The following is a 64,167-nucleotide window of genomic DNA, read 5'->3' on the forward strand; positions in this document are numbered from 1 at the left end:
AAGCAGGTTGTCCCTGAATGGGGTGGGAGGATGTTATAAGGAAAGATTTTAGGGAAACAGGAACTTCTTGGGGGGGGGGGGGTAAAGAGGGGTGGCTTTGAATAGATTGGGATGGAGGAGGAGCATGTGTAGAAGTATTGGGCTCAGGCGGCTTTGTGATGCAGTGAGTTGTTAGTAGAAAACGCAGCATTATTGTATTAGATTGCACATTACAAATACTACATCTGATATCAGCAATCCACTAAAGCAAAGTCGACTGAGGTCAATTCAGTATTGTAAGCTTTTCTTGGAATGACTTGATTCAGGCCTTCACACCTCCCAAAACATTTTTCTCTTTCTTTAAATCCTTTCCCATAGTCTCTTTCCATTATATTTTGATGACATGCTGCTAATCTGGATAGTTTAAAAGTACTAATTCCCCCCTCCCTGCCCCCCTCCAATTGAAACTACTGATTTGTTAAGGTTATTGTCCTATCAATTTTTCTTGTAGATTATCTACTTTATTTAAATTCACATTTTTCTGATTTTGCTTATTGCACAAAAAGCGTAGCATTTTTTTCTAAGCTCTCACTATCAAGAGAAACAAGACTAAATAAAAAGTTTGAAGTATCTCTAGAAATTTCGTTCTGCTCATGAATTCATCAAAAATAAGAAATAATGATCAATATTATTATCCCTTTCAAAATTAGACAGAATTTCACAAACACAATTCAAACATTCCATGCCTTAGTGTTACTCAAGACAATATATAAAGTCATTGGGTAGAAACTGGCCACTAATGAAGGAGGAATAGTAACTGTCCAGACAGGGGAAGAGGAAAACCAATCAGTTAGAGGATAAAAAAGGATGCAATGCAAGAGTCTAAAGTCAGAACCAGTTGTGCTGATCTCCATTTCATGGTCCTTCAGCCATGAAGGAGCAAATTAACCATCCTTGTTTAGATAATACAGAGCAATGTAAATATGCTTTTCTCTGTCTCAAGGTGGACAGTTGGTTAATAATTACATTATATCTGCATTTGGTTCCTTTTCTCTATATTTTAGTTAGATAAACTCTAGTGGCTTGAGAAAATTACTGCAACTAGTGAAAATTCATCACAAAAAGAAATGCTTATTTATAAAATAGGAATATAATGAGAATCATACCTTCTTCCTTACTCCTTCCTCCTGACTATCAAGTTTCACAATAACTGGTAGAAGAAATCTTGAGACGAGAATTTCTAACTTCTCATCTGTTTCAGCCATACTTATGAGCAATAGGACTCTTTCAAGTAATGCTAGAAGAAATTGCATTAAATAAAGATTAACTACTATCAATTCATATGGACCTATCCAATAAGATTTGTTTGAATTTGAGCAAAAAAATATGTTTATTTCAAATGAAAATAAAAGGAAAAGATAAAAAACGGATAGGCATTATCCAATATGCATGTAAAATTGACACTTTAAGAAAAATGCTTTGTGGGATAAGGCAAAATTTCATGTTTTGTTTATGAGGGTTTATTCTTTTTGTCTAGGGCTCTCAGACATGCTTGGTTTAAACAATTCCTTCAAATGAATAATAACAATATTCAATTTGTTACTGTCCATTTTGCAGAAGTGGAGTAAATTAAAGATATATAAAAAAACATCAAAAGACATATAAGTCATTTAAAAAAAACCTAAGAATATGAACAAAAAACTAAAAAGAAATGAATAGAAGTAGAATGGAATAGAATTAATACCTGCCTCCAAATCAATTGATCTGATTAATATCTATAGTTTTTGCCAAAAAGTAAACATTTGCAGCTTTGGGGCATCCTCACATGGATACTCATCTACTACCCTCTTGAAAATTGATCAGTAACTATGGAATGTTGTTGATAAATGAATGATACCTCAAATGAATATTCCCAGTTGAATTAAAATTTCAAACTCTTGGCTACATCCTTTCAGAATGTTTACTTGGAAATATTTTGGCCTTTTAAAGCAAAAATTGTAGTTTTGTGGTACAAAATCCAAAAAAAATTTAACCTTTCATAATGTGTTTTTTTCAAAACTAGAATAGGTCCTAAAATTAAATTTTATCACCCACTGCTCTTTCTAGGAATTCAAAAAATCTTAGTTTTGTGTAACTACCCCAGAGGAAAAAACAATTTAACATACAAGCATGACTATCCTTCCAAGAGAATACAAAATTCATAGCAGCATGTATATAAATCTAGAATCTCCTTTCTTGAGGTCATGCTAAGATTACAGAATCAAAACCACACTCCTTTATGGGGTGTTTTGCTTATTTGGCTACAATTATGCAAGTTTTTGTGCTAGTAAATGTTGATTGGTAACTTTAAATTTAACAAATCTTACATACTTAGGGTCAACACAAATAAAAACCCTTTTGGTCTGTATATTATCTTAAATCTTCTAAATTTTGGGGATAATTTTCTAATGTAGTTAAAAAAAAACTAAGGTCCAACATTACTTAAAGCATTTATGGTTGGCTTCTGAATAGGATAATGCAAAGAAACCTTAACACAACCTTCATAAAAGACTAGCAGTAGATCAGATATTGAATTATACCTGGCACCACAAATTTAGGAATTAAAAAAGATATTCCAACACTCACTTAAAAATGGTTCAAATTAAAGAGTTATAAAACATAAAGGTAACAGGTACTGATGTAGATGAACAAATTGATCTTAAAACAATTAAAATTTTAAATAAATACTCAAATCATGTTGAAACAAGAAAAAATTACTAAAAACAGGGGTTTGGCTACTACCCCTCCCCTTAAACAAAAATATTTTAAAGTCTATTGTGTCATGACTGAAAAATACATTTTAAACACAATTTTTATAATTACAACATTAAAAATAAAATAAAACTACTAAATGAATTTTTGAATTGCTGAGATTTCTAGGAATTAATATCATATATATAAAACAATAATTTTTTTTGCTAGGTTTTGACAAGTTGAAACAAACTTTAAAATTAAAGAATTCTGATCTAAATACATCTAGTTTCCAGTTTAAACACATATGACACAATATTCTTTAGAAGGTTCCTGCTAGGGCAGAGAGCAGTAACTAAACTCCTTTTTATTTTAAGTATTTATTTACCTACTGGTTTCATGCATAAAAAACAACAAAATCAGAAACTGCTATGTAATGTATAGGGCTAATGTCTAGCCCCATAAGGAAGGAATGAGATGAGTATTAAATTTGAGAAAAGTACTGAATAGAAAGTCAAATGGTATATTTCTTCCTATTTTCTATCTGATATTCATCTTACAACATGAATTTTTGAAAAAAATTTCTAAACTATTATATATCTGCTTGAAACTTGATTCAACCTGGCCATGAAATACAAACAAATAGCAAAAAATTTGAAAAAGTAAGCCAAAATCAAGAACAAAGACTCAAACAAGCTTGCTTATACCTGCTAGTAGTCCAACTGTTACTTTTTTGCAAGCTTAAATCAAGGTTTAAAACAAGCTGTTAGCAAGGCAAATCCTTGACTTGAACTAGTTTCAGGTTCACAACTTTGAAAGTATATTTATAGCAAGCTTTCAAAACAAGTCAATGGAAATCTTTGGTTTCCTTTGATATGAGATATAAGGCTGATAAGATGCATGATTTGTATTACATTTAATTCCTTTACAGTGTCTACTAGCAACTATCTGTTACCTTGTGGAGTCTAATTTGATTTTGACCAATGATTTGATTTGTTAGAAAAACCCTTTTCATAATATAACTAACAATTTTCTGCTAGAAACACAGTGGATTGCAGAAGTTTTAGTTAGGTTTAGTTAGGAAATATTGCCAAAATCCAGGGTGAAATAAAAAATCAATAAATATAATACAATGAGCTAAATTCACTTATTAATGTCTCTAATCAAATGTGTCTTGTTGAATACAACAAGTATCATTATATTCTATATTTTATATCAGATCAGAACTTTTACATTGTGCCCTAATTTGTGCATCCCTTTAGGCCTTTGCACCTCAAAAAAATAGATAAACTGAGATTTTTATTTTATAGTATAGTTTTATGTCCTATTTTATATTTTCATATTTTATTCCATTCTGTCCTTTGATGAAATAATTTTGTTTTAAATCACAATGTATTACTAGAGCTATATCTAGGACCATTAGGGAGGTGGGAGTCAGTAGAGGCTCATTGACAGAAAAGAGACCAAGATATTTGGAAATGGTACATAATGAGAAATCTAATTGCAGTAACTCCAGTTTTAAAGCTCTGATGCCCATCTGGAAGAATAAGAACTTAACAATAACTCTCAAAATGAGACTCTTCTACTCCCTCATTATTCTGATTGCCATCTATGCCTGTGAATCCTGGATGCTCAAAACAGGCAATCAACGCCACCTAGCTGCCTTTGAAACCAAATTCCTACAACACATTGCTGGTATCACCTTCCACAACAGAATCTCCAACTCCAAGCTTCTCCATAATCTGAAAGTCAAATTTACAATACTGGACAAAATAAAACTACAACAACTCAAATGGCTTGGACATACACAATGCATGGCTAGCACTTGTCTCCCAAAGATAACCTTTGATGGATGAGTACATGGTTCTCAACCCAGAGGTCATCCTCCAAAGAGATGGAAAGAAAACTTCTCACCTAACAACCTGCCACAACTCTGCCACCTGGCCAACAACAGAAGCACCTACAGGAGGCACATCAATGAACTGGTTAAAGAAGAGGCCCCAAAACAACCTTCAAGGACAGATGGGACATAAGTCAAGTCAAGTCAATGGCAGTAACTTGGGATGTAATGTAAAAAAAAAAATTATATTTCATAAAATATACAATCAAACTGTAGGCTACTACTTCTATTTTCTCAGGATGTTTCTATTTAAATTATAGGCTATAGTAAATTATAACCTAGGAAACAACACAGCATTTGCTCTGGATCATGACTAATGGGTGATTTTCTGGGTCTTATTTGTTAATGTGGGCTTTTTTGGATTTATTTATTTCATTAGATTTTCTGTGTCTATGTCTATTTCTGATAATTTTAGTCACTTTCTACAACTACTGTCCAAGTTTGACAAAAAAAAACAGTAAAATTCTACTTTAGCTACTTTTGGCTATCTTGGAAAAGGATTAGGTTAGGAAAATAAAACTTTCAGGGATGGGTCTACAGGCTAAAGTATGTCATGGGAAGGTATTTGAAGTACCTACCTCCACTCCTTCCCCCTCTAGAGGGTCCTGACCTTTAAAAATATGCATATTATACAAGTGAAACCCTGCAAAATAGATCTTCTGCTTAAATGAAGTACAACAAAATTGTTTCCAGCTTCAAAACTTTGTTCAATCCAGATTTATAAGGTTTTAAATATATGCAAGTTTATTTCCTAAACTTTGAAAAAAAACATTTACATTGCTTAAAATTCTACCCAAATAACAGGAATTGCATTTTCAGAATTAAAGCCAAAGAAAAAGAAACTAATAACTGATAATTAAGGTAAAATATTTTTTTGTCAAAATTTCAATACATATAGACCTGTTATGTAGGCAAATTTCAGGACCCTCTAGAGGGAGAAGGAGTTGAGGTAGGTACTTCAAAATACCTTCCTGGGACATATTTTAGCCTATAGACCCATCCCTGAAAGTTTCATTTTCCTAACCTAACCTTTTCAAGATAGCCAAAAGTAGCTAAAGTAGAATTTTATCAAAAAACCCTTGTGTATAATTTTCCTAATAATGATAACTTATAAAATCAGTCCACTTGTGTGTCAAATCTAGCCTAGGCCTATATTTTGCTTCATTAGGGAGACTGGGGCAAAATTTCACAGACTAAAATTATTATATTTGGAAATTAGGCTATATAGGAAAAAGAACATCAGAGTATTTTCCTTTTCAAATTTAACCAGTAAATTTTTACCAAATCATGTTATTGACTTACAAATAAAGTGAATATACCACTTTATGCCTTGTTTAGGCTCTGGTAAAGTTCTACCAAATCATATTAGTTTTTTAGGAAAATATCTAATAAAACGTTTTAGGCTTTGTTTATTCTTTTTATGATTTAATTTCGCTTTTATTTTGTAATTTGGTTTCAGCCCCCCCCCCCTAGAAATGCAAAATCAGGGTTAGGTTTGGTATATCCGCTATAGGGGGGGGCGGAAAATCCATTCCAATTTAAAATCGTTTTTTTGTTGATAAACGAATACAAAATTACTAAAAAATGTTTTTAACTTTATTCCTAACTCAATAATATGATTTCGTAGAGCTTTACCTAGGCTCTTTCCAAATATAATAATCATTTTTGTCAGAAATGAATGTTACCCCCACTCCTATAGGCCTAGGCTATAGGCTATACCAATTCAGGGTATATAGGCTATTTGCACATTATGGGGGTGGGGGCAAATTTTATTTCTAATGTAAATGGGAGGTAAGTCTAAAATTCCCCCCCCCCCAATGTGCAAATATATACCCTGAATTGGTATATATGGGTGGGGGTAAAATTCATTTCTGACAAAAATGATTATTATATTTGGAAAAAGCATAAAAAAAAGCATCGGGTGGTATATTCACTTTATTTGTAAGTCAATAGTATGATCTGGTAAAAACTTACCATTTAACCTAGGCTAGCCTATGTCTTAGAAGTAGCCTTCACCAGAATGACAGCCCTGGATGGGGATCAAGGCCTATGCTACGGATCTTATTATGAAGGGTGCATCAAGAAAATTCTAACCATTGTCATCCATTTCGGAATATTTGGTTAACGACGATTATTGAATACTACAGCCTGTTTTTAAATATTTATGAGTAGTATAACGTTTCACACATTTAAATTTTGCAGAATATTATATTAAGATTGCCCATATTATTTAATAAGTGATACATTTTTCAGCCTAAAAGTTCACTTTTAACATTAAAAGTGCACAGCTGTTGCTTACTACAGGGAGGTTCATAGCTCAAACTCACCATCAAAACTGCAAGAGCGAGGGTGATTCCAACCTGAAAACAGCACAAGTTTAAAAAAAATATATATTTATAAAACTGAACTGTTAAATAAATTTAAAAATTCTTACCATGGTTTGACGTCGAAATTTGGGCCTTCCAAAACTGTGAAGTAAATGTTACATATGGAAAAACTTACGGGTTCAAATAATAAGAACTTTGTGAATCTTAAAGGTAAGGTTAATTAGCAATAAAATTTTAATAATATAAATAATATTTATTATTCAAGAAGAAATCCACTAAGTCCGAAAATAAGGGCCAAGTAACCTGATTCATAAAGAAGAGGAATGTAACTTCTAAAAGCTAAGTTTATATTTAGTCAGAGATCTACAGAAAACCCAAGATGTTTTTATATTTTTGTGACAAATTAAAACCTAAAATAGAATTGATTTGTTTAGCAAAATAAAAAGAATTGAAATCGTGTCTAGAGTCGGAAAGATTTGTATGACTCATGGTGATTTTAACGCTATAAAAACCCAAAAACATTTTGACCACCGATTCGGATTAAAAATATTAAATGCGAGCAATTCTTAGGTAAAAGAAAAACTAATCATTCAGCAAATACTGATGCTATCGATTTTGAACGTCAGGTGTGACTGACATTATATTATTAAAGACATATCTTGAGTAAGACTCTGAAGATATTAAAAAAGATCGTGGACCTTAGAATAACAGGAATCGTTTTTTTCTATCGGCAACTAAAATTATTGGCATTTAGATAATGAACAAAGATCTTCCAGAGCCATGCCTAATGTATAGGGCATGAAATTGAGGTTTCAGTTGCTGGGTCCTTTTTAAAAGACAAGTAGAAACCTTGCCTTCTGACTTTGCTGCAGCGGAGATCTACCCCCTGGGCCCTTTATTGCCCAACAAAGCTTTAATCCACTGTGCTACTACAATGCTACGAATTGGATTACATTTATATTTTTTCAGGCAGACCATTGGACTGCTTAGGGCAGGTATCGATCTCAAAGGTGTCTGCTTTCGGCAATAAGAATTGTAGAAGTCATTTAAATTCTTATACTTAAGCACTGTGCTAACTCAAAAACCCCACAGAATTTAAAACTTAAACTTATGCTTCATCAAACAGCCCGAAATGATTTAAGCCATGTTTGTAACAATTTCTTCTAATCAAAATCATTAGTAGTAACTCTATACAAACCCTTACAGTAACTCTAGTAGTAACTCTTACAAAGAAATTACTTATATTAACAGTACACAAGTAATATTAACCATGTGTTTTTGCTTATTTGACAGGGTCTCCTCTTCCCACCTGGATGTAAATTATCAAGGACGTAAATGGATGTAAATTCTCATTTTCAATTTTGTTGTGTTTAGCAAGTAATATTAGTTAAATTTGTTCTGGGATTGAATGGGTAACGATATACTTTTAGTTGCACTAGCGGTTTAGAATTCGTATTAAATTTTTCTCAAACAGATTTAATGGTATAAGTTTTTTATACTAACAAGGGAACTCTTTAAATATGAGGACTAATTCCAAAATAATATTAAATTTTAAATGCTGACTTAATTCTTAAATCCATTTGACTAAAAGTATTTTAAACCTCATTTTAAAACATTATTTTTCCTAAGATCATAGACAGCTGTTAAGGCCATAGAGTCATTTTTGCACCAGACGATAGAGGGATTAAAACCACTAGGGATTCTCCTTTTTGTGTATTCAGAAACCTCTTCTGTTCTGATGTAGCTAAATTCATTTCTATCAATATAATAATCACGAAAAAAAGACAAACTATGATTAAAATACAAAACGCTTAGCAACTATTGTATTTTTACACACAATACTGAAAGCGGGTATTTATGCAACCATTAATATTGTTATGGTTATTGTTATGTTAATGGTTAATATTAATAACCATTAATCAGTACTGAACTAGTTTTCAAGGTGTCAACATCTAACTAATCGGATTAAATTTCATTCGAACAAATAGCATCTAAAGTGAAATTCTTGTATTGCTTGCAAAAGCTTTTGCCAGGGATTATTGAATTTTGGACTGAAAGTGGAATTACGATTTTAGGATTCGTTCGTTAAATGCTGTTTTTATAGCCGAGCAAAATTTAGGCTGGGTTGTGCCTTGCAAGTTTGGCCGGTTACGGAAGTACCCATGAGGCACAACCCTCACGTAAAGAGAAATATTTTTCATTTCTAATCTTCATTTCTGATTTAAAATGGAAGATAACATTAATGCATTATTACCGCAAATTCGAGCACTTAATTGCAAGTTGGATGTTATTGAACCGATGTTAAGGCAGGCCATTTCAATGACGTCGGATGTGGCTGAGTTTGTAAATAAATTTGAAAATGTTGCGTCGTTAGTCCAGAATATTCAAAGGGAATCGTAGTCGGTACGCAGAGATGTGTCAAATGTACGGGAAGAAGTTGAATTAGCACTGAGAAAAATTCAGTATTTAGAAACTGACATGAAGCGAGGAAACGTAGTGCTTTATAACTTTTCGCCGCAGCATAGGGGGCGCTCACTTCTGGAAGATGTTGTCAGTGCTTTGAATGCGAGAATTCCAAATTTAAATCTCCGTCTTTTTGATGTGCGTGACGCTTTCAGACTTAAAAGTTCAATGAGCGTCCGTCCTGTAGGGATCAAAATTGCAAGTGTTGCAGGGCGGGACTATGTATTAAAATCAGGTTTTCTTTTGCGAAGGTTGGGATTATCAATTAGTCCTGATTACACGGAACGTGAGTTGATTGCCAGAAAAAAACTGAAATAGACTTTAGAAGATGCAAACACTGAGGGTTTTGTTGATGTGAAATTACGAGGACTTAAGTTGTTCATCGGTAACCAGGTTTTCATGTATAATTACACAAGCGGCCTTGTTGAAGAACAAAAACGTAACACCGCTCATGACAGTGTAAAACCTCCTAGTAGAAACCAAGCTGAACCCCCTCCCCCCAGAATAGTGCACACTCGGCGCCACCGCCAGTTACGGGCATGGTCGGTCGGGAAATCTATAGCAACATGCCCCCTGACGACGGTAGCTTGGCATATCCGTCTAATGCTAGGACTAGATCTGTATCTTCGGCAACGGTTGTATCTTTTAGTTCCGCGACCTCTGGAATGGGGAACGAAGATCGTACTTTGGTGATGTGTTTAACAGAAACCCCAGCTCCAAGGGGATCGCAAGCTATCCCAGCACTAAAGCAGCGTAATCCCGCGAAACGCTCGAATGCGGAAATTATTAGTCCTGATAACATCGAACCAATGAGGGTAAACCGCCCAAGACCCGCAGAGTATAGTGTCAGAGTAAACTCGGGTGATGATGACGCTAAGAGGGCGATAGTACCAAAGAAAACTTTCCCGCCCAAGACAGCACGAACCGACGATGGGAAATGAGGCGGTATAGGGAAATTTGGGCCATGGTGAAAATTCTCTATTAAATTTGTCACATTGGAACATACAAGGGTTCACGCAAAATAAGTTTAAGGACCTGGTTGAAGCTTGTAGTCCTCAAGTTATTTCTCTTGTTGAAACATGGTCTGGAGAAAATATTATAGTTAAGCATTATAGTTGTTTTAGTGCAAATCGTAAAATGTCGAGAAATGGTCGTTATTATGGAGGTGTATCGTTGTTTGTTTCAGATGTTTTTTTGTCATCCAATAATGTGATCCGGCTAAAAAGTGTGTCTTGTAACTTAGTTTGGGTAAGAATTTCACGTGGGAAAAGAAGTCATGCGTTTTGTTCTGTGTATATCCCTCCAGAAAGTAGTTCTTTTTCATAAGAGGATACATGGGAGATATTTCAAAAAGAGTTGCATATTTTTTTGACAAAGTTTCCTGCCGATGGCTTTATTCTTTTAGGAGATTTCAATGCATACACTGGGGAGTTGCAAGAGCCATGGTCTTGCCAATTTAAGGACCATTCCCACTTGGAATCTCGTCGTAATGGAATGGGTGATGAAAAAATGGATGAGATCCCTCCAAGGACTAGTAAGGACCATCGCCAAAAAATAGGTGTGGAAGTAAACTTTTGGAAATCTGTGGTAAGGGAAATTTAATTACAGTTAACAGGAGGATCGGGGAGGATAAAGAGTGGGGAGAGTTTACTTGATTTTTTGGGAAGTATCCAAGTGTAGTAGATTATATAGTTGTAAATAAGTCTCTTTGGCCGGATTCTGCTTGTTTAGGGGTGGTCCCGGTTTTGGGTTCTGATCACCTGCCGATTAGGTTGTCTTTGAAAGTATTAAAAAATAGGGCATTAAAAAGGTCAGTGGGGGGTTTCAGGAGCAAGGTATTATAAGAAGGATTAGAAGTTAGAGATCCATTGAGACTAGAATCACAGGAAGAAGAGAAGGTTAAGGTTAAGCTGTTAGGAGATGAATTTCAGGCAGGACTAGAGAAGGGAGAAATTTTGGCAAATGAAGCAACAATAGAAAAGTCATTAAATGTATTAGTTGATAGTTTGTATGAAGTAGGGGTTATTACAGCTCAGAAACAGCTACGGATGTTAAATGGTTTATTTGATGGTGAATGCGTAGAGAAAAAATCAAAGTTGGTGCAAACATTGGAGCTACTGAGACAATGTTCATATGAGGAGAGGGAATATCTTTATAATATGTACAAAAGCCGAAGAAAAGAGTATAAGAAACTGTTAAAAGTGAAGAAGTATAAATTTCAAGAGGAGGAAGCAGAGAGAATGAAAAGGGAATTTAGGAATAGTAACAAGAATGAGTTTTGGAAAATTATAAAAAAATCAGTTACAAACGCTTCTGACAAGACGAGTATCCCGCCGGCGGAAAGTTGACCAGAATTCATCGAAAGCAAGATGACAGAAAGAGAGGAAACGGATAGCCTGAGTCGGTGGGTGGTCGGCGAAAACCTTGCGGATTTCCCTCTAAAGGAAAAAGATTACAAACTACTGCAGCCTTTCATAGGTGAGGAAATATGGAATTCGCTAAAGAAGATGAGAGGGACCTCAGCACCAGGAGTTGATGGCATCCCAACAAGGCTCTGGAAGTGGTCTAGGGTATATTTGTTGCCTTTGTTATCAACGTTATTTTCAAGTGTCCTTAGCAAGTTGGTTTGGCCTCAACAGTGGACTATTTCAATAGTTTTACCACTTTTTAAAAGGGAGACCGAGCATTGCATAAGAATTATAGAGGGATTCATTTAGGAAATAGCCTTAGTAAATTATTTTGTAAAGTGTTAGTGGCTAGATTAGATAGTTGGCTTAAACAATCAAATAAGTTAATATAAATTCAGGCAGGGTTTCGAGAGGATTATAGTGGGGTAGATAAGATATTTATTTTGTATGGGCTTATTAGGAAGTATATGAGGAAAAGGGATGGTAGGCTATACGCAGCTTTTTGGACCTGCGAGGTGCGATCAATGAAGTTTCACGAAATTTGTTAGTAGAAGGACTTATAAAGTTAGGGCTGCCGAGAAGTTTTGTAGGATTGGTTGTTAAAATGTATTTGGTTGTTAGAATGGTATTTAAGGTAGGAAAGTTTTACTCTAGGGCAATTGTCAGTAGGTTAGGGGTTAAACAAGGCTGTACAATTTCACCTAGGTTGTTTTCCCTGTATCTTAATGATATAGAAGATTATATGGTAGGGCAGGGAGCCCCAACTCTAAATCTGTCTGCAATGCAGGTGTTCGCTCTGTTATTTGTGGATGATATAGTATTGGTGGCTAAAGATGGGCCTGACCTTCAAAAACTGCTAGGAATGGTGTCCTCATACCTAGATAAGAAGCGTTTGGTCCTAAATGTCACAAAGTCAGTAGTTAGGGTATTTCGACAACATGGAAATATAGAGGAAAGGTTTAGTGTAGGAGAAAAAGTGCTTAAAGTAGTTGAAGATTTTGTTTATTTAGGATGCAAGTTTACTTCAAATGGTAGGTGAAAAGGGCAAATTGATTATGTAGCTAGTAAAGGTCTTAGGGCTATATGGCTAGTTTTAAAGAGTAGTGTTTTTAAAGTAGGCCTGACAGACCTTAGGCTTCAGAAAAGGATATTCCAGACTAAGCTAGCTTCCGTAATGTCTTTTGCAGCAGAGGTGTGGGGTATGGAGAAGGCGGATAAGGTAGACCGGTTACAGTTGATGTATTTTAAGCGGTTAATGGGGGTTAGTGATAAGTTTAATCATGTAGTATTAAAAGGTGATTTAGGTTTGTTATCATTAAGGGTGGGAAGGTTAGTGCGGATAGTAAATTATTGGGAAAGGATTATAAATCTGCCTAGTAAGAGGCTAGTAAAGAATGCATATGAGGAGATGCTAGTAGATGGCAGGAAAAGTTCTTGGCCAAACCGGGTTAGAGAGACTATTGATAGATGTGGTTTTAGTGAGTATTGGAATGAGGGAAAGGGGCTAGGTGTGGAAGTGGGGCTAGTTGCAAAAAAAGTAAAGGATAGACTAATAGAGCAGGAGATTCAAAGGTGGCAGAATCAGAAATCATCCTCGGCGTCTCTGGGGCTGTATGGGCTGGCAAAGGAGGTTTGGGGGGAGGAAGTTTACTTTAAAGCGGGGATGAGTAGTGAGGATTTAAGATGGGTAATTTCGGTTCGTGGTAATTTTTGGGTATTGGAGAAAGGAGGAAATATATTGGGAATTTTAGGATTAAAAATGGTCCTTACCAGTGTCCTATGTGTGGAGAGGAGGAAGATATCATCCATTTTATGGGTACATGCCAGGAGTTATGAAAATTTGAGGAGGGAAGTGTTTTCAACAGATTTTGGAGGGGTGGATTGGCTTGAAAAATTTTTAAAAAGTAGAAATTTTGATGATTTTAGAAGGTTGGGTGAATTTGCAAGAGTGGGTATGGCACATAGAGAAACTTTTTTGATGAACTGTGAGTAATTTATTGTGTTTTTTTTGTATTTATTTTTGTTTTTGTTATTTTGCCATGGCCCGAAAAGGCTTTTGTTGCAATAAATATCTATCTATCTATCTATCTATTGTTGACTTCGAAGTCCAAATTCGGCCCTTTGTGGGCTTGTGATAGAGATTTTTTTGAAATAAATATCTTATCAAAGCATAAGTTTCCGACTCTCACATAAGAGTTTGTGTCATGTTTTATTTTTTGATGCGTAACGTATGATAGGCTCTGTTACTGGCTATAAGAGTTAATAGGACCTGTTGCTGTGAACTCCAAAAAATCTAAACTGTGAACTCCTTTCTGTCCGAAAGAAAATGGAAACCATTTTTGAGAGTGGCTTACTCTCAAAAATGAAAAAGAAAGAAAAGCAGGCATTTAGCAGAAGGCTTTTGGCTCTTCTTGAACAGAAAATTCAAAAGAAAGCGAAATATCTCTTCCTCCCATGTTCTTCATAGATTAATCGAGCTTCTGTGACATGATAGCCCTACGAAACTTCCATTTTATTGCGTCACAAGCTCACAACACAATACGGCGTTTTTAAAAAAAAGTTTTTGAATTATGTTAAATCCTAAAAAAGAAATTATAAAACGAATTTCAATCGTCCTTTGACTTGCTTATGAATACGCCTATCATTATATTGTATTTACTTATTCTTTAAATCCAATAATTTGGTGGTGCCCAGGGCAAAATTAAATACGGTGCTTCCTCCAGAATCAAAGATAAATTAAGTCTAGTTTTACCCATCGAAGGCTATGAGCCTGAGAAAATTTGCCTTATTTTCGAAAAAAGGGAAAAAACATTAGCGAGGCGTTGAGGAGGGGACAGCCCCTTTTAAATACGGAATCATTTCTGTTCGTTTTAAGTTTTAATGTCGCTCCTTACTTTCAGTTAAAAAAACCTTTTTTTATGAAAATTACACCCTCAGATTCAGTGTAAAGATTTCAAGCTCCTATCTTCAAAAACGTGGAAGTTTGCTTTTTTTGCCAAAAGAATGATGATATCGTTTTTCCCGGCATTATAAAAAAAATAATCAAAAATAGAGAAAAACAAGTTTTTTCAACTGAAGGTTTGGAGCGACATTAGAACTTAAAATGAATAGAATTATTACGCATATGAGGCTGGTTGTCCCCTCCTCAATACCACGCTCTTTACGCTAAAGTTTTTCACTTTTAGTCCCAGTTCTATAGGAACGACTCCCAAAAATAAGGGTTGGTTAATTAGAACAATAGGATTTTTTTAAGTAATTAAAAAACTTTAGCGTGAAGAGCCAGGTATTTAAGAAACAGGGGCGGATCTAGAGCAAACCTTGGGGTGGGGGCAACGTGACAGGGGCACCAATGAGCAAAATCTTGGGAGGGGGGGTGTGACAAAGGTGCCAGTAATTGACCAAATAGGAGGGGGCAATGCCCCTTGTATATATAATAATTTTTGTTTCTCTTAAGTTTTAGTGTTGCTCCTTACTTTCAGTTGAAAAAGTTTTTTATTTATTTAATAAGTAAAAAACATAAGGCTGTTATTTCTGTTATGATAAGCAGCCTTTCTAAGGAATTTCCCGACGGATAGAAAATTGTGGATGACCTAAGAGCTGTTGAAACCTGCTACAGAAACTTAGTAAGCAGCCCTATGAGCATCCTCAATGAGATTTCAGATGACGCTACGACTTAGACATGAGAGTAAACCCATCTAAATCTATGATAGTACCAATATGTTTCCTTAAAACCCAACCCCTTTTTTTAACCCTATCCCTCCAGATAGTTCTGTGTCTTCCTTTAAATTACTTGGGTTTACAATTTCCTCTAATTTAAAGTGGGATATCCACGTTAAAGATGTTGTCTATAGAGCTAATATGTCCATGTCTCTCCTTAAGCTCTTGAATAAATTTAATGTCCTCCCACCCCATTCTTGAAGGATGTATACTTCCTTTGTCCGCCCGCACCATGAATATGCTTGTCCAGTTTGTCATCCTGGCATCTCCCGTGATGAATCAGAAAAAATTGAATCCATTCAAAAAAGAGCCCTGAGAATAATTTTCAAAGAAGCTAAGGTACTAAACTGGCTCCTTCTAAAAAAAGCCAAGCTGGAAACTCTTGAGTACAGGAGAGGAACGTTGTACTTTCATTATGCAAAAAAAATGCAATAATAAACCTTTGCACGGAAAACATTTTCCCCCCAAAAAAACTCCCGATCCAGACACCGCCTATCACGTACTGTTTCTGAACCCGTGCCTATCTTGTCCCCCATCCGTTGAAAAAACATTTGTCCCTTTCATTACTGATAAAAATAAACCGCTAGTTTTCCTTTATTTTCTCTTTTTTTCTTCTTTGGTACCGGTGATACCCAAGTTTTATGTTCGTTTGATTCTTTTGCTCCCCTCTCCCTTTTTATATGTTCTCTTTTAAACCTTTTTAACGCTAATTTCATTTCACTGTTTTTTAGTTTATTCTTAGCTTTTACCTTTTTAACTTTCTGAAATTTTACCGCTTAATATTTTTGACTAGTGAATGGTTTTGCCATTCTAGATATTGTTGTTTTTGGCATTTTTTTGGCCAGTTTTTTAGTTATTTTGCTTTTTTAAGATTTTTTTTTGCTTTATGACTCTGAAATGCGAATTCGGTCTTTCTGGCTTGTGATAGACATTTTTTGAAATAAAAGTCTTATCTTATGTGTGTTTATTTTTGAAACAAGAAGAGGAAAAAGGTCACCACCAAGAGTTAAGGAGCCATGAGTAGCTTCATCTGAATATCAGTGGAGGCTCTGGCTTTTCTTGCGCCCGGGGCCAAATCTTGATTGGCCTCCCCCATGTCTCCCAAAAATTTTCATTTGTTAGCAACATTTGTATTTATTAAAGAAAATTTGAACATAAAATGTCCCAAAACACATGAGGTTGCTTTCTTAGCTTAACGTAAATATAATCGCCTATTAAAGCAATAAATTTCATTTGACAGAGATAAAATTGGGAATTGTGGACACAAGATCGCAATAAATGAATTGACTTGTTAGCTTTTCTCTGCAATTTTTCTTCTCTGCATCTAGTTCCCATAATATAAAATTCAAAAGTCGAAGCACAATGCAACAAAGACAGGTTAAGGTAGTTTGAGTGTTTGGTAAAAGTTGTGTTTCAAAAATCTAAAATTAATAAGTTTTTCAGCCCCTTTTTTTCCCTTTTGGTACCTCATTTTCTTTTCAAACAGTTCTTGGTAACGAACTGTAAGTAAGGAGCGATGCGGCTCAATAATAACCGAAACTCTAAAAAACAGAATATTGATATCAATAGATATATCAAAAAAATTGGCTTATTATCCTCCTTCCGAATATATAAGATTCATTGAGTCTAGTGTTACCCATCAAAGGCCAAATAAAATTTGCCTTATTTTCGATATAGAGGGAAAACATCCCCTAAACTTTAAGGATTTCTAATGAGAATCACACCGTCAGATTCAGCTTATTCGAAAACTCTGTTATAGAGCCTTTCCGAAAACCCCAAGCTCCCAGTTCCAAAATTTTGTATACAGGGTTTATGAACTACCAATTAGTCCTTCCACCCCTTTGACTCTTCAAAAAGTATCATCGGATATTCAGAAATCCATCGTCCTCCTCTCTAACCAAGTCTTCTCATTGCTCACATTTGCAAAAATGTAGAATTTTGAATTTTTTACCAGAAGAAAAAATCATTTTTGCATTTTTATTTATTTTTTTGTTTGTTTTCCTCAGGGGGGGGGGGGGTCGCATCAAACCAATAGTCCTAGAATATTGGCAAAAGCAAGTCGTCCTCGTCTGGGGCGGGAGGACGTCATAAAGAAAGATTTAAAGGAAATGGGAACTTCGTGGGAGGGTGTAAAAAGGGAGGCTTTGAATAGATTGAGATGGAGGAGGAGCGTGCGTAGCTGTGTTGGCCTCAGGCAGCAAGGTGCTGCGGTGAGTTGTAAGTAGTAGAAGTAGTAGTACTCATTCGAACGACAATTAAAAGCTCTAGTGCCCGTTTTAATTGACCTAAAAGATTGAAGGGCAACTGGTCCCCATTTTTTCCTCAAAGTAGTCCTATCAAAATTTTCAAAATTTTGAAATAGTCATTTTGTTCTTTATAATTTAAAAGTCCAGTAACTATACCTTTGGGGAAATATGACCCCCTTCGACCCCCTAGAGAAAAGTCTGTAAGTCATGAAATGTGTCCATTGTTTACCTATATTATTTGTTATTAGGAAGGGCATTTTAGAACATTTTTCGGGGTGGGGGGGGGGGGGGTTGTGTGAGTAAATTGTCCGCTGTGGGGGTTTTCCACGGGGAAAATTTTTTGTGGGGAGGGAAGTTTCTGAAGGGTTAACTTTCCATGGGAAATTTTACACTGGGGGAATTTACCAGAATTTCTGTACGAAATTCTTTTTATTTTTCTTACTTTCCCTTTACAGACTCAGTTTTACGAGTGGAGATGTTAAGGAAACTTTTCCGGGGGGAGGGGAGTAGAATTGTCTAGAGTAAATTTCGATAGGAGTAGGTGACTCTTCACGAGAGAGTTTCTCCATGGGGAAGTTATCTACCACGGAAATAATATAATAATAATAATAATAATATAATATATATTGAAAACCCGTCGTATACAATAAATGTACAATGACAGAGTATACAAAAATACGAAAAGAGGGAACAAAACGATAATAATAACAACAAAAGCAACAAGTTCTTAAATAGAATACATAATAGTACGAAAAGTGGAAACTGAAAGATAGCATGCTCAAAGATTACAACAGAAACAACAACTTCTTCGAAAATAACAATAAAGACAACAACTTTTGAAAGGAGAAAAAAAAAAAAAAAGAAAAAAAAGGAAAAAAAATGGAAAATTAAAAAAGCAAACTTGCCCCCATGTGCTTTATAACTGGTGGTTTTGTTTTTTGCCGGCTAATAAGTGTCTCAACAGCTAGATTTGGGTCTGCTAGGTTATAGCGCTGAATCAGAAAACTATTTTTTGTCCAAGGTTGCAATTTTAGTAGGTACTTTGCAAAACGGAAAAATATAGAGCGGATTTTAGACTTTTCACAGTTTGCCAATAAATTCCAGAAAGGGGTCACATATAATATATGTGGCAGAGCGGTAGCGTTGTAAATACTTGCCAGTAGTGGACGGTTAAATCTCAGAGTGGATTTACCAATCAAAGCATAGGAGCTGGATATTCGCCGTTCAAGATGTGAGATCAGGAGAGAACGGGTATGCTGTAATGAGGAACCTATTGGAAGCCCCAGATATACTATTTTATCAACTGGTTTTACTGAGCAATCACCTAGTGTGATATTAGTAGGAGGGTCATTCTTCCAATTATAAAGCAAAGCTTCCGACTTTTGGGAGTTAAATCTCAGACCGACTTTCTCGTAGTTGGACTGCAGACATGAGAATATTTCTGAAAGGCGGTTAAGCGGCCGACTGAGATTCAGCGCGTCATCGGCATAGCACACTAGGGAGATGTCAATGGAACTGAGAAGGCATGATGAAGGACAGCTGTCTTGAGGTTCAATAATGTAGTTATTGAAGAAATTGGGGGATAAAACTGCTCCCTGACGGGCACCTTTATGGACTGGTATCAAAGCTGACCGTGGGGCTGGCGGAAAGCCTTTATCGGGAGGGAGCTTGAGTCGCACGCGAAGGTGAGAATAAAGATCACGGAAAGCCTGGATGATATTTGAGTTCACTCCTCTTTTAGCTGAGTTTAGCAACATAAGCGCATGAATCAATGAATCAAACACTCTCTGTAGGTCTAAGCCCCCGATTGCTAGGCTTTCTCTTGATTTGTGTGCATCCAGGAGTGCATATGCAACGACATGGAGTGCTTCCACACAACCAATGCCGCGTTGGAAACCGAATTGTCTTGGTGGACTACAACACAGTTTTTCAAACTCATCAACGAATAAAAGTTCAAATAACTTGCAGAAAGTGGTAGCAACCGTGATTTTTGCCGGCTAATAAGTGTCTGAACAGCTAGATTTGGGTCCGCTAGGTTATAGCACCGAATCAGAAAACTATTTTTTGTCCAAGGTTGCAATTTTAGTAGGTACTTTGCAAAACGGAAAAATATAGAGCGGATTTTAGACTTTTCACGGTTTGCCAATAAATTCCAGAAAGGGGTCCCATATAATATATGTGGCAGAGCGGTAGCGTTGTAAATACTTGCCAGTAGTGGACGGTTAAATCTCAGAGTGGATTTACCAATCAAAGCATAGGAGCTGGATATTCGCCGTTCAAGATGTGAGATCAGGAGAGAACGGGTATGCTGTAATGAGGAACCTATTGGAAGCCCCAGATATACTATTTTATCAACTGGTTTTGCTGAGCAATCACCTAGTGTGATATTAGTAGGAGGGTCATTCTTCCAATTATAAAGCAAAGCTTCCAACTTTTGGGAGTTAAATCTCAGACCGACTTTCTCGTAGTTGGACTGCAGACATGAGAATATTTCTGAAAGGCGGTTAAGCGTCCGACTGAGATTCAGCGCGTTATCGGCATAGCACACTAGGGAGATGTCAATGGAACTGAGAATGCATGATGAAGGACAGCTGTCTTGAGGTTCAATAATGTAGTTGTTGAAGAAATGGGGGGATAAAACTGCTCCCTGACGGGCACCTTTACGGACTGGTATCAAAGCTAACCGTGGGGCTGGTGGAAGGCCTTTGTCGGGAGGGCGCTTAAGTCACACATGAAGGTGAGAATAAATATCACGGTAAGCCCGGAGGATATTTTAGTTCACTCCTCTTTTAGCTGAGTTTAGCAACATACGTGCATGAATCAATGAATCAAACGATCTCTGTAGGTCTAAGCCCCCGATCGCTAGACTTTCTCCTGATTTGTGTGCATCCAGGAGTGCATATGCAACGACATGGAGCGCTTCCGCACAACCAATGCCGCGTTGGAAACCGAATTGTATTGGTGGACTACAACACAGTTTTTCAAACTCATCAACGAATAAAGGTTCAAATAACTTGCAGAGAGTGGTAGCAACCGTGATTGGACGGAAAGAGGAGCATTGCATGGTAATTTTTCCTTTTTTAGGAGCTGGCGTAAGATCTCCAATTTAGAAAGAGGTTGGGACAATACCCTGAATGAGGATAATCTGCATTAGGAGGGTTACATGACTAATGAGAGCGGGCCCACCACTTTTTGGATGGAGTGCACTGATCCCGTCAATCCCAAAAGATTTTTTAGGTTTTAGTTGAGAGATGGGCCTAGATACAGCTCCCTCCGTTACAAGATAATCACTCCAAGGACAACTATCTAAGAAGTCGTCCAACTCAGCTTCGTATCTTTCGTTGAGGGCTGAGTCAGGAGGCAAAAATTCTGGCCCATAATATGCATACCATTCAGAGTCACGGATTACAGATGCGGATGAAGACTCATTGCTTTTAGAAGACAGAAAACGCAAAAGGAGAGACGGATTAATTTTGGCCCGTGTAGATTCAATATCAATCATCTTTTTCTGTGAGCTTTTAGCTCCTTTGCGAATTTTCTTTTTGTGAGCAGGCGGATTGAATTGACTACCCCCGAACGGGGTCGTCCACAAGAAACCCAAAGTTGAAGCCAAAATTTAGACTTAGAATGGGTATCCACTAACTCTGGATTTTCAGACCAGCCTGGAAGGGTATAATGACGGGGTCTACTTAGAGGGACGGCAGCTCTTTCAGCACAGCGAAGGGCATGGCCAATTTCTGCGCAATAAAAGTCAACTGATAGTTGTGTTTCCTCCCTTGAAAGAGCAGTTAATCCAGAGAGAAGATGGAAAGGGACACGGATCTTACTAAGGACTCTGGCGGCTTCTTCTTGAAATAAAACAGGGTTAATTTTGCACCAATCACGGCGAGACCTAGGAGGTGTTTTTAAAGCTGTTTGCGTTTGCGTTTGTGTATCTGAGCTGTGGCAAGGAATATCGGCTGAGAACTGTATTGGTAAGTGATCAGACAGCTGAAAATCAAGCACAACCTTGACAGGCGAAATCCTGAGATTTACGGACGCAACGACGTGATCGAGATCTGATGTGGACATTGAGGTGTGTACATGTGTAAAATTTAAATCTTTGCACTTGAGATCAAACTGGTCTCCAAAAAGACTAAGTAACAACCTAGAACGTAAAGACCTAGATAAGAGCGGTTCATTCAAGTCGCAATTGAAGTCACCGACTAGTATGCATTCAAGGCTTAAGGATCTAATATGGTTAATACACTGGCAGAGTTTATCACTAGAATAAGTAAAAGCATGCTCCAAACGCTCATTATGGTAATTTGTAGGCAAATATACATTAATAAAAACACAGCCCTCATCACGAATTGCTAGAAAATTATCATTAAATTCAGATACATTAGATCTTAGAGTCGAACGAACGAAAGTGGCAATACCACCGTCGCACTTCTCCACTTAGCTGCTTCGCTGAAACTGAATAGACCGATACTGAACTATTAAAACTAAGAATACTTTTACTGCGGCTTGTGACGAAATGTTCTTGTAAACAGACAACTTCATTTTGCTCAAAGACAACATCTAAGATCGGAATTTTATTCGTGAACGAGCCATTAATGGTCCACGATAAACATTTAACTGCAGAAGCTTCAGATGTCATTTCTTTTGTGGATTACTATTTGAGGGACATTTTACACTGTAACACGTGTGACAGCCGATTTTGCATTCAACGCAGAATGTCGGCTGTCTGCATGTTTCATCTCGCGTAGAACGATGTTCACTTGAGGCTAGCCTAGAGCATAAAGGTTCAGCCGTACACTGGGAAGTGAGATGACCGATTTTGTGACAGTTATAGCATCGTCTTGGCAAGAACTTAAACGGATCAGCAGGTAGATGCTCGTAGCCGATAAACACCGAAATACGCAGAAATTGTTGGAGCTCAATAAGAGTGTTAAAATACGCTTTGAATAAACTCAATTTTCCGCACTGTTCAGTCCTCATAATATTCGGAATTAGATATTTTAGTCCTTCACAGTTTATATCCTCAGGGACATTTCGAAGCACAGCTATGTGCAGGGGTTCTCGAACAGTAATTTTGAGATAGGGCTTGGAAGATTTCGCTTTCTCAACGATTTTCGCTGCTGCAGCTTTTGACCTGACCACTAGCTTCCATTCGTTTGCAGATTTGTGAAGTTCACTAATGTCATTTGTATTTTCACAGAAACTGTCTATGAAAGCTTTCCGGTCATTTGGGCCATTGAGCTCCTTGGGGGGATTTTTCAAGACGACAGAATAGGTAGAGTTTCTGGGCTTGGACGTTTCAGGTGCACTACGACTGCTTGTGAAAATACTGGTGGCTGGAGCGGACTGGGTGGCCAAAAAATTATCAAGCTTCCGAGAGTGTTCATTTACTTTCGCAGTAACTGTTGCATTCACCACATCTCCGATGACCGGAACCGAGCAGGGGTTAAAGATGACAAATTTTGGCATGCTCACATTATTTTTCGCAGCTGTAACTAGAATTTTGCATATTTCAATGATATTGTCTTCATCTTTAGAGCAGGTCACAAGACGATTCGTAATATTCAACTCAGTATGAAGGATTCGCTTTGCCTTTATAAAATCTTCATGTGTATAGAAAACAACACACGCTTTTACGATAAACTCCAATTTTATTCCATCTGTTAGTGCTCTCGTTACACAATTCAGTAACGGATTCAAAATAATTTTTTCACTTTCAGCCATCGCAGTTCTAAGCGTAATTAGATCTTAAAGTAGAGTCACAAAACAATGACTTGCCCGCAAGGGGGCTTTTTTAAGTCCCCCCACTTTCCAACAAACGCCTTCTAATGAAATAATTCAATCCAAATGAATAGCAGAAATTCACTTACGAGAGAAGTTAGGGAAGTGTTGGAGGCTGCCTACCTTGTCCCCGCAATTTAAGGGGCAACCCCAGTGGGTACCACGGCTCTTGCAGACAACTCTCTCACCCCTCTTCTGCCTCCTTCTCTCCTGACACTTTTATCGCAGCGTAAATGCCTAGACTGTTCCGAAAACTATGTTTAATTTTTGGCTTATTTCGTATCGTATGTCCAATTTATATTCGTAGTGATTTGTTTGATGGCTTTTCTCCAAGTGTGAAAAGTCTATAATCCCTGAAGATCACTGAATTTATTGATGAACATAGAGAAGGAATAGAGATCACTCTAACTAAGTCAATTGTTATTACGAAATGATAAATTACTTCACTTGAAAAATAGACTGGTTTAATAATATCCGAGATTAGATGTGGTCACTCTGAACTCTGAAAGAAGACTGCGAGCTTTTTCTCCACTAATTTAGCGCTAAACTTGGCAAAATGTATATTGTTTGAAAGGTCTTTGTTTGAGGGACATGATTATAGCATAGCTCCCGGCACCCAGACTCAAACTTCTGTTTCCTCAAACTTAGTTCAAGAGATCAAAACCTATGCCAGAGATTTTTTACTGAATTTTTCTATGTCTTTGGCTCAAATGTCCTAACTGTCTTCAGTGGGAATTTTCAACGGGAGCAACTTTCTACTAAGGGGCGGAGAAGGGGGGGGGGTTATATTTGCGAGAAAACTTTTCCACAAAGGAGGAAATTTCCGGCATGATTTTAAAAAACAGTCACAAATTAAATTCTTTTCAAATGAAAGTGCGCTAAGAAAAAAAAATTTCGCCCAGAATCGTACACAAGAAATTTTCCGGGGGGGGGGGGGAGATTTTCGGATAGAATTGAATTGTCTGAGGGGAAATTCTCTGGGTGCGGGTATTTCAAGTGGGAAGAATGATCCATAGAGGGATTTTCTGTGGGGGAAGGAACTTTTCATGAAGGGGGATCCGGATTTTCCAGCGTAAATTGAAAAAAAAACAGAAATTAAATAAAAAAACAACTTTTTTCATCTGAAAGTAAGGATCAAAATCAAAACTTTCAACGAAAATAAATTATTTACGTATATGAGGGGGGTTGCCCCCTCATCAATACCTCGCTCTTTACGCTAAAGTTTGACTTTTTTCCTAACTATTTAAGATTGACTCATGAAAAATTAAGCAAGTGTGGTCTAAGAAATTATTTATGACTCATGAAGCACAAGAGCTGTTTAATTAGAATAACAAGCTTTTTAAAAGTTGTAAAAATAAACTTTATCGAAAAGAAGTGAGGTATCGATACGAAGTGAGGTAGCAACCCCCCTCCCCTCATATACAGGGGTGGATTTCTAGTAAAATCTTGGGGGGGGGGGCAATGTGACAATGGCACCAACAAGCAAAAGCTTGGAGGGGGGAGGGGTTAGTGTGAAAAGGGGGCCAACAATTGATCAAATTGACAAATTTATTTAAAAAGAGTGAAAACAGAAAAAAACAAGGAATGAGGGCGCCAGAAAAAATATTCGGGGAGCCCGGGGTCCCACCGGGTACGTCAGTGCTGGTATACGTAATAATTTAAGTTTGTTTTAAGTTTTGGTGTTGCTGCTTACTTTCAGTTGAGAAAAACTTGTTTTTTATTTAATTACCATATTAGATCTCTCATTTTCCAAAATTGTAACTAAAATCTCGGTCCTTCTGTTCGACCCCATCGGGTGCTGCTCCTCAATAAGAAATCGCAAAATATTTTGTAATTCAATATTGCTGGATATGGATTGAATGGTTTACCAATTCAGGTAAATCATGCTACATGGAATGGTGAACATTCGCGAAAATGTGTATTGCTCTATTTATAAAATTGTACATAGTGAATTAGTGATAGCGTCGTCCCTTAATTTACAGGAGTTGGGACTTAGCCTAGGCCACTAATAAAATAGGCCTAGTATTAATATTAAAATAGCAGCCTTCTTATAGCCTAACTACTTAAAATGATACTTGTACCATCTAAATGTAGATATATCATAATCAAAATGCCACCCATTGCTATCAGTAGGATAAATCTGAAAGAAACTACTTGAAAACATTGTAGGCTAAAATACTTACTTAGTTCTTAAATAAATACCTACCCTAGACTACTAATAAAATAATAGCCTGCTTATAGCCTAACTACTCAAAATGATACTTGTACCATTTCTAAATGTAGACATTTCATAATCTATGGCTATCAGTAGAACAAACCTGAAAGTTTGTGTAAAAAACCTGAACCCAAACAAATTTGTTGGTCCAAATGACTGTACACCCTAGATTGCTTAAAAAAGCAGTTGCTGAATTGTCTCTTCCATTTACTCAGCTAGAGATAAGATAATATTTATTATTCAAAAGACTATCACATGATTCCTGTGGCATTGTTTGGGGGTGGCAAGGGGGGCAGTTGCCCCCCCTCCAATAAATTAAAAAATGCTATTATATAGCCAATGCCCCTTGACTCTCAGGATGTGGAACTTGTTTGCCCCCTTAATAAAAATGCTGGAGCTATGCTCCTGCATGACTCACAAGCCCAAATTCTCTTTACATGTTCAAATATAAAATAAAACAAATATTAGTGAAACATTACATAACATTAACATAAAAAAATCTAAGGCCAAGAGCTAAAAAAAAAAAAAATTATATGGTACAAATAATGGTAAAAACAACAAGGACAGGGGAATAAAGTGACACCTGATTATGCTCTATGATAAAACTGTCACAGGTGAAAAGAGAAGCAAAATTTGCATCCTAACCAAGCACATTAAAATCAATAATGTGCAAGACTATCTTAGGCTTGAAAAATAAAGAAAGAAAAGAAGCCAAATTCTGAGTCAAAACACATTAAAGTCAAAACAGTTGAAATCAAATAGTCAAAATTATCAAAGATAAAGGAAGAATCAGAAATCTTGATAATTCAAGAAGGAATTATGCAAAAGACTAGATTCACCATCACAAGCAGGCAAAATAAAATGGTAATAGAGAAAAAGGGGAAAAATATGTTGTGACACTATCAACTAAGAGGAGAGGCAAAGATGGTAATTTTTGCTTGGGCACAGTAAAAAATTATTATTAATCTGCTCCAGAATATAGGATATAAAACTTTATTGGAACTTCTGTGTAATAGGATGGATCAGAGAGGGAGTTGAGACTGCTAAGGAGGCTAACCAGGGCAGTTAGGGTTGTGAAAATTGAGGAAAATGTTCTCAGTAGAGGGATTAGGAATGGCTGATTTAGCAAAACGCAAGCAAATTTTCTCTCTCCTTTCCTTTAAGGCAGTAATGCATGCAGCTTTAAGGAGGAAGGAGTATGGGGTTTTGCCCTCTTTGTAAATGATCCTGAGCAAATGCTTTTGAACCAACTCAATTTTGTCACTAATTTCACTTGAAAGTTGCAAAAGCCAGACTGAACATGCACATTCCAACAATGGCTTGACAAAGGATAAGTAAACATGCAGTTAATGTATTTTAGGGCAATTTAATTTGTTTAACAGTTTAAACATTGATAGTGAAACATTTGCTAGATTAACAATATTTAAAACATGCACATCCCACTTAAGATCATTAGAAATTGTGACATCAAGGAGTTTAACATATTTCACTAGCATTTCAGGTGGGATAGGGTCAAGAAAAGCAGAAGAAGATTTTGAGAAGTTAATTGTCATCATATTTGATTTAGTAGTATTTACTCTCATATTCAGATTCTTAGGTTCATCCAAAACATGAGTCAGGAATCAAGAGGGTGACTTTAATATTTGTATGACATACTTAAAGGATCCACATATTTCCATCTTGGGGGGGGATTCCTTACTAATTTCAGTAATCATGACAAGAAATAAGAGTGGTCTCTATAGGGTTCCTTGTGGAATTCTTTAGTAAATAGTGAGGGGGTTAAAGAATGTGATCTATTTGAAAGGAACAATATAAAAGTATTTAGTAAAAGATGGTCAAGTCCAAAATTATCCTTTAATAAACCAATTAGGATGTTGTGTTCAACCAAGTCAAATGCTTTTTGGAAATCAACTAAAACCAGGTTTAGCAAAACATTTGGCTTCTCTAGGTTACTTAGGACAGTATGTACCAATTGCACAGGGTAGTGGGCAATGGAGGTTTGGCTCAGTTAACAAACTGGATGTCAATGTATGGACTAATTCTCACTTTAAGCCAGTCATATTAAACCCTTCATGAAGTTTTGCAAAAACTGGATTGAGTGTGATAAGAGTGCCCTTTTTAAGTGACTAAAAAGAATGGAGGGCAACTAGCCCCCCTCCAATGCCCCTTTTTTCCAAAGTTATCCAATCAAAATTTTGAGATAGTCTTTTTGTTCAGTATAGTTGAAAGACCCAATGTCTATGTCTTTAAGGGTAACACAACCTGCTACAGTCCATGGGGAGATGCCTGTAAGTTATAAAATTTGCCCATTGTCTACGAATAGTATTTGTTATTGGGAATTATACAGACATTTTTCAGGGGTGTGGGGCATTTTGTACATGGGGTGGGTTTCTTTAGGGAGAATTTTCCATTGGGGGAAACTTTTTTGGAGGGGGGAGGGGTTACTTTCCAGGGAAATTTTGCACTGGGGGGATTTGACAGAATTCTTATACAAAATTCTTTTAATTTGTCTTACTTTCTCTTTGCCAACTCAATTTTGCACGTGGAGATGTTCTGGGGGAATTATCTGGGGCTATTTTCAGCATGTTTGGATTTCTGAGAAAGATTTCAATGGAAGGAGGGGATGGAACCAGAGTGACCAAGAACATAGTTAGAAATTCAAATCTTTTTCAAATGAAAGTATGCTAAGGAGAATTTTTCAGGCTTATCTGTCCACAAAAAATTTTATGGGGGGGGGGGTTCAAGGAGAATGAAACTGTCCAGAGGGAATTTTATTTTTTTTAAACTGAAAGCAAGAATCAACATTAAAGCTCAAAGCAAACAGAAATTAGTCTGTATATGAAGCAGTTTCCCCTCTCCCTAATACCTTGCTCTTTATGCTAAAGTTTGACTGTTTGTCCCAATTTTTTAAGAACAGCTCCTGAAACACAAGGGCTGTTAAATTAGAATAGGAAGCATGCTTAAAACTTTAGCATAAAGAGCAAGGTATTGAGGAGGGGGAAACCCATTCATATATGGAATAATTTCTGTTCATTTTGAGTTTTAATGTTGCTCCTTACTTTCAGTTAAAAAAAACCTGTTTTTTCATTTATTCACTGTTGAGATTGTCTTCACTTTCTATTACTGTGTTACTAAAAGAAGACATAGATAGAAATCAAATCCCCTTTTAATACCTTCTTGTTATTCCCCTTTCTGTTGCTTTTTTAATGTGGGCTCTGAGCCAAAGAAAGAAAGTAAGGAATTCTGCTCTTTCTTGGTTTTATTAGCCTGTTATAACCAAATAAAGGTGATACAAATTAATTTTTTAATAACATTATAAAATGCATCAAGGTTGAGAGCTAGACAAAGCTGTTCTTTAAAGAACTGGCTAATTAACCAAAAGTTTGGCCATCTTACATTGCTGAGCCTATGGAGTTGCTTATTCTGAATTAATAATTTACATAGTATGTAGCAGCCCAGCTGTCCCAATCCTGGAACCACATACATGCAGTCTTCCACCTTATTGGGGGGGGGGGAGGGTGTACCGACAAAGAAAAGTTATTAAAGAGTTTGTGGTAATGAACTGTAAGTAAAGAGTGATGCAGCTCAATAGTAACTGTAACTTTGAGAAACATACTCTTGATAACAATAGATACATCCAAAGAATCAAAATTTTGATGTTTATTCACAATATGTAAAATTCATCAAATTTAATGGTACCCATCAAAAGTTCCAAGCCTGAGAAAATTTGCCTAATTTTTGAAAAAGGGTGGTAACACCAACAAAACATCAAATGATCTTAATGAAAACCACTCTATCAGATACAGCATACCAGAGAACCCTACTGTAGAGGTTTCAGGCTCCTATGAAGGAAAGTGTGGAATTTTGCATTTTTTACCAGAAGAAAGATCACAGATGTGTGTTTATTTGTTTTTTTTTGTATGTTTTTTTTTTTTTTTGTTCCAAGGGTGATCATATTGAACCAGTGATTGTAGAAGATTGGGAGAGGGCTCATTTGGTTGGAAATTGAAAATTCTAGTTCCCTTTTTAAGTGACCAAAAAGATTGGAGGTTAACTAACACCCCACCTTCTTTCCCCAAAGTCATCAGATCAAAATTTTGAGATAGCCATTTTGTTAAGCATAGCTGAAAGATTCAATAACTATCCCTTAGGGGTAACATGACCCACACATGGGGGAAGGGCTGTAGGCTATGAAATTCGCCCTTTGTTTGCATATTGCATTTGTTATTGGAAAATATATAGGCATTTTTTTGGGGGATATTTTTTGCTTGGGGTGGGTTTCCACAGGGGAGGGATATTTCTGGAGATGAGCTTTCCAGAGGAAATTTTACACTGGGAGTATTTAACAGAATTTCTATACAAAATTCTTTTTCTTTGTCTCACTTTCTCTTTGTCAACTCAATTTTGCATGTGGAGATGTTCTGGGGAAATTTTGAGGGGTTTGGATTTCTGAGAATTTGAATGGAAGGGGGGATTTCTGGAGTGATTGGAGAAATTATTAAAGATTAAAGTTTTTTTCAAACAAAAGTGTGCAAAGGAGAGTTTTTCAGGCTGAATCATCTGCAAGAATTCTTTTTTGGAGGGGATGGGGATTTCAGCAAGGATGGAATTGTCTGGAGGGAATTTTACAGGAGAGGGTGTATGCTATATGGAAGGAGCTTTCTATGGAGAAGTTTTCTGTAAAGGGAGAAAATATTTCATGGAGGGTGAGCCAGAGTCATCAGCATTATTTAAAAAACGATCAGAAATTAAATTTAAAAAAAACTAGTTTTTTCAACTGAAAGTAAGGAGCAACATTAAAGCTCAAAACGAACAGAAGTTATATCATATATGAAGGGTTTTTCCCCCTCCTCATTACCTCGCTCTTTACGCTAAAGTTTGACTGTTTGTCCAAATTTTTAAGAATGACTCCCGAAATTGAACACTCCTGTTCAAAAAGAATAGGAAGCTTTTTGAAAGTGCTAAAAACTTTAGCCTGAATAGCAAGATATTGAGGGAACCCCTTCATATACAGAATAATTTCTGTTCGTTTTGAGTTTTAATGTTGCTTCTTACTTTCAGTTGAAATTTTTATTTATTTATATCCCAAAGAGATCTTGCAGAATTTATTTTGAAAGAAAATGACTGGGAATGAAGATTTTTTCCTTTACTTTTCTTAGTAGTTCTTATTTGTCTTATTTTTATTTCTGTTTGCTAGGCTTTTGGCAGCAGGTTATGTCTTCTCTGGATGTGGAAGTAATATTTAATAATGTATATTGATATTTGTGAAATTCCTTCATCAAGAAAGATTCTCTTCTATTTCAGGCAGATTTTCAAAATATTGTAACTGTTGATCATGAAAATATTTTTTATAATTTGATATCCTTAAAAAATGAATATATGTTTTTAAATTAGCTCTTAAAAAATATGAGTACAAAAAGGATATCGTTTTGGAATTGCTGTGGGCACTTGATTTTTTGTCTGCACTGAAATCCAAGAGGAAAGAAGTTTACTCAGAAAAAACCTTGGATAAATAAATAAATCTTGAAATCAACTAATGAATTATTTATTCAAAATTAGAACAAAGCATCCCACAGAATTATATGGAATGGGTTTTAAAATTTATAAGAATTTGCTGGTAATGTTCTGTAGATAAAGTGAAAGAGATTTATTACGAAATATCTTTCAAAATTCAGATTCTTCTGGGAAAAGCTGATGTCTGATGAAGGAAAAGTCATTGCATCCCGAGGTGCTGTTTGCAGCACCAAAAATGGCAAATAGTTGGGATATGTTGAATTATCAGGTAATTTGATGAAGGGTATTGCACGTGTAAATTTAAGCCACCATGGTATTGCATGTGTATATTTCTGATTAATGTATTTGTTCAGGTATATTTGCTAATAGATGAAAAATTGTATATGTAAAACCAGTTCATAAAACAGGAGACACATCTGATATAAATAATTGTTGTCTTTCTTCTTCTTCTTTGGGAAACAGCACTTGGAGTAAAAAAAAAGTCCCCTTTTTGCTTCATGCAAAAAAAAATTCTGTTTTTTTTTTGCTTCAAATTCTTGTTTCTTATGGTTGCAATTAGGCTGTCCTATTAAGCAACTTATGATTGTCCTATTGCAAAGAATTTTGGTGCCTTTTTTTTTATCAGATTCTCCTTATTAGACCTGCTGGCTAGAAGAGGGATGCTTCTTTATACATGCCTGGACACTCATACTCAGGACACTCACCTGGATACTCAGGGATATCATAGTTCATTTGCCAGTTTCTTTTTTTTATACCCTTTGTTCTTTTTCTTTCACAAAGATTGGCTTTTATATTTTAGATTAATGATGAAAGATTTGGACAATGTTTCAAAAACAATTGATGATATTATTTGCCATGATACCCAAGACTTTGACAATGTGACTGATTTGCTTCGAGCTTTGAGAAATGCTTGCAGTCGTGGTGTTAAGGTCCAGACATTTATTGGAGAAAATTCCAAATTGTTAGAAAAAATGGAAACCATCATATGTGAAGCAATTTCACTTCAACACCAATCAGAAAAAGCATTGTTGATGACTGCAGTAGCTATTCAGTGTTTTGGAAATTTAACTGTGAACAATCCTAGCAATTCTCTGACAATCTGGAATTTGATAAAGAAAAAAATTATGCACCTCTGCTTTACAGTAGATGCTACGAATATTTGGAACTCCTTTTCAATGCTGCTACTGAATATATTGCTACAGAATGATCATTTGCTTGATGAGGTCCTTTGTTCTGAATATGCGAAAAACATTTTAGAAAAATTAACGAAATCTGCACAAGATGATGCTGAGTTTAGGTAAGCATTTGTCCAAATTTTAGGTTGTTCTGATAATAAACAATTTTTTTTAGCAATTGTCACACTTTGGTTACTGTTGAAATTTGAGTATGCAAACTGGTACCATATTATGTTATTTATAGCATCCTTAGGTGGTGTATATAAAGTTTTAAGAGAAGAACATGTTGGTTTTAGGGTAAGGAGAGAATACAATGACCAAATTATCACTCTTGGATTATTAGTTGAGACGTGGCTCCATGATCAGTCTATGTTTTTATAGATTACAAACATGGATTGCTTTAATTGATAGAAAAGCCTTAGTGAAGTGAAGGTGGAATCCTTATATAATCTATCAGATATGTACAAAAGTGATTAATGCTGTATTCAAAAATAAAATTGCTGCAGTAAAAGGCAGGATGTTTGATTAGTAGTTGTTGTAGTGGAATCAGGATTTAATCAAGTTTTTGTCCTTTCCAACTCATACAAATAAATGAGGGGAGAGGGGAAACCCCCTATTAAACAATAAATACAAATATCAAAGCAAGAAATATTACCATTTAAATTTGGATGAAAACAAAATTGTTGGTAGCATCTACTAATACCACACTCAGAAATTTACTCGTTAAGTTAGGTTAGTTAATCAAGTAGGTAGTTTCACTTACTTGGATAGCATTTTATGTAAAGATGGTGGATTAAGTAAAGACTCAAAAAGTTGAATAGCCTAGGTATAGGGCGTTTTTTCCTATTTGAAAAAATTAGTTTGATAGGAAGATGAGTCTGCAAATTAATAATAGAATAGGCCTGTTGGAAGCCAAGCTCATGAAAGAAGTCATCGTATGGCTCTAAAATGTAAGTACTTTAAAGGGTTTAGGAAAACTTCTTAAATAATTTCCAAACGAAATGTCTAATGACAGTTATAGGTATTTGTATGACATGCTGCGATGGTTATTGTTATCATCAGAAGTCCATGTTCTTTATGCTTAAATTCAATATTTTATCAAAATAGAATTTTCAAACGCAATTCGTTTCATATGAAAGTAGAGAGTAGCATTAAGTATTAGAAGGAACATATATTATCTTATAAATTGGGGACTCCGCCCCTCCAAACTTTTACAGTTTATTCTAAAATTTTATTTGTATGTTTCTATTTGCATAGCCAGTTATTACTTAAAGGTATTCTGTCTACCAATTGTCTTTCAAGAGATTTGAGCAGGAAAATGGATTATCAGATTAAGGTAATTGGAAATCGGATAAGGTACAGGAAAGTGGATTAAGAAAATTGGAAGGATAAAGCTCTGTCATTCTTGAAACAGTGTAATAACATGTTATATTTTCTAAAGTTTGAATAGTATTGCTCGTGAGCAGGGCCAGATTTAAATCTTTGGAGCCCCTATAACCAAGCAATTTTTTTGGGGGAGACACAGAGGTTTACAGGGAAACCTCTGAAAATTTGGGGAAAGTGGAAACCATGAACAGAAGGCAACTTATAAGTGATGAGCCAAAAGTAATGCAAAAGAGAGGTGGTACTGAGCTCCTCAGCTGCCATTCTTGGGAGACATCCGACAGCTTGTAACTGGCTATGGAATTCCTGTGTTGTTTAAAACCACTTTTCTTTGGATAGGCAGCTCAGCAGCAAAGTGCACCTGGCACTTTGGTGCTAAATCACATCAGTCCAGTTTTTGTTAAGAAAAAAAAAATTGCTCAGGGTTCTTTTTTGCACCCCTAGGCCTGGGCCTACTGGACCTATGCGTAAATCATGGCCTACTCTTATGTAAGATCATTCATTATAGGAGTATAGATATCTGCACAACTAGTTGTGAATACATGATTGCAGATACTTACAACTCACTAGGACAAGTGAGTTGAAGTTCTGTCGATGCATGCCCTAATTTGTACTTTAGATAGTCTCAAGTATCAAAAATACATTAATACATTAAATACATTAAAATACATTAATTCTTTTATGTTCGTTTGTGAGTTTAAAACACTTCATATCCTATTTACACCCTCAGTTATGAATTTTGAGTTTTCCAGCCCTTGACAATCTTGAATCCCATCTGGAAATTGGATACAATACAGCTTGCAAACAACAATCAGCATGATAACTTTTCACACAAAAAACTAAATAGACAGACCTGTGTTTTCCATTAAAGTTTCCCTAGAATAGAGCAATTTGAAACTAGATGTTGATTAACCTTGTCATCCTTATTTTAATATATAATATCCCTCAGGCCTTTGGGACAGAATATCCACTGAGTTCTAGTCCAAGCAATGTTGTCCCTGGATTCAATCTTTCTGGAATTTCATTATTCCATAACAGTGCATTCAGCAATAAAATAATTTATAAAAAATCACCATCACAAGCCCCGAAATGTTGGAATCCCGGGATAAACGATAAAGAAGACACTGGTCCTCTTTTATTGGTTTTACATATGATGCCACAAATGCAGGCCAGAATTGCGGTTTTGCAGCACGTTTTGTCTGGAATCAGTACCTAGATGCGGTTCAATGTTTTCGTTTTACTTTTGCGTAATTTTCATCAAGATCTCATTTCTATTTGAATGTTTTCACCCTCTTTCTATAAATCCTTTAAATTTATTTCTGCTAGAAGTTTTTGATTTGTGGGTTTAGGATTAATATATTTGCATATCTAGAATTAGCATAAAATTAGATTCCTCTGATATACCTCTAGATTCTTCTTCATACTGTTAACCAAAATCTTCTGTTCTCTAGTGTGATCTTAATTGGCAAGTGTTGCTATTTATTTACCGTATGAAACCGTTAACATTTTGACAGCAATTTTTTGTGCGGTCTCTTATTTCTCTCAGAAGAAAAGTTAAAAATTCTGTCCTCTACGTCCTGTAATGCTTATGCTCAGTTCTTAACTTCGATTCCAGTCCATGCTTTACTCTTTCTTTTTTTTTTACATACAACTAAGACCTTCCATCCATCCTATATTACCATATTCTGAAAAACAAATTTCTTCAGAGACTACATCTAGTACTTCCAGATATTTTTGAAAATAATACTACATACCCACTAGATGGATAATAACGGCCTCCTTTTTGTCCTTAGAGTATTTCGAGTGGTTCTTACTTTTTTCAAAGAAAAAAAAATGACAATTCTACTGTTTATTACCTATAGTGCATGTAATAATTTATGAATTTCGTATTCTAGTCAATATGTCATCGAAGTTTGTATTTTACCACGCAAAGAGCTTTCTGCCATCTACCCTGAACTGGCACATCCCTCTCGACTTTTTCTTTTAGAAACTGTCTACCACGCACTTGCCTCTACTTCCGAAAATAAAACTAACGTATCCACAGCATTCATACAATACGCTGCGGAAATCTTCAAATCGAAATCAGACTCTATGCTGCATGTATTGAGAAGCAATGAAGATGTAGAGCCCTTGGAGTTTACCAAGATGTTAGAAATCCTCGCATCCTCCTCTGGTTCAGACAGATACGTGCTTGAGTTGCAGGAGGACAAGTCTTTGCTTATTTCAACAGTTTGCAAGTCTAATTTTATAATTCATTTTTCTTTTGTGTCGTATTAGCCTATAGTTCAATCAATCTTGTTCCACAAAGAAATAAATCCCTTCAGTGTTGTATTTACTTATTTCCATAATCCTATACCCATAATTGCAAGATTAATCATTACCGAATAATTGTGCACAGGTCTAACCTTTAAGGGGAGATGGGTTAGAGTATTTTTGCAGGGTGGTGAGCAATAACTAGAAAAGGCCATTGCGGTCATTATAGCTTCATTCTTAGAGGAGGAGATCCGTCGTTTTTTTCCTCGCTCAATATTCCAATTCTATGAAATGGGCTGATCTGAACGGCATGACCAAAGAAAAGAAGTTTTCACAAATCCGAAGGAGAGGGAGTCCTTGGGCCCAACAAATATATTTCCAGAGATCGCGAATTCTCATAATTATTCTAAGATTTTTTACTTTCCGTGATCGACATATTCTTTAGGTGTTTTGTTAAAGGTGCCCTTTACCACGCCTCCTCCCTTTCCAAATGACGATTCCCAACTTCCAAAGCTGAATGTGCTTAGTTTGTTCCCCGACCACTATATACAAAGCAGAGGGAACTTAACGAGAATACGAAATGTTTGATCGGAAATTGAAAGCAATAGTGCTCTTCTCAGGGGTTAATTGTAATAGAGGTCATGGGCGCCCATATGGGGGGGATAGAGGGGGGCTCCAGCCCCTGCCTGGCTGAATGACACTGCCTTATATTTTTATATTTTTGTTTTGAGATTTCTAGTACACAGCATTGGAATTGCGGATTAGATCAGGTAAGCCCCCTCCCATAAAATTCAGCTTATGGGTGCCCATAGTCCAGGTGTAAGTCCACCATCGGTGCCTTTTTTCTGACGGGACTTCCTATTACCCCTCATGTTTGGTATGACATTAAAATTTTAAATTGCCAGTTCAGCTGGGATGACTTTGTGCTAAATTCATACTTAGTGCACAAGTGATATAAGCTCCTGCTTTGTATAAATATAATATAAATTTTAGTTTAAGTTTTAGTTGTACGATGACAAAGTACAAAAAACGAGTTAAGTTCAAGCTGCACACTGATATTGCTCCCCATTGTGGAAGGATTTCACAATAGGATCCCTAACTGAAACCTTTTTTCTTTTCTTTTTTTTTCAGAAAATGGTATACCAACAACCGTGATGGCCTAACCTTTTTAATGCTAGCTCTTTTTAATGCTAGATTAGGAATATTTTTAGAATTGCATAATATCAACAGTATTATAACCCTTTTAATCCTAAGCTCTTTTTAATGCTAGATTAGGAATATTTTTAGAATTGCATAATATCAACAGTATTATAACCCTTTTAATCCTAAGCTCTTTTTAATGCTAGATTAGGAATATTTTTGGAATTGCGTAATATCAACAGTATTATTCAAATCTCAGCAGAAATTACACACTATTTTTATGTGTAAAGCGTTTCTTTAGAAATGAAGTTTATTATCTTCAGTAAAATTATCCTAGTTCCTTCTTAGTAATTAGGATATTTCCAGATCTTTTGAAATGTTTCCATCAGCTTGGAAAAACAGGAGAAGAAGGATTTGCCCCAGTTGAAGATTTGGCTGTATTAGCACCAAATAATGGAAACCAGCTCCAAGAAGAGCCCACATTTTGTTTCAAAAGAGATTTGATTCGACTAGTTGCCAATCTAACATTGAGAAATTTTTCAAATCAAAACGAGGTTGGTCTTTTTAAAATTGTTTAAAAGTTGTTTTTGGAAATGTTCGCCTACACAGGCCCACCCTCCTGGAATTTAATGAAGTTTCAATGTTTTTATATAATCCAGCCATGTTTCGTTTGGTTAAAATGGGGGGGGGGGGTGGTGGAGGGTGTGTTTTATTTAACGCCCCTAAAATTTGAAGTCCATCTGTAAGTATTTTCCTTTGTACGTGCATGATACTAATACTGAAATCAGTAATGATTTTGATAATGACACTGATACTGACACTGAATTTCAAAAATTGATACATGATACATAAAAATTACTGATAATAATCCAATGATAATATAAAAAAACCTTAAAGCAAACACAAAAACTAAAAATGAAGACCCTCTCAAAGTAACAGTGAAAGGGTATAAAAATACAATACTGAATGGCAATTCAATTTTTCAATTTATGCAGAGCATTTTAAAATACTCTGAAGTTCCCTGATAAAATGACATTGATACTGAAATTCAGTATAAGTTTTTCAGATATCAGTAATTTTATCAGTAATCAGTACGTGTTAGGCGTTCATACCGCAATAAAATCTTCAATCAAGGGTAAACTTTTAAAAACTTTAAAGCAGAAAGCAGTTGGAAAGCAGAAGGTTCGACCAATATTGAGGGGGAATTTTTATAAGTATCATCTATGCTACATTTTATAGGCTTTGGACTTTGTATTGTAAAAAGTCATTCAAAATTCAAAAAAGAATTATATCAGAGTACACGCGTTAGGTTAGTTTTGGGAAAGCATGATGTCTCCAAGTATTTTCCTCATACCCACCAATGTGGAAGAGTTAAGATAAGATAAGTTTTATTCTTTATTAAATACACATACAGTATTACATGTTATTAATCCCTCAAAGGCTCATTGGCCTGTACATCTGTAGAAATAAGGGCCGTATTAAATTGATCGTAAATTAAAAGTCGAATACCCGTTCTCAGAGTAAAATTAATCAAAAAATAATCTTGTCCACTTCCAAACCCCTGGTGCCTAGACCCCTGCCCCACATTGCATTGAATCAAAATTTCATGATAACTATTTCAATCAAAATAATAGCATCGTAATGAAGAACGGTCCAAATTATTCAAATAGCCTATAGGTGCATAAATAAGTTAGGTAGGCCTATATGATATTAGATATAATAACATGAAATATATAAATGAGTTATAGATATACGGAACATAGACTCCGATTTTAGTGGTAAGGTTGCCATGTTCGATCTTTTGAAATTAGAGCGGTGAGGGTCAATATGTTTTAGTGAAGGGCCTAAGATAGGTCCTTCCCTTATTTTTCCCATCCCTCCCATAGTTTCACTCATAGAGATATCGTGATTTTTTTTTAACTCAGAATCAACACAGGAATATTTAATCCTAAACGGTTCAATGCGTTTAGTGTATATGTCGAAAGTGGGGATTGATCTTGGTCAGAGTCTTAGTAATTCTGATTCACAAATCGTATTACAAATAAGACTGTAGCATTGAAGCCTTATGGCTCTTTGCTATAGGCAACGCTCTAGCTTTGCCTCTAGTAAGATTTTGCGTAATAAGATAATTGGTCATTTTCGCTGCGAAAAAACGATCTAGATATGTCAGAATTTTGCAAAAATTTATTTAGAGCCTTCATTTTAGAAATTATTTTTCATATGAATGACGACACAAATACCCAGACCTCTAATACCCTAGCGGATTTACTTTCTATATCGAACAAAATAAAATGAAATTAAAGTGGTTTTACAAAGGAAATAAAAAAATAGAAATTCTCTCTCTTTTCACCAATAGAAGATCGGTTCTCTTATCATCTAGGTGTTTTTCGAGTTTCAAAGAAGACTTACTTTTTTATGAAAATTGGCATTTCTAAATTTAAAAAATCCCAGTACAAAATATTCTGTTTCTATAAATTCAGTTTTTATTTGCTACCATAAAGCAAAGAGATTCGCCTTTAGGAATCAATGCTTTTGTTAACACTACCTTAATGCAACCGAGCAAATTAGATCAGTTTATATTGTAGAACAACTGAAGCAAGCAGGAACTGAAGCAAATAAAAACCAGGAGCAACAAAATTTATTTTTAACCACTTGTACCTAAATTAACCTACAATATATACCTAACAATATAACATATATACCTATATAACATATATACCTATATATGTTAACATATAACATGTTAACATATAAACATATAACATATATAGCTAAACTTGTACCTATATATATTATTGACATACTTTCTTCATTGTGTATTCAATAAGAAGTCGTTTTTTTTGTATTTTAGGATTGCTCCATAAATCTTGTTTTTAATTAGATACGCGGGCTGGAATTCGGCTTGTAACGTTCGTAACGTTGTTTCGTCGTTTTTAGTTTGCACCACTAGCGTCTTCTGTAAGAACTTTGGTCTGCCGTCCTAACAGGCAAAAATTGTAGTAACTTTTTTCCAACAATTGCATTTCTAGCAAGTAGAAAAATACTGATGGATTTTAAATAAATAAGAAAGACATCTTGTATTGAAAAAAAAGGGAATTTCGTACTTCAGAGGTACGGCTTCAGAGGTATTTAAGGTATGTTTTAGTATCCCCCCTCCCATTAGTATATTTTCACGAATTGTCAGTGAGCAAAAACACAAATTTACAATATTTTTTTCTGAGAGATAATAAAATTGTTATCAACAATTTTTACGACCGGGATTTGATGTTCCTCTATATTTATAGGATTTTGCAAAATATTGCTTTCCTAAAAACATAGAACCGATGCAAAAAGAGATTTTCATATTATTTTAATCGCAATATATACTGTGTCTCTCCCTTTATAAATAAAATTAATTAATTCATGGCAAAGTATGCTACGAAGTAACGATGTTAGTACTTTTCTTTTTCTATGTTCTCTAAAGTTAAAACGTATTTAGTCTGCAATCAAATTCAAAACACATGCGCTTTAGGCAGAACTTAAGTTTTGTTCAGCTATCGCCACTGTTACAAACACATTTTTGCGTTAAATATTTGTAGATTTGCGAAAGTATAAGTGTTGATTCCCTAAATTTGTTTTTGTCAATTTGTGAAAGCATTTTGTTTATTGTCAAGTTTTAAGTTGGAATCATTATATACAAAAAATCATTACATAATGATTTGTGCACAGAATATCTCCTTCTCAAAAGATGTCTCCTTCTCAAGATAGCTCATGCTTTGGTTAAGTGTCAGTTAGTAAAGGGGAAAAGGTGCAAGATTAATAGCTCTACCCAAACACGATACAATGAAAAAGTGTATTTAAATTCTCTATTTTTGGTAGTTTTTTAATTAATATTTTAGTAATTGATTCATTACAAACTTTCCTGATCTACTAAATCGCTGATATTAATTAAGGTTTTCGTTAATTGATTTTTAGAATTCCTATATTTTACCTTAGTTACAGAATAAGTAAGACATAAGTGCAATTTTGGCCTATTTTAGATTCGTGAAATGAGCGGAATTGAAACAATTATGGAGTGTTGCTGTATCGATGCGAGGAACCCTTGTAAGTTTCGTTTTACTCAAATTTATAATTTTTATGTTTTTATATTTGTTGTTTCTTTCTTTAATTCCCAAGCCTTCAAGCAGGAAAGAGGCGATAATAAATTCCTCTTTAAGAATTCACCCCTCTTTCCTACCAGAAGGAGCTATTTCATGCAAAAAATGTATATTATAGGAAAAGACTTCGTTCTAAAAACTACAATCTTTTTTTGGCAGGCATCAAATCCACAATATGTTGTCGGGCTGTTATCTTGGGAAACCCTTTTTTGCTGTGCCTCTTAACGGCTTTTAGTAAAGAATGATGACTCAAGACGCATAAACTCTACTTTAGAGTTTGCTATACTTTATACTGCTTACTTCAGAATTATATTGGAACACCTAAATTACTCACAATAATTTTTCTCGGCTCTTTTCCGAGATGAATGATTGAAACCATCCTGGCTAAGTGGACGTGCGCTGGGTTGACAATTCTTTGTCCAAGGGGCACTGGTTCGATCCCTGGCGTGGCCAGTTATTTGGTTCGGGACGAGGGTCAGTGGTGTGACTCTGTAAGCTCAGCCAGAGTCGACCCAGCTCTAAATGGGTACCTGGAGAAATCTGGGGAAGGTAAGCAGAAAGGATGTGCGAGAGCACAGGATGACTGGCCCACAACCCCCCAGTGCACTTCCTGGCTGAAGGGCCACGAAACGGATATCAACACCGCCGGTTTGGACCTTAAGGGTCTAGTGCCGTCATACTTACTTATTTTTTTCCGAGATGAAAACAAAAAATAAATTTGCAAAATCTAAAAGAATTTATCTGGGGGCATAAATATAGCTGATGTTTGTGCTGGTTCGACTAATATAATTATAATTGATTGTACAGTTTAAGCCTTATCTTATGTTCCTCTAGGTCACCTCCCCTTCTGATTTTTACTCGTGCTTGAATAACGTATAATTGTGCTAGTTGGTGTTAAATATATATTTGGATCTTCTAAACATACATCTTTTAGATATGTTTAGAGTAATATGGAAAAGGGAAGGGGGTTCTCTGGAGTGTCAGGTACCTTGTTTATGTAAATCAATTTTCAAATTTTTTAGGAAGTTTAGTTTTGTTGTGCTTTTTCCTTTTTTTAGAGACCGTTTGTTCGATATTTTTGGTTGTGAATTATCCCAAATATAAGATTATCACCCGCCTCTTCAGTCCTCCTTACTTTACACTAGAATTTAGCTTTGACATAACGATGTTTCGATAAATCCCTAAAAAGTATATCCATTGAAATGCCAAAAACTCAGTTTCAGGTTATAATTTGTATATTTTTCAAGGAGGTTAGGAAAATGTTCTTCTGAGAGGAGACTCCTACCACTATCACACTTGTGCATAAAGAATATGGATGTAATGTTACACCAAAACGTCTCTGTATTAAGAAAGGAGTTGTCAGCCCTTCAGCATCTAAATTCCACTCCTGAATTTTTATGTATTCTTTGAAAAGAAAGGTGACTAGGGGTTTTCACCATCTGTATTGATGACAAGGAACTCAAACTAAGGTCAGCGAATTGGGATCAAATATGCAATATTTTCTACAAGTTCTTATTGTTGCTAGTTGTAATTTGTTCCAGTAATAGCAATAGTAACAACTACAGTAACTGCAAGTAACAAGTATACTATAGTAACAACACATATAACAACACAACAACGCAACACAACAACAAGTAATAGTAACAACTATTACGAGTTCTTCTTCTTCGCTCCCCTTCCCCAGAAAAACACTCCCATTAACAGATGGAGCAAATGTATGCAGTTCTGTGCATAAATTAATGGGCCTTAAATAAACAAACTTTGACAAGGAAATTTTTATCTAATGGTTTATAATATCTCTCATTTTGTTTCGACTATACATACGCGTTTTAATGATTATGGTGCCGTGTAGCCGCGGCCATGTGGCTTCCAAGACTGTAAGGCTCTGTAAATAGCTTCTTGTTGCTAAAGTGCTTATATAATTTTCTAAATCTTTTACATAACTAACTCGGTGACATGTGAATAGGGTTTAAGCAAATTGGGATACGGGTTCTGAAGAATTGGTTGCTATGAAAAACTAAATTAAAAAATGTCCACTTTTCAGTTTTCATTTTTCTTTGTATTTATTATAAGTGTTATCCCAAATAATTATTATTAGGGACTACATTATAAACCCAGAGTTAGAAGTGGACTAGCTTAAGATTTGGCTAAAATCTGCCAATTAGAGAGGTCCATTTGTAATCCTTGGGTGAGTAAAAACAAATGTTTCAGATTTTAAATGATTGATTAGTTGCTGCCCATACGACATTTGACGGAATTTTCCTTCTGTGTCAGAGGATGAGAGTTCAGGCCATGGTATGGTAAGGCTAGTCTCGTGTATTCTACTAATGCTAACAAATAAGTTGTCATTTCTTTTGTGGCACTGCCCATTCTGACAAGTGCCATCTAAAGATTGTCTTCCCAAGCAACGGTGAAAGGGTGGCTGAATAAAAAAATAATCAAACAATGAATGGCAATTTAAGAAATTAAATCTGAATTCATTTTATTTAATGCTTTTTAAAGGCCAATAGCTTACCACGTCTGGTATCATATAATATTTTGCTAGGTTGCAAATTATTGCAATGTAGAAGAGAAAAATCGTAATTAATTATTTGATCATAAATAGGGCTCAAATAAGTTTCCCCTGTGTCTCTATTAAGGGGTATTTTTTGGTTAGCAATTCTTTATATTTTGTTTAAAATAAATCATTGATAAATTTATTGTATCCTCATTGGTCTAAAACTTCTTAGCCACAAGCCAACGGGGTCCTTCTCATACAGAATAAAGAATGCTTTTTGAAAAACAGCGGTGACAGAAAACTTCCGCAGAATCCACAAGAAGCTCTGTAATGATCCTTTTTCTAACATGTTTCATGGCTAAGTTGCTTAAACAATATGCTGGAAAGATTACATCACAGAAAAATGGGGTATTTCTTCAAAGATGATTTCTCCTATCTCACATTGGAAAGACTTGTATCTGATAATCAGTAATTCCCAGTTTAAACTCAAATAATTGTATTTTAATGTTTTTTTATATATTATTTTGTTATTTTGCTTTAATTTAGTTTAGTTCTTGCGTCTTGTTCTTGTAATCATGTTAAGACACATCTACATTAAAAAAAGAAGTTTTTTTTTAATGTAGTTAACTTATAAAAAAACTTCGCATGCTGACCGATGGGTCTGTGTTTCGCAGGTACCAATTTCCTGATTCGATGCCCTCGCCCGGGAGTGCAATGCGTGGTTGGGGGCAAATCATCCATTGTTTTAACAAAACTACATAAATGGGCTAAGAAAAAGGGCTAAAGAAAACTACATAAAGGGCTAAGGCTAATGCCTGTTCTTATTTTAGTTATGCAGCAGTGGTGCATACTGGCTATGAGAAACCTTTTGGAAGATAACATTGAAAATCAACGTTATGTAGCGTCTATGACGGAGCAGGGAACTGCCAGATCCGAAGTTTTGAGTGAAATGGGCTTTGAAGTTGTAGATAAAAGAATACGGCGGAGTAACTCCAGCAGATGAAACTTTGGTTACAATTAATAAGAACTTCCTGTTTGTGTCATGGCAATAATTTACTATTTGTATTTTGTAGATAGGTGTTCAAAGTTTTTTTTTTTATAAGAAATTTCCTAGAAGAATTACAGAGAATTTCACTTTCAATCATGCTTTCGAGTCGGAATTCACATAGTACGTCGTTTGAGTCCTTTCACTTGGCGAAGATCACTGTCTACTGTCAGAACTTAGTTTTAGATACGGCATGTATACTGGGAAAGTTTGTGTTATTGCCTCCTCCCCCCGCCCCGGTCTGGCTATTTCATCCTTTCTGATGTACCTAACATCTAATTCTGTCCCATGTGGTTCCAGTGACTTTTCATTAATGTATTGTTGTTCTATGGTTTAGCGAATCTGGAACAGCTTTAAAAAGAAGAATATTTAGATGAAAGAACTAGAATTAATCTACCACTTGATGATGATGATGATATTGTATTTAGGCCTTCGAGAGCTAATCATAAAGGTTTTTTGGTTATTTTATGTGTCGCATGACAGATTTATTTCATTTTGTTTTTATTTGCTTGCTCCATTGTCTTACTCAGCTGTCGCGTTGCTCATTGCTTGTGTGTCAAAATAAGTCATCTCTCAGCTTAGATTGGCCTCAACTCTTTAAAAACAAAATTACCAGTAAAGAGTCAAGTTGGCTTGTACCAGTAAAACTATTATCATTTTCATAGGTTTTAGACGACATCCCCATCTGAATGTAAGTTTTGTAGGCAAGTTACTCCATATTTAGGTATTAAACCAGTAGTCTTAACAAATCTACCTAAAAGGTTTGTGCTTAGTCGTCTAGTCTATCTTAAGGAGGAGACGTGTGATGTCCCAGAACAGAACGCATTGTGAATGGCTTAAATGCTTTCTCACAGCAATTCCTTAGTATTTCCCTCTCTTTTTCATATTTTCTACAGTTGAAGTTGATGTGACGTATGGCTTCCCACACTCCACATGTGTTGCAGTTGGGGGGATGTGGTCATTTTCCAATGGAATAGTGTTGATTCTGTCCTTACATTGCCACATCTAAAACAAAAGAGACAAGTTGAAAGCGTGCGAGATGAGAGGTACATTTCTCTTGATGGCTGCTTATAATCATAGAGGTCCAGAAGATGGGTATGGAAAGAATGAAGCCAAGCTTCTTGTTCCGCCAAAATTTTTGAACTGATTAAAGACTGGAATTCAAGACCAGTAATAGGTGTTTGAGTGATGAGACCCAGATTGGAGGCTTGTTTCGCAGCCTGGTCTGCTAATTCATTTCCTGTTATGCCACAGTGTGTTGGAACCCATATAAATAGAATTGATATACCCTTTCTTGCAAGTTGTGTAGCCGAATTTTCAATCTCAATGGCAACATTTCTTGCTTGGAGTTGCTGGTATGAAAGGTAATCCAGAGCTGACAGTGAATCAGTGCAGACAATACACTTCTGATGCTTGATCTCTGTTTGGCTTGATATGGCTTGAAGACACAACTTAATTGTCATAAGCTCTGCGGAGAAAATTTTCGGGTAGGGGGGTAAGCGGTGGCAAAGAGACAGGGTCTGGGAGGGTATCACTACTGCCCAGCTGTATCTTGTTTATGTCTTTGAGCCATCTGTGTAAACTTGGATGTAGTCCTGATATTCTGCCAACTTTCCCAGGAATATGATTTTCATCAGTCCTTGGGGAAGGCCCTCCTTTTTCCAATGCTGATCTTAGGAATAATCAATTCCTTTGGAGGCGCTAGGAGAATCATCATCCAAATTAACAGTCAGCCTCTCATTCTCCATGAACTCTTCCATGCCAGGAAGACAAAGGAATCTCTGGAAAGAAAGCATCTCTGTTGGCTTATAGCGGACATCGGGATTGTGGTGGCTAATGATTCCTTTGTAGATAATGTGGTTTTTGCGTCTTATGTTATTTGCAAAATATCTTGCAAGGAGATATTTTCTTCTGGAGTGAAGAGACTGGATCCCCACTTCACAGTACATAGCTGCAATAGGAATTTATTTTAAGTAGGCAAGGGCTCTTTGTAAAATTCCATGAAGGATAGTGTCAAGTTTCTTCAGGAGATATTTCTTAGCAGATCCATATATAAATGATCCATAGTCTATCTTGGATATCACCACTGACTACAATAGTTGAAGCAAAGGCTGTGGGGGCTCCCCTTCTTCCAAGGTAGAGAGCATTAATGAAGTTTTGTCTTCGTTTGAGACTACCAATCAGCTCATTCGGATTGGGTTTCCCTTTCATTTTTTTGGTCAAGTACAACTCCCAGAAAGCGTGCATGTTCTGCAACTACAATCCCCTATCCATTCAGCTTCACCAGAGTCATCTTCCTATCAAAGCAATTTTTTCAAATAGGAAAAAAACGCCCTATACCTAGGCTATTCAACTTTTTGAGTCGTCACTTAATTAAACATCTTTACATAAAATGCTATCCAGGTAAGTGAAGCTACCCACTTGATTAACTAACTTAACTAAACATGGAAATTTCTGAGCGTGGTATTGGCAGATGCTACCAATGATTCGTTTTCATCCAAATTTTAATGGTAATATTTCTCGCTTTGATATTTGTATTTATTGTTTAATAGGGGGTTTCTCCTCTCCCCTCATTTATTCCTATGAGTTGGAAAGGACAAAAACTTGATTAAATCCTGATTCCACTACAACAGCTACTAATCGAACATCCCGCCTTTTACTGCAGCAATTTTATTTTTGAATATAGCATTAATCATTTTTATGTACTTATCTGATAGATTATACAAGGATTCCACCTTCACTTCACTAAGGCTTTTCTATCCCTTAAATCAATCCCTGTTTGTAATCTATAAAAACATAGACTGATCATGGACCCTATTCTCAACTGTTGATCCAAGAGTGATAATTTGGTCATTGTATCCTCTCCTTACCCTAAAACCAACTTGTTCTTCTCTTAAAATTTTACACACACCACCTAAGGATGCTATAAATAACGCAATATGGTACCGTTTTGTATCCTTAAATTTCAACAGTAACCAAATTGTGACAATTGCTAAAAAAAAATTGTTTATTATCAGAACAACCTTAAATTTGGACAAATAGCTTACCTAAACTCAGCATCATCTTGTGCAGATTTCGTTAATTTTTCTAAAACGGTTGTTGCATATTCAGAACAAATGACCTCATCAAGCAAATGTTCATTCTGTAGCAATATATTCAGTAGCAGCATTGAAAAGGAGTTCCAAATTTTTGTAGCATCTACTGTAAAGCAGAGGCGCATAATTTTTTTCTTTATCAAATTCCAGATTGTCAGAGAATTGCTAGGATTGTTCACAGTAAAATTTCCAAAACCCTGTATAGCTGCTGCAGTCATCAACAATGCTTTTTCTGATTGGCGTTGAAGAGAAATTGCTTCACATATGATGGTTTCCATTTTTTCCAACAATTTGGAATTTTCTCCAATAAATGTCTGGACCTTAACACCACGACTGCATGCATTTCTCAAAGCTCGAAGCAAATCAGTCACATTGTCAAAGTCTTGGGTATGATGGCAAATAATACCATTGATTGTTTTTGAAACATCTTCCAAATCTACCATCGTTGATCAAAAAATTGAAGCCAATCTTTGTCACAGAAAAAGAACAAAGGATATATAAAAAATAAACTGACAAATGAACTATGATATCCCTGAGTGTACAGGTGAGTGTCGTGAGTATGAGTGTCCAGGCATGTATAAAGAAGCATCCATTTTCTAGCCAGCAGGTCTAATAAGGAGAATCAAACAGTTCGTGGTAACGAACTGTAAGTAAGGAGCGACCCGGCTCAATGGTAACCGAAACTCTAAAAAACGGAATTTTGGAACCAATAGATACATCAAAAGAATCAGATTTTAATTCTGATTCCAAAAATATAAGTTTCATCAAGTTTAATTTTACCCATCAAAAGTTACGCGCCTGAGAAAATATGGCTGATTTTCGAAAAAGGGGGAAAGACCCCCTAAAAGTTATAGAACCTTAATGAAAATCACACCATCATATTCAGCGTATCATAGAACCCTACTGCAGAGGTTTCAAGCTCCTATCTACAAAAATGTGGAATTTTGCATTTTTTGCCAGAAGAAAGATCACGGGTGCGTGTTTATTTGTTTTGTTTTTTTTTGTTTTTTTTCCCCAGGGGTAATCGTATTGACCCAGTGGTCCTAGAATATCGTAAGAGGGCTCATTGGAATGGAAATTAAAAGTTCTTGTGCCCTTTTTAAGTGACCAAAAAAAATGGAGGGCAACTAGGCCCCCTCCCACGCTCATTTTTTTCTCAAAGTCACCCAATTAAAATTTTGAGATAGCCATTGTGTTTAGCATAGTCGAAAATCTGATAAATATGTCTTTTACGATGACTTAATCCTCCACAGTTTTCAGGGGTAGGGCTGCAAGTTATGAAGTTTGCCCATTGCTTACATATTGTATTGGTTATTGGGAAGTATACAGACATATTCAGGGAGGATTTTTTTCTGGTGGGGGGAGGGGGCTGGAGGAGGGGGTTACTCGGGAGAATCTTTCCGTGGAGGGTGTCTCTTTGGGGTAAGGGACATTTATATGAAGGGGGCGCCTGATTTCCAAGCATTATTTAAAAAACGATCAGAAATTAAACTAAAAAAAACAAGTATTTTCAACTGAAAGTAAGAAGCAACATTAGAACTTAAAATGAACAGAAATTATTGCGTATATGAGGGGGTTCTCCCCAAGTCAATACTTCGCTCTTTACGCTGCAGTTTTCTTTATTGCTTTCAAAAGAGCTCTATATTCTAATTAACAGGCCTTTGTGATTCTGGCTTGGGTGAATTAATTTTTGTTTCAACTTTTAACGTTAAAAGTGGTACTGAAAAAGAAGAGAACTCCCTCACATATGCAATAGCTTCAACGTAATAATAAAAAACAAGCGATACGGCTCAATAGTAAGCGAAACTTTTAAAAACGGAACTTTGATGTCAATAAATGCATAAAAAGAATAATCTCATAATGCTGATTCTAAATATATGAATTTTATTAAGTTTAGTATTACTCATCAAAGGCTACGAGCCTCAGAAAACTCACCTGATTTTTTAAAGAGGGGGGACACATCCATTACAAGTGAAAAATTTTTAATGAAAGTCACACCGTCAGATTCAGCGTATCAGAAAACCCTATAACATAGGTTTCAAGCTCATATCTGCAAAAATCTGCAACTTTGTATTTTTTGCCAGAAGAAAAATATACGAATATAGAAGTTCGTTACGTAAGTTAATTTGTAAATTACGTCAGAGCCTAATTTAGAGACAGCCATTTAGCAAAAGAAAAGTAAAATTTTTATGCAAATTTAGTTTACTTATTCACTGACGGCGAGCCAAAATAAAAGCTGCATTAACTAAAAAACGATAAGAAATTAAATAAAAAAAACAAGTTTTTTTAACTGAAAGTAAGGAGCGACATCAAAACTTAAACCGAACAGAAATTATTCCTTATCTGAAAGCGGCTGTCCCCATCACACCGCTTAGTTGTTTGCGCAATATTTCTTCACTGTTGCAGAATGTTATTTTTTAAAACAATAAAAAAAGTTAGCGTAAAGAACAAGGCGTTGAGGAGGGGGCAGCCCCTTTCATATAAGGACAAATTTCTGGTTGTTTTCAGTTTTAATGTCACTCCTTACTTTCAGTTTAAAAAACTTGTTTTTTTTATTTAATCTGAAAAAAAGGCACGAACATTCTTTGCAAAAGGACAACCATAAGTTGCGTAATAGGACATCCTAATTGCAACCATAAGAAGGAAGGATTTGAAGCAAATAAACCAGCAAAATATGTTTGCATGAAGCAAAAAGGGGGCTGTTTTTTTTACTCCAAATGCTGTTTTTCCAAAGAAGAAGAAAGATAATAATTATTTATACCAGATGTGTCTCCTGTTTTATGATTAATACATTAATCAGAAATATACACTTGCAATACCATGGTGGTTTAAATTTACACATGCAATACCCTTGATCAAATTACCTGATAATCTGACAATTACCTGACATATCCCAACTATTTGCCATTTTTTGGTGCTGCAAACAGCACGTCGGGATGCAATGACTTTTCCTTCATCAGACATCAGCTTTTCCCAGAAGAATCTGAATTTTGAAAGATATTTCATAATAAAACTTTGTTTAAATTTTTTTTTTATTAGGAAATGTTCCTTCAGAGATCAAAATTTAATTTTTTGAATTTTCAGTTTTTCTTATAAAGAATACCCAAATTCGTAAGATGCTAAAAAAAATAATGTAATTTGAAAAAAAGGTTATAAAAGAAAAGAAGTTTGTTTTTTCACTCTTAACAAATTTAGTGTATTTTTACATGTGTATTTTTACGTGAAATACTATACTGTATTTTGTTTAAATATGAGTTTATACCCTTGTTTTCTTTGTTTTAAAATGTGTTTTGTTCAGTCTACTTTTTCCACGTTGCTGAAGGCTTCCAGATATAAAGCCCAAATATTTTGACTTTTATTGTTTTTCTGGAAACAATAAAAGTTTTTTTCTGGTTAGTTTTATTTTCCTTGTCCTATTTTAAAATTTTACCCGTTTTATATGTATATTTTCGTTTAAAATTTCAAATGGAAAGGCAGTGTTATCTAAGAAATTATTTGTATTAAGGATGCATTTCGTATAAAGTATTAAAGCAATCAGATAACTTCGAAATATATGACGGGTCAATGAAGTTTCTCAACTCTTGAAGAAAATATAGAATCCTGGAAATTATCTTCGATTTTAGCGGCATGAGATAAAATCTTTGCTTTGTTTTTTAAAGTACATCACAAAAATCTGCTATATCATGTAAACCCACTACAGCAGTTTGTTAAGTGCAGGGAATTCGTCTTTATTTTGGTTCTGCGGCTACAAGAAAGAAACCAAACGCTTAAACTTCAGACACATTTGATGAAACTTCACATTTAATTAGCTTAAACCTCCGTTTATTATTTACTTTAATTATTTATAATAAAAATCTCCGAGACGGATCATATAATGAACATGGGCGTAGGCAGCATATTGTCTAGGGGGGGGGGGGCAGTCGATAGTGTGATGGAGTTTTATCAACTGCTTTTTCCAAACCAACTGCTTTTTCAGCCATATTTAATGTAAATTTTAAGGTCTAGGGGGGGGGCAGCTGCCCCCCCCTTCCTACGCCCATGATAATGAATACCATATGCCAGACCCTATAAATTGATATCTAACTTCCAAGTCTCTTAAGACTTATTGTTACTAAGACATGAATTTTTGTAACTTGAATGACTTGAGACTAAATAGGTTAATAATAGAAAGTAAAATGTCATTTTAGAAAAGGTTGAACATCAAAGTACTGTCGGATTTGAACCTAGCTTACAAAAACTTACAATCAATAATCCACCGACTATCTGTTATGCAGGGAGATACTATTATGCAATTTATTTTCATCTTATGTTTTTCCTTAGGGTATACTACATTTCTCAAGTTCGGACGCTTTTAGGTCAGAGTTATCCAAACTTTTTTTTTCTCATAGACCACTATCAAAATCTTGGTGATTCCGGTAGACTCCCGGCAGATAAATTACAACTATAGATGGATAGGTCAGTGTATTTCAAATCCCCAAGGGCCACAAACACAAAAAAATCATACAAAGCAAGGAGATCCCTTAACAAAACAAACTACAAAACGAAAAATACCTAATCTGCAAACCAGATAACTCAATCATGTAAACTTTTTTTCTTTCTAAACATTTATCCATAAACACCAACTCGGGTTATTGTGGCACCAACTCGGAATCTTTGGGTTACTGCCGGATTTTTAGAATAGCAGGAAACAGTAAATCAATCCTATGTAGATATTTTCCCCTTAAATCAAAGAGCACCGGGCACTTCTGGAGAAAAAGGTCCAAATCTCCATCCTCATCTATATAAAGGGGACAAGCATATCGTTCTTCAGGAGCCACTCTTTTTTATCAAACACCTTTTGCCTGCTATGGAGTGGAAGGTAATTGGCCCTAAGTTGAATCCATCGACATAAAACCATAGCCGGTTTATTATTTTTAAAATAAACTTCTTCTCCAAAACCAGGTTTAGCCAGATTATAATGTTACAAAGTTATAGAATTTAAAACCAGCCCTTGCCAATACTGAATTTATTGACGCTCTAAAATAAATCGTACCTGACTCTAAATCTCGAGGACCAAGACCATCATTCCATAAGTAAGATATTCCCACTCTTTCTAGTAAAGACTTAATTTGGAATGGTCAAGGAGTTTTCAAACCATTATTCAACATCTGATTATATATTTCCAAAAGTTGACAAAGAATATGAAGATTAGAATTAACTATGGAAATTTTTGTTGCGGCTGAGCTCCAACCAATAATTAACAGTTTTCGAAAAAGAACCGGAGAATTGATTGTGCTGTGAGTGGCTGTCAAAAAAGGTTAAGTTGGCCAGTCGAAAAAGTGATTCCATCCAAATTTACTTTTTTTTTTTTTACATCTAACTCATAGCATTTATCTCTTCTAGCTAATTTATCTATTACGGGTTGCCTCCCCTTAGTAGCATAATATTTGTAGGCATGAATATATAAGGAGTCGGAGGTAATAGGCTTGAGATTGTCTGTGCAGGATTTCGACTCTTGTTGACAGAAGAGCATCGCCAAGTGCTGAAAACCATGTTGTGACCAAGATGGGCTCAGGATTTCACAAAGCCTCCATCGATGGAGGTCCCAGGGATTTCTTGCTGTCCAGTTCTAAGCCGGCTTAAGCACTTCGGTGTAGACTTGAGAAGATATTTGATCCCCGTCCTGCACTGGTATCCGGGATCATTGCTTTTCCTGAGGCGACAATAATTTCAATGATTTAAGGAACATGAAAATTGGAACTTGGAATGTTACGACATTATAAAATGACTATCGTATCGACATTTTGACTGACGAATTCAGACGATTCGAGCTGGATTTATTAGGAGTTTCAGAAACTCATATCCCAGTGGTAGGAAACATGAAATTAGGTGATATAGAATTTGTTTACTCAGGCAGGAAGGATGGGATACATAACAGGGAGTAAAGCTCATGATGAATAAGGAAGCTGGTGAGTCTTGTTTAGGTTGAGAAGGTATTAATAATAGAAAGCTAATTGCTCATTTTATGACTAGAAAGTTCAGAGTATCAGTTATAGTAGTATACGCCCCTGTAGAACCAACTGACGGAGATACTAGTGACTCAAAAGAATTTTACTCACATTTACAGGAGCAAATAGACAGGGTCCCAGGTAGAAATATGATGTTATTACTGGGAGATTTTAACGCCCAGGTTGGTAGAAATAAGGATAGATGGTATCCCAGCTTAGGTAAATTTGGTGTAGGAAAAGAAAACAGTAATGGATACAGACTTTTGCAATTTTGTAGGTATAGCAATCTAGTTATAACAAATACGGTGTTTGGTCATAAAATGGCTCATAAGCTTACATAGTATTCACGTGAGGGTAAGACAGCAAACCTTATTGATTATGTTATAAATAAAAAAGACTGCCCTGCTGAAAGAGATACACTATCTGCAGGGGCGTCGTGAGGCTCATTTTATTGGGAGTGGGGATCTTCGTAAATTTTGCCGAATCGCTAGCTGATTTATCCTGAATTTTCTGCAGAAATCGAGAATTTTGTTAAATTTTGGCCGATTTTGTAAAATTTCAGCCGAAATTTTAGCCTTCGGCAAAAATTTTACCGAATGCCAAAAAGTTTGGGGGGAGGTGCCCCCCCCCTCGGGATGCCCCTGACTACCTACCATCTGATATATCAACTTTTTCAAGTAGAAAGTATCCGTAATCAGAGCAGCAAGCATTGTATTGTGTTGTCTTCAGAAATTAGATTAGAGAAAATTCCTTGATAAAGTTGCCTGAAAAAGATATTAGGGAAGCTACCAGAATACCCGAAAATGCTTAGGTTAACGCTGGTAGCTGGATCTCAAATAGCGATATATAAAAAAAAAGAGATCTCCGAGGGTGCTTAAGGTTTAATTCATTTTGGCATCAAAAAATTTAAAATAGACGAAAAAATTATTCAGAAGGTACTATTCGAAGAAGTATAAAATAAAATCCACAGAAAAAGAATTATTAACGTGACCTTAAGATGGTTTTGGAAAAACTTATAATACCAAAAGTGTCTAAACCATAGCACACTTTTGACCTTACTTAAATTAAAAAAGAAAGAAAAAGACAATAAAATTTGGCCAATCATATTTTGGTCAAAAGTAGTAGCCAATCATGGCTACTTGCTCAGATCACTATATACATAACTGTTTTATGCTAGAACTGTTTTATGCCAGAACCGTTTTAACGTCATAACTGTTTTCAAACCGAACTGTTTCAAACCGAAACTCTTCATGAATGAACTGTTTCAAACCGAAACTCTAGAAAACGGTATTTTGATACAAATAGATACACCAAAAGAATCAAATTTTAATGCTGATTTCAAACATATAAGTTTCATTAAGTTTAGTTTTATTCATCAAAAGTTACGTGCCTGAGAAAATTTGGCTGATTTTCGAAAAAAGGGGGAAATACCCCCTAAAAATTATAGAACCTTAATGAAAATCACACCATCATATTCCGTGTATCAGAGAAATCTACTGTAGAGGTTTCAAGCTCCTATCTACAAAAATGTGGAATTTTGCATTTTTTTGCCAGAAGAAAGATCACGGGTGTGTGTTTATTTGTTTTTTTTTCCCAGGGATGTTCTTATCGACCCAGTGGTCCTAAAAGATCGTGGGAGGGCTCATTGGAATTGAAAATAAAAGTTCTAGTGCCTTTTTTAAGTGACCAAAAAAAATGGAGGGCAACTAGGCCCCCTCCCACACTCATTTTTTTCCCAAAGTCACCCGATCAAAATTTTGAGATAGCCATTTTGTTCAGCATGTTCGAAAATATTATAAGTATGTCTTTTAGGATGACTTAATCCTCCGAAGTTCCCGGGGGGAGGGCTGAAAGTTATGAACTTTACCTAATGTTAACATATAGTATTGGTTATTGGGAAGTCTACAGAGGTTTTCAGGGGAAATTTTTCTTGGTAGTGGGGGGGGGGAGGGTCGGGGGTTATGTGGGAGGATCTTTCCATGAAGGAAGTTTTCATGGGGGAAGGGTCATTGCTATGAAGGGGACGCCGGACTTCCCAGCATTATTTAAAAAAAGAACAAGTTTTTCAACTGCAACAGCAGCAACATCAAAACTTTAAACGAATAGAAAATATTACATATATGGTTGGGTTCACCCCCTAGTCAATACCTCGCACTTTAAGCCAAAGATTTTTTAGTACTTTCATAAGAGCTATATATTCTAATTAGCGGCCTATGTGATTAAGCGGACATTTTTAGAGAATTGGACCAAAATTCGAACTTTAGCTTAAAGACCACGGTATTGAATAGGGGGCGAACCCCCTAATATAAGAACCCCCTAAAAAATATATGAATATAGAAGTTCGTCACGTAAGTTAATTCGTAAGTTACGTATATTTATTACTAATAAAAACGTTCGTAAATAAAATTAAAAGTTTCGAGAAAGCCATTTAACCAAATAAAAGTAAATCAATATGAAAATTTTGTTTTAATTATTCATGAACGGTGAGCCAAGATCAAAACCTGCATTTATTCGAAAACGTTCAAAAATTAAATAAAAAAAAACAAGTTTTTTTAACTGAAAGTAAGGAGCGACATTAAAACTTAAAACGAACAGAAATTATTCCGTATATGAAAGGGGCTGTCCCCTCCTCAACGCCTCGCTCTTTACGCTAAATTTTGATTTTGTCACAACTCTATTTTTTTTTAAAATAAAAAACTTTAGCGTAAAGAGCGAGGCGTTGAGGAGGGGACAGCCCCTTTAATATATGGAATAATTTCTGTTCGTTTTAAGTTTTAATGTCGCTCCTTACTTTCAGTTAAAAAAACTTGTTTTTTTTATTTAATTTATGCTAGAACCGAGGTAGCATCCATCGTAAACGAATCTGGTTACATTGATTCTTGACGACAGTATAGTCCTTCTTTTGAATTTGCATACCTTACGTTACTTCCGGTTTTTCTGGTAGGTAAACAGGTCATTACACCTTTGCCAAGAGGAATGAGTATAACTTGATTAGTGATTAGGATTTGAATAAAAGGAATAGTTTTCTTTACAATTCATATTAGTAAGAGAATTGAATTCAAAGAGAATAGTTTTTTTATTTGAGAGGATATTAGTGGAGAAAAAAATGAGTGGTGCATTTACATTATTGGAGATTAATGATGGAACCGACAGCAGCAATAACTCAGTTATTTGCTTGCGTGTATAGGAATTCCCATGTTATTTGCTTGCTTGTATTTTGTGTTAAAATAAGTAGTTTTTATATCTTTTAAAAGAGCTTTAAGGGGTTTGAGAGACTCAGTTGCCTAATTCCGTGTTATTTTTCTTTACTTGATTGTCATTAAAAAAGAAATTTTTGTTTTAAATAAGTAGTTTTTTTATCTTTTAAAAGAGCTTTACGGGGTTTGAGAGACTCAGTTGCCTAATTCCGTGTGATTTTTCTTTACATGATGGTAATTAAAAACGAAATTTTTGTGTTAAAATAAGTAGTTTTTATATCTTTTAAAATAGCTTTAAGAGGTTTGAGAGACTCTGTTGCCTAAATAAGAGTTATTTTAATTTAAATTGTGGTAATAATTATAGATGTGTTATTGTACTTACCTTATAGAGATTATAAAATATATTAGATATAATGGGATTGAGAGACTCAGTTGCCTAATTCCGTGTGATTTTCCTTTACTTTATGGTAAATAAAAACTAATTGGTTGTGTTTAATTATTAGTTTTTGTTAATTTTAAAGGATCTTTCCGTGGATTGAGAGACTCAGTCGCCTGATTCAGAGTGATTTTTCTTTACGTGGTAATCATTAAAAATGAAATTTTTGTGCTAAATAAGCAGTTTTTGTATCTTTTAAAATAACTTTACGTGGAGTGAGAGACTCAGTTGCTGGATTCCGTGTGATTTTTCTGTACTTGGTGGTCATTTGTTGTATCTTTTAAAAGAGCTTTACAGGGTTTGAGAGACTCAGTTGCCTAATTCCGTGTGATTTTTCTTTACTTGAGGGTCATTAAAAAATAATTTTGTATTTGACCTAAGTATTTTTTGTATCTTGTAAAAGATAATTCCGGGGATTGTAAGTCTCTGTTGAATAATCCCGTGTGGTTGTTCAGGTCATGATACTCATTAAAAAATAAATTTTTGTGTTTAATCAGAAGTTTTGTATGTTTTAAATGTGCATTATTATGATTGAGAAACTCATATTTCGTTTTACGGGCGATTTTTATTTAGATGGTACTAATTAAAAACGAAATTTTTGTGTTAAATAAGCAGTTCTTGTATCTTTTAAAAGAGCTTTAAGGGGTTTGAGAGACTCAGTTGCCGGATTCCTTGTGGTTTTTCTTTACTTGGTGGTCATTAAAAAAGAATTTTTTGTGTTAAATAAGTAGTTTTTGTATCTTTTAAAAGAGCTTTAAGGGGATTGAGAGACTCAGTTTCCTAATTCCGTGTGATTTTTCTTTAATTGATGGTCATTAAAAACGAAATTTTTGTGTTAAATAAGTAGTTTTTGTATCTTTTAAAATAGGTTTACAGGGTTTGAGAGACTCAGTTGCCTAATTCCGTGTGGTCTTTCTTTACTTGGTGGTCATTAAAATCGAAATATTTATGTCTTAAATAAGTAGTTTTTGTATCTTTTAAAAGAGCTTTACGGGGATTGAGACTCAGTTGCATGAGTCGAGGTGATGTGTCTTTAATTGATTGTCATTAAAAAAAGAATATTTGTGTTAAATAAGTATTTTTTGTATCTTTTAAAAGAGCTTTACGGGGATTGAGAGACTCAGTTGCCGGATTCCGTGTGGTTTTACTTTACTTGGTGGTCATTAAAAACGAAATTTTTGTGTTAAATAAGTAGTTTTTGTATCTTTTAAAAGATCTTTAAGGGGATTGAGAGACTCAGTTGCCGGATTCCGTGTGGTTTTTATTTACTTGATGGTCAATAAAAACGTAATTTTTGTGTTAAATAAGTAGTTTTTGTATCTTTTAAAAGAGCTTTACGGGGATTGAGAGACTCAGTTGCCTAATTCCGTGTGATTTTTCTTTACTTGGTAGTCATTAAAAACGAAATTTTTGTGTTAAATAAGTAGTTTTTTTATATTTTAAAAGAGCTTTTAGGGGTTTGAGAGACACAGTTGCCTGATTGCGTGTGGTTTTTTCTTTACTTTGTTGTCATTAAAAACGTAATTTTTTGTGTTAAATAAGTAGTTTTTGTATCTTTTAAAAGAGCTTTACAGGGATTGAGAGACTCAGTTTTACCTTGTCACAGTTACATTTTCTTGATTTTTCAAAGTTTATTTTGAATTTCTTTCGCTGAAATGGAAGAGTTGGAATATTTCAGTACTGTTTTGTTGTGGTTTACCTTGTCTGAGATACATTTTCGTGATTTTTCAAAGTTCATTTATAATTTCTTTCGATGAAATGAAAGATATGGACTATTTCAGTATTGTTTGGTTGTGGTTTACCTTGTAACAGTTACATTTTATTGATTTTTCAAAGTTCATTTTGAATTTCTTTCGTTGAAATGCAAGAGTTGGAATATTTCAGTAGTGTTTGGTTGTGTTTTACCTTGTCACAGTTACATTTTATTGATTTTTCAAAGTTCATTTTGAATTTCTTTCGATGAAATGCAAGAGTTGGAATAGTTGAGGATTTGGGTTTCGATTAGGACCGTTACTCTTTTACTGTTTCTGGATTTTTCTTTTATCTTTTTTTAATTCTTTCTATTAAATTCTATTTTTGGAATATTTCAGTAGTGGGTTGTTTCGGTTTACCTTGTCACAGTTAAATTTTCTTGATTTTTAAAAGTTCATTTTGAATTTCTTTCGCTGAAATGCAAGAGTTGGAATATTTCAGTAGTGTTTGGCTGTGGTTTACCATGTCACAGTTACATTTTCTTGATTTTTCAAAGCTCATTTTGAATTTCTTTTGCTGAAATGTAAGAGTTGGAATAGTTCAGTAGAGTTTTGTTGTGGTTTACATTATCACAGTTACATTTTATTGATTTTTAAAAGTTCATTTTGAATTTCTTTATATGAAATGCAAGAGTTGGAATATTTCAGTAGTGTTTGGTTGTGGTTTACCTTGTCACAGTTACATTTTCCTGATTTTTCAAAGTTTATTTTGAATTTCTTCCAGCGAAATGCAGGAGATGGACTATTTCAGTAGTGTTTGGTTGTGGTTTACCCTGTCACAGTTACATTTTCTTGATTTTTTAATGTTCTTTTTGAATTTCTTTAGTTTAAATGCAAGAGTTGGAATATTTCAGTAGTGTTTGGTTGTGGTTTACCTTGTCACAGTTTCATTTTATTGATTTTTTAAATTTCATTTTGAATTTCTTTCGTTGAAATTCAAGAGTTGGAAGATTTCAGAAATGTTTGGTTATGGTTTACATTGTCACAGTTAAATTTTATTTATTTTTAAAAGTTCATTTTGAATTTCTTTCGATTAAATGCAATAGTTGGAATATTTAAGTAGTGTTTGGTTGTGTTTTAAATTGTCACAGTTACATTTTATTGATTTTTCAAAGTTAATTTTGAATTTCTTTAGTTGAAAAGCAAGAGTTTGAATATTTCAGTAATGTTTGGTTGTGTTTTACCTTGTCACATTTGCATTTTCTTGATTTTTCAAAGTTTATTTTGAATTTAATTCGTTGACATGCAAGAGTTGGAATATTTCAGCAGTGTTTGGTTGTGGTTTACCTTGTCACACTTACATTTTCTTGATTTTTCAAAGTTCATTTTGAATTTCTTTCGTTGAAATGCAAGAGTTGGAATATTTCAGTAGTGTTTGATTGTGGTTTACCTTGTCACAGTTACATTTTCTTTATTTTTTCAAATTTCATTTTTAATTTCTTTTGCTGAAATGCAAGAGTTGGAATATTTGAGTAGTGTTTGTTTGTGGTTCACCTTGTCAAAGTTAAATTTTCTTGATTTTTCAAATTTCATTTTGAATTTATTTATTTGAAATGCTAGAGTTTGACTAGTTAAGTTGTGTTTGTGTGTGGTTTTTCTTGTGACTGTTACATTTTCTTGATTTTTCATAGTTCATTTTGAATTTATTTCGTTGAAATGCAAGATTTTGAATATTTCAGTAGTGTTTGGTTTTGGTTTACCTTGTCACATTTACATTTTCTTGATTTTTCAAAGTTCATTTTGAATTTCAGTAGTGTTTGGTTGTGTTTTAACATGTCACAGTTACATTTTCTTGATTTTTCAAAGTTCATTGTGAATTTCTTTCGTTGACATCCAAGAGTTGGAGTATTTCAGTAGTGTTTGGTTGTGGATTACCTTGTCAAAGTTACATTGTCTTGATTTTTCAAAGTTCATTTTGAATTTCTTTCGTTGAAATGCTATAGTTGTAATAATTAATTATTGTTTTTTTATGTTTTAAATTTTAAAAGTTGAATTTTATTTATTTTTAAAATTTCATTTTTAATTTATTTCGATGAAATGCAAGAGTTGGAATATTTCAGTGTAACAGTTAAATTTTCTTGAGTTTTATAAGTTCAGTTTGACTTTATTTAAATGTAATGCAAGAGGTGGAATATTGTACTCGTGTTGGGTTGTGGGTTACCTTGCCATAGTTACATTTTATTGATTTTTCAAAGTTCAGTTTGAATTTCTTTATTTGAAATTCAAGAGTTGGAATATTTCAGTAGTGATTGGTTACGTTTTACCTTGTCACAGTTACATATTTATTTTTATGAAACGCAAGAGTTGTAATATTTATGGAGTGTTTGGCTATTGATGTACGTGTAACAGTTAAATAGACTTGAATTTTCAAAGTTGAATCTTAATTCATTTCTTTGCAATTCAAGTGTTGGACTAGTTAAGTAGTGTGTGGTTGTGGGTTCAATTGCCGCAGTTACATTTTATTTCTTTTTCAAATTTAATTTTTAATTTCTTTCGCTGAAATGCAAGAGTTGGAACACTTCAGTAGTGTTTTGTTGTGTTTTACCTTGTAAAAGTTACATTTTCTTGATTTTTAATTTTTCATTTTTAATTTCTGTAGAGGCAGTGAGTGGTTTGCAGTGTAACAGTTACATTTTCTTGATTTTTAAAAGTTCATTTTGAATTTCTTTAGCTGAAATGCAAGAGTTGGAATATTTCAGTAGTGTTTGGTTGTGGTTTACCTTGTCACAATTACATTTTCTTGATTTTTAAAAGTTAATTTTGAATTTTTTTCGCTGAAATGCAAGAGTTGGATTAATGCAGTGTCACAGTTACATTTTCTTGATTTTTCAAAGTTAATTTTGAATTTTTTTCGTTGAAATGCAAGATTTGGAATATTTCAGAAGTGTTTCGTTGTGGTTTACATTGTCAGAGATAATATTTCTTGATTTTTCAAATTTCATATTTAATTTCCATCGTTGAAAAGCAAGAGTTGGACTATTTCAGTAGTGTTTAGTTGTGGTTTACCTTGTCAAAAGTTACATTTTCTTGATTTTTCAAAGTTCATTTTGAATTTCTTTCGCTGAAATGCAAGAGTTGGACTATTTCCGTGTAACATTTTCTTTTTCGTTCTTTTTAAATGTTCATTTGTATTTATTTAGTAGATCTTCTTTTTATTGTCTATGTATTAATTGATTCTCGGTTTTATTCATTTTATCATTATAATTTTCTTTTGTTTTCTTTTTTATATTTTTATTTCTATAGTTGAAATGCAAGAGTTGGAATATTTCAGTGTCACAGTTACATTTTCTTGATTTTTATATTTTCATATTTTTTTTCTATATCTTATATTAATTATTTTTTATTTTACTCGATATTTTTTTTGGTGTTTTCATCGTCTCTGTTTCTTAGACTTGATTTTAATAATTTATATTTTTTTTACTGTCTAATTTTTTCTAGTTTTTGTTTTTTTCACTCGTTTTACTATGTGGTTTACCTTTTCACAGTGTCCGTTTCTTGAATTTTCAATGTCAATTTTTAATTTCTTTCGCTGTTATGCAAGAGTTGGACTATTTCAGTGTCAGAGTTACATTTTCTTGATTTTTCAAACTTCATTTTGAATTTCTTTATTTGAAATGCAAGAGTTGGAATATGTCAGTTGTTTTTGGTTATATTTTACCTTGTCACAGTTACATTTTCCTGATTTTTCAAAGTTCATTTTGAATTTCTTTCGTTGAAATGCAAGAGTTGGAATATTTCAGTAGTGTTTGGTTATGGTTTACCTTGTCACAGTTACATTTTCTTGATTTTTCAAAGTTCATTTTGAATTTCTTTCATTGAAATGTAAGAGTTGGAATATTTCAGTAGTGTTTGGTTGTGGTCACACCCACAGAGATGACACACCCACATAGAAACGAGACACGCACAGACACGACACACAAACAGAGTCATAGTAAGAGAGATATCCAAAAAGTTGGGTTGACCTAGGTTCACTTAGAGTGGCGCGCCACTCTAAGTGAACCTAGGTCAACCCAACTCTTTGGTTAACTCTCTCACTATGACTCTGTTTGTGTGTCGTGTCTATGCGTGTCTCGTTTCTATGTGGCTGTATCATCTCTGTGGGTGTGTCCACAACCACACACTACTGAAATAATCCAACTCTTTCATTTCAAAGAAATAATTTAAAAATTAACTTTGAAATATCAAGATAATGTAGCTCTGACAGGGTAAACCATAATCACACTCACGTTACAGATTCCAAGTCTTGATTTAAAACAAAAAAAATTCGAAATAAACAGCTAAAATTTAAGAACAGGTAAGTGAGACAAGGGAACCCACAAACAAACGCTACTGAAATATTCCAATTCTTGCATTTATGGGACAGAAAACCAAAATTAACTTTGAAAAATCAAGAAAATTTAACTGTGACACTGAAATAGTACAACTTTAGTATTTCAAAGAAAGAAATTAAAAATGAACTTTGAAAAATCAATAAAATTTAACTGTGTAAAGGTAAACCACAAACCAACACATCTGAAATTTTCCAATTATTCCATTTCAACGATAAAAATTCAAAATGAACCTTGAGAAATCGTGAAAAATTAACTGTGAGAAGGTAAACCACAACCAAACACTACTGAAATATTCCAACTCTTGCATTTCAACGAAAGAAATTCAAAATGAACTTTGAAAAATCAAGAAAATGTAACTGTGACAAGGTAAACCACAACCAAACACTACTGAAATATTCCAACTCTTGCATTTCAACGAAAGAAATTCAAAATGAACTTTGAAAAATCAAGAAAATGTA

At 34.9% G+C, this 64,167-nt stretch overlaps 2 protein-coding genes across 4 annotated transcripts in view; one reads left to right on the forward strand and one right to left on the reverse strand.

The window, feature by feature from the left end:
- LOC148939501 (proteasome adapter and scaffold protein ECM29) overlaps window positions 1-6,859 on the reverse strand; it is a 157,742-nt gene extending 150,883 nt beyond the window's left edge. The window contains exons 1-2 of the mRNA XM_089106894.1: window positions 6,704-6,859; window positions 1,146-1,276 (exon numbers count right to left, since the gene is read on the reverse strand). Coding sequence (XP_088963020.1) covers window positions 1,146-1,276; window positions 6,704-6,716 — 144 coding nt within the window. The 5' untranslated portion in view covers window positions 6,717-6,859. The remainder of the gene's footprint in view (window positions 1-1,145; window positions 1,277-6,703) is intronic.
- Window positions 6,860-25,344: 18,485 nt separating this feature from the next.
- LOC148939502 (ataxin-10-like) lies at window positions 25,345-45,002 on the forward strand. 3 transcript variants are annotated; one of them, XM_089106610.1, is made up of 6 exons: window positions 25,345-25,430; window positions 32,083-32,580; window positions 35,737-36,074; window positions 37,601-37,788; window positions 41,254-41,317; window positions 44,698-45,002. In XM_089106610.1, the coding sequence occupies exons 1-6, from the start codon at window positions 25,414-25,416 to the stop codon at window positions 44,868-44,870; spliced, it is 1,278 nt and encodes a 425-aa protein (XP_088962736.1). In that variant the 5' UTR covers window positions 25,345-25,413; the 3' UTR covers window positions 44,871-45,002. The 3 variants fall into 3 exon arrangements, with proteins under 3 accessions (XP_088962736.1, XP_088962735.1, XP_088962737.1); XM_089106609.1 differs by having other exon boundaries at window positions 25,428-25,472; XM_089106611.1 differs by lacking the exon at window positions 25,345-25,430 and adding an exon at window positions 25,431-25,452.
- Window positions 45,003-64,167: the final 19,165 nt, after the last annotated feature.

Source organism: Artemia sp. Qi Xiang Cuo, chromosome 21 (assembly GCF_049724085.1).
Source record: "Artemia sp. Qi Xiang Cuo chromosome 21, ASM4972408v1, whole genome shotgun sequence".
NCBI classification, from domain to species: Eukaryota; Metazoa; Arthropoda; class Branchiopoda; order Anostraca; family Artemiidae; genus Artemia; species Artemia sp. Qi Xiang Cuo.

Bases quoted from the DNA above. Each gene is read 5' to 3' on its own strand.
- LOC148939502 (XM_089106609.1), top strand. From the start codon at position 25,438: ATGCTACATGGAATGGTGAACATTCGCGAAAATGT. The intron at 25,473-32,082 runs GTATTGCTCTAT...TTTATATTTTAG, and splicing joins GTGAACATTCGCGAAAATGT to ATTAATGATGAAAGATTTGG. The intron at 37,789-41,253 runs GTTGGTCTTTTT...GGCCTATTTTAG, and splicing joins ATTTTTCAAATCAAAACGAG to ATTCGTGAAATGAGCGGAAT.